This window comes from Trifolium pratense, linkage group LG5 (genome assembly GCF_020283565.1).
Source record: "Trifolium pratense cultivar HEN17-A07 linkage group LG5, ARS_RC_1.1, whole genome shotgun sequence".
NCBI lineage: Eukaryota > Viridiplantae > Streptophyta > Magnoliopsida > Fabales > Fabaceae > Trifolium > Trifolium pratense.
Window position 1 is genome coordinate 15,403,673 of NC_060063.1, and position 71,644 is coordinate 15,475,316.

The window sequence follows — 71,644 nt, forward strand, 5'->3', positions numbered from 1 at the left end:
AAAACAAAATCGTTTAAGATTGTGATGATTTTTTTTTTTACAATAAGATTGTGATGATTTTTTTTTAGTTATGAATTATTTCTTAAGCTCTTTGAATTTCATGTTATTTATGATAAATTTGTATTTCAATGTCAAAAAAAATATAGAAATATTTCACCAAACAGATTGTAACTTAAAAGTACTAATTAAGTTGAAAAAAATAAAAAATACCAAACAACTTCAACTTTAACTTAAAATTTCTTATTTTCAACTTTAAGTTTAAAGTGACTTTTAAACCAAAAAAAAGTAGGGCCAAACGCACCCTTAGTTCGCAAGGATGTTTTGAATAAAGAATTTTGGCAACAATTACATTATAAAGAGAGTATGCTTAAACAAAAATCCATGATAAGGTGGGTAAAGGAAGGCGATTCAAACACTCGGTTCTTTCACGCAACTATCAAGGGTAGAAGAAGACGAAATCAATTAACGGCACTCAAAGAAGGTGGCAGTTGGATTCAAGGGGTGAATGAGACCAAACAATATGTGAAGAACTTTTTTGCTAATAACTTTTCAGAGGTTTGGTCTTCAAGGCCTAAATTAAATGGTCTTACTTTCAAGAATCTATCAGTTGACGACAATGATATTCTGATGGCGCCTTTCAGTATCGTAGAAGTTAGAGATTCCATTTTGAGTAGTGATGGAAACAAGTGTCCGGGGCCTGATGGGTTCAACTTCAATTTCTTAAAGAATAGTTGGTCTGTTGTGCAAAAGGATATGATTGAGTTCTTGCATGAATTTCACAGGAATGCTACCTTACCCAAAGCAATCACTGCATCTTTTCTAGCTCTTATTCCCAAGAAGGACCACCCTCAGGTACTCTCAGATTATAGGCCTATTTGTTTAATTGGGTGTTTGTATAAAATTCTAGCAAAGGTGTTGGCATCTCGGTTAAAGAGGGTAATGGGGAAAATAATATCAGGTTGTCAAACGGCTTTTTTACCAAATAGACAAATTCTAGATGGTGTTGTGGTTATTAATGAGATTATTGATATGGCAAAACGTCGAAAAAACAAGTGCTTGTTGCTGAAAGTAGACTTTGAACGTGCTTATGATACTGTCAATTGGGAGTACTTAAAAGACATGATGATTAAGATGGGTTTGCGGAGGGGTGGATTAAGTGGCTGAAAGCTTGCATTTTTAATAGTTCAATGTCGATTTTGGTAGACGGGAGTCCAACGGAAGACTTTCGGGTTGGTAAAGGACTGCGACAAGGAGACCCGTTGTCACCTTTTTTTTTATTTTTGATAGCCGCGGAAGGCTTAACGGGGCTGATGCAAAAAGCTGTAGAGTTGGAAAAATTTAAAGGTTTCAAAGTTCATGATAATTTACATTTTCATATTCTTCAGTTTGCAGATGACACTATTATTGTTGGTGAAGGTGACTGGAGCAATCTTTGGACTATCAAAACAGTCCTGAGAAGTTTTGAAATGGTGTCTGGGCTAAAGATAAACTTTTTTAAAAGTAAGTTGTATGGCATTAACTTGGAGGACAGGTATCTCGAGGCAGCTTCGACCTTCCTTTCTTGTAGCATTGACCATTTCCTGTTTCGCTTCTTGGGTTTGCCAGTAGGAGCTAACCCTCGGAGACAAAATACATGGAGACCTATTATTGAAACCTTGAGGAAAAGATTATCAGGATGGAGTGGATGCCACTTATCTATTGGTGGTATAGTCACTCTTATTAACTTTGTTCTGTCTAGTTTGCCTTTGTACTACTTTTCTTTTTTTAAGGTTCCAACTGTTGGAACAAAATTGATTTAAAAATGTTTGCCCCTAAATCTATTAAGGTTTTGATGATAACAAAGTATTAATAAACAATTGGAAGGACTAAAAATTTAATTTAAGTGTGCAGAACTTAGTCTCGGATAAGCTCTGAAGAAAGCTCAGAAGACAAGTCCTCAGAGTTTCGCAACATCTCAGAAGTTAAGAATCTTCAGAAGTTACATGCATCAGAGGATGAAGACATCAGCACTTCCTAAAAGACTGAGGTTCATCAAACTCTGAAGTACATCTTGGAGTGTGTGAAGATTCGCTTTTGAAGGTCAACTCTCCTACCAATGAAGAAAAGGACTTTTCAATCTTGATCAGAACAGCTACTTGCATTTTGTCTGTCCACAATGGAGAACGTGAGTTATCAGACTTCTTAGCTGAATAAGGAAAGTCTTCTCTGCACATGGTCAAAGTTACTGAAACTCTTACTCTGTTTTGGAAACGACCAAACTGCATCAAGACAAGCTGCTTGAAGACAAAAGATTATCTTCATCAACGGTCATCTTTGCAACGACTCTTTCTTAGTCCTTTATATACTAGAAGAATCAGCTTGCAAAGAAATCAATTAATTATTACACGCGCTCGAACAATTCATATTTGCGAATACAAGCTCTGAACCTCTGAACTAGTGTTTTTAACTCTTAGTCCAAATACTTTGTGCTCACTGTATTTGTTTATTAAGGTTCTCTTAAGAGCAGTTGTATTCATTCAACAACTTTATTATCTTTGTTAGTTTGAGAAGTCTTAAGCTTGTGTGCTTAAGTAAGAAGTCTTAAGCTTGTGTGCTTAAGCATAGTTGTGAAGTCTCTTGCTTGTGTGCTTGAGCATTTGTAATCTTGTGTGATTATAGTGAAATCCTTTGGAAGTCCAAGGGGACTGGACTACTCTCGTTTTGTGAGAGGAACCAGTATAATTTGCTTGTGTGCTTTCTCTCTCTCTCTCTGATCTCGTTATTTTTGTGTTGCTTATCTGCTGCTATCGTAGCTAAGTTAAGAACTTGGAAAAAGTTTTAACTTGGCTAAAACACAATTCAACCCCCCCCCCCCCCTTCTTGTGTTTTCACACCTTCACCAACCTCGGTTTTAAAAGATATGATTAGTATCCAGTGAAATTTTTTATGGGGTGATGGATTGGAAGGTAAAAAAATATGTTGGGTTAAATGGGACACGATATGCTTGCCTAAAGACAGGGGTGGGTTAGGGGTTAAGAATCTTGAACTTTTCAATTTAGCGTTGTTGAGTAAGTGGAAGTGGAGATGTTTATCTGAACCAGATGCTTTATGGGCGGAGTTGCTACGATATAGATATGGGTCTTTTTCGAATAATTTCTTGAGTCGCGCCGAAGTTAGCGCAAAAAGAACAGACTCTTTGTGGTGGCAGGATCTTCTTAAAGTAGGAGGTTTGGAGGGGGATCTATGGTTCTCTTCAAATGTCAGTAGTATTCTGGGAGATGGAAAGTCGATAGGCTTTTGGAAGAAAAAGTGGATTGGTAATGATTCTCTTAAAGAGTTGTTTCCGAATTTGTTTGAAATGGAGCTAGATAAAAACGTGGTAGTCGCCGACAAGGGGCAGTGGGAGCAGAGGGGTGGTCTTGGATTCTGTTTCAGGAAGGTTTTTTGACAGGTACCGATGAGCATGATGCGGCTGTTTTGATATCTATGTTGACTGGTTATCATCCTTTTGATAGAAGTGATAATCGGAGATGGATTCCGGAAGTGTCGGACCGGTTTTCGGTTAAATCCACTTATCAACTCTTGCAACAAGGAACTACGGTGGAAGGCGGTTGTCCGAATATTGTAGCAGCTTTAAAGAAATTGTGGAAGAATGATTTACCATCAAAGGTGTCTATTTTTGGGTGGAGATTATTGCTCGATAAATTACCAACAGGCGTAGCACTTCAACGCAGACGGATTATAACAAATCCTCATGATCTTTGTTGTGTTTTTTGCTTCAGATCTGTCGAGGATGCTAGTCATGTTTTTCTTAGTTGCAGCTTTGTACAACAGGTGTGGCATTGTATCTAAAAATGGTTGGGACTTGGCTTTACTTCTTACAACATGTTATCGAGACATTTTTTGCACTTTGGGACCTTGATAAAATCAAAGAAAGGCATGAGAGTTAGGCACTTAATTTGGTTGGCAACTACTTGGGGCATTTGGCGTCTTAGGAACAACATTTTATTCAGAGGCGAGATTGCAAATGTGTCAACTTTAGCAGAGCAAATTAAGTTTATATCTTGGCTTTGGTTTATAGAGAGAGCCGGTTGTAATCTTTCTTTTGTTTATTCCAATTGGTGTAGTAATCCCTTAGATGTTTACAATGTTGTTATGGGTTACTTATTTTGAATTGTAAGGGTTTGAGTACCCCTTGTACTCCTTATAATTCATTTTTTGCTTATAAAAAAATAATAATAATCTTATTATTTACAAATAGTGTGTGTATATGTGCTTTGAAATTCACTACAAATTCCAAATTTATTACAATATTATTTACATATAATTCACTAATGATGATAAAATGTTTAAATTATGGCTCAAAATACAATAGTGAAATATTTGTAAAAATAAAATGATATTTTTTTAAGCAAATAATAAGATGACATGTTAAATGTTAAATGCCAAATAACTAAACCTAAATTTTAATATACGAAATCATAGTCCAAACTTATATATTAACAGCAAAAAATATTCAAGTTTATATTATAACAAAAATAAACTAAACTTACAAACAAAGATAATTAAATAACAGAGACAAAAATTAACGTTAAATTTGAAGACACAAAACGTCAACAAGAAAAAGAAAAAGAAACCTAAAAAAAGGACCAAGCAAACAAAAAAAAATGTAAACAAAACAATAGACTAAAAAAATCGGGATAAAATTTCACCAAAGAATATGTGAGAAGAAACTTCAAAAGAATGAGAGGGGAGTAAGTATATACAACTAAAACTCATATAAAGAAAATTAAGATCTTATACAATTACACTGTTAAAATAAAATGTGATAAATCTCTTCGACTTTATAAAATATTATAAGAGATCTATATATTACATTAAAATATAAACAAAACTACGATATAAATCCATAAAAAAATTATATTTCTAAAAAAAACTTTTTACTTTATTTCTAAAAAAAAATGTTAAATATAATCATATTTTAAAATAGTATCTCTTATTTAACTATATGTGAATATATTTATCACAATTATTATTTTTCATTTATAAAATATTTTAATTATATATTTTAATAAGATGAATATGCATAAAAAAATAAATAATATTTTTCATAAAAAAGCATAAACAATATACTACTAATAATAATAATAATAATACAATAAAGTTATCAAATTTACTAAATTGTCAAAAATATTCGTAATCAAATTTCTAATTTTTTATTAAAAGATATACACGGGACCATTATTTATTATAGATACATAAAAAATTGAATAATTTATCATTCATAAATATAGTCAAATTTATTCATTTAATAATTTTTACAAAAACTAGCACAATAGTTTCATTTATAACGACAAATTTAAATATCGAATAAAAGTCAATGATTCGTGCGAATGTACGAGTCTTTAAACTAGTTAGTATAATATATCTACATTCTTTTGTCCCTTCGGAGATATCCGATAAAGTTGAATACATAAGGATGACATACACAAACCAAAAAAAAATAAAAATAAAATTATACTCATATTGACGCATATATATCTACATCTACTACTAATATATTAAAATCGATTAACACCAAAGTTACTAATTTATGCTTATTACTTTTAACCACGTTGCAAGTTTTATATCCTTCATTATAATTTTACAAAAAAAATTTAAGATAAATACAAAAAAAAAATCTATGCATCAAAATAGGGACAAAACAAAAAACAATAAAACAATTATATAAAGTTTAGTATATAAAAAAAGTTACAGAAAAGAGTAAAATGAATATTAATAGGCATAGTACGTTATAGGTCCTGAGTTCGATCCCCGGTTCATTGTAAACCAAAAAAAAAGAACATATTGATTCAAAAAAAATAATAATAATAACATCTACTACTAAGCTAGTACTAACTACTATATATTAAAAGTAATTATAAGATTTTAACATTTTTTATATGAAATATAATATTTTAACATCTACTACTAATCTATAACATCAAATAAATATACACGGGACAATAGTTTTGGTTTAATTATTAAAAAAATAAATTTATGGGTTTAATAAGTTTTACAAGAAAGAAAATAATAGTTTCACTTGTATTTTAACAATATTTTAATTATGTTATTCTAAATAAATTTTTTGACTTAATATAATTACAAATTTAAATATCGATAAAAGTCAATGAACACGTGCGAATGCGGTCTTTAAACTAATTCTTATGAAAATAGAAATTCACTAAATAGAAATTCACTAAATAGAAATTTTTTGACTTAATATAATTACAAATTTAAATATCGATAAAAGTCAATGGACACGTGCGAATGCGGTCTTTAAACTAATTCTTATGAAAATAGAAATTCACTAAATAGAATAAAAAAAATTATCTTAGCTGAAGTGATAAATTCACTAAAATTAAACTCACATAATTGTCAGATCTCGCGACACGACATCCAATCTAACAATTTCGACGTTATCTTAGAGACGTAAACAATACCCAAAAAAATAAATAAATAAAAAAAAGGATAAGAATAAGAAAAAGGTAGAAATGATGAGAATGTATACATGTATCCCCGGCAGAGCCAGGTAAGCAAAGTGCAGGTTGGCAAATGGAGATTTTGTTTGTTATATTTTTTAGAGAGAGAAAGATAGAAAACAAATATAGAGAGAGAAAGAGACGGAGGTAATGACAGACTGGCAATACGAGGGGAAGGAAGGTTAAGCAACCTCTGTCTGTCCCTTCCTTCTTGTTCTTTCTTCTATATATAAATAAAATAAATAATACTTTCAATTTTGTAACATTCTTTAATTTTATTTTATTTTTGTTTTTGGTTTTTGTGTGAGAAATTTCATAAGTGGTGCCTCTGGAACTTGTTGGATCCATCTTCAAGAATCAGAGACACTTGAGATTTCGACACCATGAGTCTCTTCGGTCTTGGTAGCAGGTTCGTTCCGTTTTTATTTTCTTTCTTCTCGTTTTTCCCTTTTCAAATTTTATGAATCTATTTGCATCTAATTATATATTTTTTGTTATGTTAAATTGGATTTTGATCATATGATTATTTCATGTGTTGAGAAATATTGTTTTGAAATTTTTTACTGCTTGAATTTGTCTTTGATGATTATTTTGTGTCATATGATGATACTATTTGGAAAAATTGGAATTAATCATGAGAATTAGCGGCGCAGTTTGTTGTTTGCTTGTTTGTGTTAATTATCTGGGATGTATTTATAACGAACCAATAATGAGATTGATGAATTGAGATTAAATGGAAATCAGAATTAATATTTAATCTTAGGTTGTAATTATATATGATGATGATGATGATGATAAGTTTTGGATGTTAAATCAATGTATAGGTAACACAAAATTGTTGAGTGATGAATATTATGTTGTTGAATTTTACTGTTCTATTGGTCTTTTCAAAATTTACATTTAGGTTTTCGTGAAATAGGGAATAGGAATTAGGAACTACATTGTGTAAGGTTTGTAAGAATGTGAAATTCCCTTCAAAATTAACCATTACAATTTTTTGTTATTGGGATGGATTGTTATTTTTTTTTTGTTGATAAGCAGATGGATTGTTATATTTCATTATTCGCGATTCCTTTTATTTCTATTGATGGTGGCGACTCAAGCATAACCAGAATTTGATGTTTGATTCATGCAGAAACCAAAAAACATTTCGTCCGAAAAAGAGTGCCCCAACTGGAAGTAAGGTTGGTCATTTTGCTTTGTGTGCCGTGGTTACAGGGTTCCGTCTACTTTACACCTTTTACTGTTCATAATATTTGATCATACGAGTAATGAGTGCTCTATTTATTTTGTTTGTGAAATGTAGGGTGCTCAACTTCAAAAACATATCGATGCTACATTGGGCAGTGGTAACTTGAGGGAAGCTGTTAAGCTGCCTCCTGGTGAAGATATCAATGAGTGGCTAGCTGTGAACAGTAAGATTCTTTATCAATTCTGTCTCTTGCAATTAGTGCCAACTTTTCCATCTATACCTTGTGTTTGATTTTCTTAAGTCACTTATAGTCAGTGTAGTTAAATAGCGGCGCTAATCGCTATAACGTTACGGAATTTGAACAAATCATTATTGTTGCGCAATACGTATTTAATACAACACTGGTTATAACTAGTATGTTACTGCCAAAAGTTTATTAAAAAAAATTCTATGGTCATTTATGTTTTTTGTTTATATGCGCAGCTGTGGACTTCTTTAATCAAGTGAATATCATGTTTGGTACGTTGACCGAATTCTGCACGCCGAGTAACTGTCCTATGATGACTGCAGGACCCAAGTATGGTTTGATCCTTCAAAAACTCTTTTTATGTTTCTCGTTTTGGCTTGTCTGCAATTGGTTTTAGGAATTTGTGACCACTATAGGAAATATTGATGCTGATTTTAGTGAATATGACATACTGATAAGTAAAACCTGCCTGCTAGAAGTTATTGCATAGTTTAGTTTCGGTTAATATTTTCAACCTTTTTATCACGAGGGTTTAGATTAAACTGATTTCACATTTAATATGTCAATCTTCCTTTGTATTTTAGTGTCCACTTAATCAAGTGTCATATATGCTTAAGCAGAAAAGTTAAATCGTCATAAAAACGTTAAACATGTATGTGCGACAAGTATTTTAATGTAACATAATCTACAGGTACGAGTATCGATGGGCTGATGGCGTTACTATCAAGAAACCAATAGAGGTATCTGCTCCAAAGTATGTCGAGTATTTGATGGACTGGATTGAATCTCAACTAGATGATGAAACAATTTTCCCTCAAAAATTAGGTATGTTAGACATTTCGACAAAGCTGACAAGCCGCGTAATATTCTCGTCTAAATATATAATTGACTCTCACTGCTTTAATTGATTGCTTTTTGTAGGGGCTCCTTTTCCATCCAATTTCAGAGATGTTGTCAAGACAATATTTAAGCGGTTATTCCGTGTATATGCTCACATTTATCACTCACATTTTCAGAAGATTGTAAGTTTGAAGGAAGAAGCTCACTTAAATACTTGCTTCAAGCATTTTGTTTTATTCACATGGGTAAGTTGTTACATAGATAAAAGGTTCATCAATTTCTTCGCATTCAATTGCAGTAATTTAAAGCATATTTTTCGACTCAACTTGAATTTATTAGCTGAGATACGTACTTTCTTGTGTTGTAGGAATTCCGGCTGATCGATAAAGCGGAGCTAGCACCTCTCGAGGACCTTGTTGATTCTATTATACAATGATAGTGTTGTTTATTATCATTGGAAGGTTGGGTATACATTTTTTGTGGGCTTATTATCATGCCCTTGTAATATACTTGCTAAAAGGAAAATCTTTAGCCACTTTTTTCTTTATTTGTGTCTGCATTGTTGTTATGGTTTGCTGAATATTCTTGTCAATCAAGCTAAACCGACTTGTGCAGCAAGCCAAATATACGATGCATCGACACTTTGTATTTCCTAGCAGGTGTTTCTAAATTCAAAGTACTTTTTACTTGTTTTTCCTATCAATTATTTTAAGGGAGCATTATAAATTATGATTTCTTGAGATGAAGTATGAACAAGCAAGTAGTTTGAGTTTTTATTCACATTTGGTTACTTATTAGATAGTTAATTCAATTTCTTTATGTAAATGAATCTGTTTTCAATGCTGCTAAAATTGTTGATGCAAGACAAATGAATGCAGTTGATAAGTCCTGTATAACTCTACTAGTTGTAACTTTTGTGCCATCGCGAGTTCCTACCATAGTTTTTTGTTTCAGATTGGGCCAAGATTACACTTAGTTGACTTTATCTTACGATAGATGCCCTAAAACATAGAATCATCACTTGTTGAGATATGTGACAGTCAGATCGCACCGTCTCAATCAGTGTAGTCAGGGTCTTGCATCGGAGCGTAGGATCTTACGATCTTACATGCTCAGGTAGGACAAACGAGCTCTGATCCTGTTTCGGTGCTTTTTTGTTGTCAGGGTCTTGCACAAGAGTGTAGGATCTTACGTGGTCAGGCCGGCTAAACGTTGGGCCAAAATTTGAGTGTGAAAACAGGTAGGACTTACATTTCAATTTCCTTACTTTCAGTGATGCATCAAGCATAGGTCTTTTTGTGAATGATAGGTCTTTCATGTTTGAATGATGCATAGGCATTTAGTTATTTTATGAACTTTTTTTTTTTTGACGAAAAGTTATTTTATGAACATAGTACTTGGTTGTTAAGAACTTTTGGATTGATGATTATGAAATATTAATTAACTAAGTTTATTTTGTTCATGTATTATACTACATCTGTCCCTAATTATAAGACCCTGTTATACAAAAATATACTATTCATTTACCTTGTTTTGACTGTATTTTTTTAATAATATATAAATGTAAATATTAGCATATAAGATCTTGTTCAATTTGTTTCAACGAATATTTTCAAAATATTAAATTTTTATAATTTTTACTAATAGACAATTAAAGATATTAGCTATCAAAATTGTGCATCGGCGTACATGCAATGATCAAACAAGGTCTTATAATTAGGGACGAAGTTTTTTTTTTGTGTTTGTGTGTATATGTATATATGTTACAATTTTGCCCTTGAATAGGATCTTACGAATCGTGCTACGACCCCTTGGATAGATGTACAAGATAAGGTTGTAGGTTCTCTTAAACCCTAATTATCCACCTATATAAGTTTTTCTTACAGGTTAGGTCAAGTATGTCACCTATAATTTTAAATACCTCTCAACTTCGAGGTAAGCTGACTTGACCGTAGAAGTGTGCATCTACCAATATGTCCTTCATATTAGGGTTCAACCACCAACGGTCCAAAACCAACAACCCATAATAGCCTTACCATTCATATCTCATGTCCGAAAAGGATTAGTTTTCAAGTTTACCAAAGATACACTTTGTTTTTTGTTTTATAATTGGAGACAAAAGTTGTATCTACCATTCTATTGTACAACAAAAACTTCTTATATGTAAGTGATGTCTGATCGGACCAGGTTTCAATATATTCAAAAATCGTATAGTCATGCAATTGGTTTTTTTTAGATTTCACCTTCATAATTTATTATTATTAAAAAAGGTTAAAAAAAATTTCCCATTAAATATATCAACTTTTTAAACAAAAAAATAAAAATAAATAACTTTCATTTTTAGTTCCTCTGAACATTTTCTTTAAACTCTAGTCTTTCTAAATTTTCTGTTTTAAACTCATGCTTTGGATTAGTGGTCTTTCATTAAATTTGCTATTAAAAAAAAATTACTCTCTATTCTTTTTACAAAAGTTCACTTATCATGTTGTAAAAGAAATACAAAAGTGCATCTGATTAAAAAAAATTCACATAACAAACTTTAAGAGCTTCAAATTAAAAATTAAATTATTAAACTAAAAATTAAGTTAAAACGATATTTTAAGGTTTTTCTTTTGGTATATGATATTTTAAACTTTTAATAAATAAAAAGTTGACGAACGTTTTAATAATGATATGTAATTAAAATAAGTCATTTCAAATATGCTACATTAACTTTTATAATAAATAATAAACAATGAACTAAAATCGAAAATTGAAAATTTTAAAGATATTAAAAGTTAAATTTGATATATTATTTAAAAAGACTAAAAATATATTTAACTGTAATTAAAATTAAAATATATATTACTACCAAAAAAAAAATTAAAATATATATTAAAATCTGAACAGTTGATTCTTGATCCAACGATTATCAAGAACTAACTGCATACCGTCCCACACTTCACACCGGTTCCAATTTCCATTAATTAATACTCGCGGGAAAATGGTCCATCACCGATTCACCGGCTGAAGTACTAAAGTGTACTGAGGAAGTTTCTCATCCCTATCCCTTTCTCCAGTTTATAATCTGCACTTACTTCAGTTCAGTGCAAAACGCAAACAAACCACAACAAACCCTCTCTCATTCATTTCCTTCCCCACTCACCACTTCCAATTTCCAAACAAAACCCTAAAATGTCTCCACCAACCAAAACCACACCAAAACCCAACAACATTCATCCCCTCACTCCCACTCAAACAACCGAATCTCCTTCCCCTTCCCCCTCCGTCCCGCCGCGGCGCCGTAGTCTCCGTCTCGCTTCTATTTCCAACTCCGAGCCTCCTCAATCTCCAACAGTAACTACCCCCGAACCACCAACCGCTAGGGTTTCCGAACCGAAAATGCAGAAATCAAACCTAACCGCTTCGGAATCAGAACCTATTCTTAACTTGCGATCGGGAAAAAAAGTTCTCAAACGCGGAATCACTATCTCAAACGAAGATGAAGATTCTGAAAAGAATGATTCTAAAAGGAAGAAAAAAGTAGAAGAAAATCGAAGTGAAGTGAAGATTGATGAAGGTGAATCGAGTCGAAGGAGGATATTAACTAGAGAAGAGAAAGGAAAAGAAAAGGAAACTGTTGTTGTTGTTGATGAAAGAGTTGAATTCGGCGTGGAAGAGGTGAATGAAGAGTTGAATGTTCTAGAACAAGATGGAAACGCTGACAATAATGTTAGAGAGGAACGTGGTGTGAGGAGGAACATGGAAGGATTTCGTCGTATAGCTAGAGAAAACGCAACTCGTTTTGCGCGTTTTGCAGATGATGAAAACAATGGTGGTGATTTGTCTCCGGAAAATGAACAGGTGGAGAATGAGATTGAAGATTGGCCTGGTCCTTTTTCAACTGCTATGAAAATTATCAGGGATCGAGAAAAGAAAGGGATTGCATTTGGTTATGTGGCTACTCAAAGGAATTTGGTTGATTTGATAAAGTGGAAACCGAAATCGAATGAGGAGAAGTTAGGCGGGAAGTTAACGGTTCCGTCTTTGCAAGAACTTTCCATTCGGATACTTGCTAAGAATGTTGATGCCATTGTTTCGCTTGAGGGTGTGCCTGATGCTTTGAGGCATAGGCTTACTCAGTTGCTGTGTGATTCGAGAAAAATGAACAATCATTTCTTTGAACTTCTTGTTAGTGGAACTCCCACGGAGATTCGGGTTAGAGATTGCTCGTGGTTGTCTGAGGAACAATTTACCAAGTGCTTTCTAGCAAGTGATACTTCGAAGTTGGTGGTATGTGGTTTTAATTTGTTTGGTGGCTTTTATTGTTTTGTGTAAGTTTGTTGATTTGTCAGTGATTAGGGTTTTAAATTCCGGTTGCAGTTAAATATGATTAATACCATATCAATTGTAGTTGCAGTGATATCAAACACTTCGATGTAACGGCCAAATCGTAGGGCGCTCAGACTTTTTTAAAACCCTAATTGTTATTGTTATATTAGTAGACTGAATTTAGATTAACTTTGGTTTGTAGGCGATTCTTGCTTTTAGATGAATATTTGATATTTGATAACTGAATAAGCCGTTATAAGTTTACAAATGTGTGTAGGTGGTTTTAACTTGTTTGATAGCTTTTATTGTTTTTTGTAATTTTGTTGAAATGTCAAGATTAGGGGTTTTAAATTGTGGTCGCAGTTAAATATGGCTAGTACCACCTCAATTGTAGTTGCAGTGACATCAAACACTTTGATGTAACCGCCAATTGCAGTTGCTGACGTTTTAAAACCATAATAGGCTAATAATAGGGATATTAATAGACTGAGTTTGTAGGTGATTCTCGCTTTAAATAAATATTTGATAACTGAAAAAACCCTTATAAGTTTACAGTTGTAGAGAAGTTAAACAACCAATATTTTCAAACAAGGACTGCTAAATATCACGAAGGGTTATAGTCACGAAATGTTAAGGTGTATGCATATTAAACAAGGATACTGCGTGGTATGCACGCATATGCTGAAATCATGGATGGATAGAATTGAAATCAACCAATCATATTTATTTGTGCTTAAAATCATTGCCCTTTTCAAAATGTTGAGAAATATCTAATTTGCTGTCAAGGTTACGAAAAATCCTTACACGAAATGCACAATAATGCCGTTAATAATTAAAGATTACCATTGTTGTGTAAAAAAAAAATGTTAAGTATTTGACAAGATTACGTGTCTGATTCAAGGTAAAACACAATATGACTATTCTTAAGAAGTGTCTCTGGTTCCTTGATATGAATTTTTTTTAATGCAAATACCATTGTTATCATTTATCTAATTTTTTTGGTACTCTGTTAAGTATTTGACAAGATTACGTGTCTGATTCAAGGTAAAACACAATATGACTATTCTTAAGAAGTGTCTCTGGTTCCTTGATATGAATTTTTTTTAATGCAAATACTTTTCCTTTTTTGCTCAGTCTGTAGTGTATATATATTGGCTTTTGTATTTTATATTTCCTGTTTGCTTTCTGAAGATTTAATTTGTATCTGGTCAACTTGTTTTGAAAGATTTGATTATCTGGGTTCTAGTTATTTATTCAATTTTGAATTTGAAATAGGTACTGCAACTTGACCAGTGTGGACGCTGTTTGCCGGATTTTGTGGTAACTTCCACTTTGGCAAGGTCACCAAAGCAGTTACCTTTGTTAACTAGTCTATCGCTTGGTGGTGGATGCCGGCTCTCAGATGAGGGGTTGCGTTCACTTGTTTCTTCTACTCCAATGCTTAGATCAATAAATCTTAGCCAGTGCTCCCTTCTCACATCTGCTAGTCTTTATACTTTGGCCGAATCATTAAAATCTCTTCTGAAAGAGTTGTACCTTGATCATTGCCTCGGCATTGATGCTGCACTGATTGTGCCAGCACTGATGGAGTTTGAGCATTTAGAAGTGTTGTCAGTGGCTGGCATCCCAACTGTTTGCGATACATTCGTCAAGGATTACATTGTTGCACGTGGTCACAACATGAAAGAGCTTATTCTGAAGGACTGTATGTAAGTATCAGTATAGAAGTCTATTTCATATCTCAAATCTCTTAAAAAGATATTTGTAAAAGTAATTTATTGGACAACTTCATTTTAGAAAGTTAGTAAATAAATTTCTAATTATAAATTTTTTTAACCTAATTTAGGATTTATGTTAAATCCAACTAGTGTCCTTTTTAACTCTTGATCATTCTTTAATGTGGATTAATGATTCTTTGTGAATTTCTTAGTCCTTTTAAAATTAATATTATACTCAAATTGTAGGTTCCTTATTTTCTTAATCTCTTAAAAGATATCTATGATTTAAGCTTGTTGGTTATATTTCTCGATGTGCAGAAACTTGACTGATGCATCAATCAAAGTCATTGCTGAAAACTGTCCTGGCATATGTGGGCTTGATCTTTCGAGCGTGTGCAAATTAACAGATTTATCCATGGGATATCTTACAAACGGTTGTCGTGCACTTCATACGCTGAAGCTTTGCCGTAACTCATTCAGGTGTTTGTTTTTCCTGCTTCCTATATGTGCATGTGTTTAACTATCTCTATATTTTTCTTATGCTAGACACTCCTATTTTCTGTACCTTATTGTTACCCTCACTTTTTGTTATGAATTTTCCTTTTCTGTGTTAACATTTTAATAGGATGGTTATTTTTGTTTCCATGTGCTGTTTGAGTGTTTTATTATTTCCCAGCAGTCAAAATGTTGATACTTTTTCTTGAGTTTAATGGGCATATACCGTCGGTGTATAAAATTGGTTTATAGTAACAAGGCATACCCTTTAATCCTTTTCCATATGCAATCAAGGGATGGACTCTGTTATGTTGATTTTTCGCTTGGCTAAGATAGCAATGAAGACCCTAAACAGATCTCGACCTATTGTGCTGATAGGCCGAGGGTCCTTGTCTATCTCTGTACATTATTATTCTGTTTTGTGAAAAGTTGTTATGCAAGGAATATTTGTGCCCTCCTATTGATTGATTCCCCACTTCCAAGTCTTACTTTTGTGCTTAATCCACTCTTGATATCTTCCGATTAATGAATAAGTTAACCTAACTTTTTTGACATTGCAGTGATGAAGCAATTGCTGCATATGTGGAGACTAATGGAGAGTCCTTGATAGAACTATCACTTAATAACGTTAAAAAGGTACTTTGCTTATTTGCTTCCGTTGTTCTCTCTACACTGTCTTGTAGAGGGTACTTGAACATTCTGATATGCTGCCAGAGCTGCTTTGTGCTTGTAAAAAATATTTAATACTCTATTTCAAGCTTACACTCCAAAATCTAAACGTATGGTTATTTGAAGTGTCATCAGAATATCCTATCTATTTGCTTATTAGTCAGAATTGATTTTATATTCTGGTCTATAAATGCATTTCATGAATCAATATGCTATTTGTCTGTTTTTTTTTTTTGTGTGAAATTATATTGTACAAGGCCCTACCCACTTGATGGAGGACGGTTTTATTATAATTTTAGTTAGTTGAGGCTGTTAAATATGTTTGCCTTTTTGAATTCGGTTATCTGTTTAGTTGAAGCCTGTTATTTCTTAGTTATGTTGTTTCACTTTCTGAGTGCCACATTTGATTTAATCCAGGTTGGTTACCACACAACCTTGTCACTTGCAAGCCATGGAAAAAAATTGCATAGTCTAGATCTATCTTGGTGCCGAAATTTGAGCGACAATGCGTTGGGTTTGATAGTGGATAGTTGCCTGTCGCTGAGATTACTTAAACTCTTTGGATGCACTCAGGTATTGTCTCATTGAAACCTTACCTAAAAAACGTGTTGATCCCACAAATATCTATAGTTCCATCTTATGTTTGTGATTGTATGTTGTATAAAATGTAGTGTAATGATTCACCTATGAGGAATTAAAGAAATGTTTCATTATTGTTGCAGGTAACAGATGTTTTTCTGAATGGCCACTCAAACTCGCAGATCCAGTTAATTGGTATAAAAATGACTTCTGTTTTGCAACATGTGAAAGTGCCGGATCCTAATCGAAGTACTTTGAATTATTCATCAGTCTCAGTAGAGCTGGCTCCTTAGATTTGACACAGTTTAAAATCATATGAAACTTATAATACTATGGTAACAATGGCATTACAATGTATAAGATAGTTCTAGGCCGTTGAATATTTTTTGCTAACATGCCTCAAGTTGGAAAAGGATTTTACTTTTGACATCTGATAGTTTTTGAATGGCCGATGTTATTATCTGTTAGTGACCGAAGTTTCCTTTTTTGCAAGAATTTAGAGAATGGGGTGAGTGAATTGTAGCATTTATGTTTAGAATGCATGGTTGTCAACTAATTACTCAAGATTTATCTCATTTATCCTAGAGCTAACCCTTGTTTGTTCTAAATTGAACATAAGAATTATATTTTTATAAAAATGATCTGATATATTTTGTCAAAAATTGTATAACAAATAATTGCATGACTAATACTATGGATCAAGATCACATGTTGTCCAACTTCGCATAGTTCAAGATGGCCGAGATCTATGACTATGTTAGATAAAATGGTTGAAAGTTGTAACAGACGCACTTACAATAGAAAATTCAATTCCAACTCTTTAACCATATTGTGATATAGTTAGCCGTAGTTAAGATTTTAACAATCTTAATTTAGCACAGTTTATCTCAAGAAATCAATAGTTACTGAAATAGGTTAAGGGGGTGTATTGAATTGAGATTTCAAGGAATTTTGAAAGACTTTTTTATAATAAAAATATCTTGAGGTATTCAATCCAGACTTTTATAAAATGTAAACAAATCTTGTGGTATTCAATTAAGACAATCAAGATTTTTTTTTCAATCCAACGAAATCTGTTGGTATTTAATTAAGATTTCTCATGATTTATAAAATGTCTTGTGGTATTCAAAAATATATAGATTTGAATGAATTCTTTCTTTGAATGGATTGTGTGAGACTTTTTAGTTAAAAATACACATACATTTTTCTTTCAACAATCTTACGTAAAACATCAAGACTTTTTCAAACTCACTCCAGACTTTTTTTCATGTGTGTTTCTTGATCGTTCTCTCTCACTCCACATTCTTTTTCTCCACCACCACAATTCCCTAACATATGCAACTCAACCATTCTTTTTTCCCACCTGAAGGTTGCCATGGAAGGGACGTACATAATATTTCTATTCCTTTGAAACCCAATTGTTCAAAACGATTTTCTGATTTTTTATTTATTGAAAACGATTTTCTGCTGCCTTATAAAATTGATCTTTAACATAATTTTGTAACCAAGAAATATATATATATAATTCTGCAACCATTTTCTTGTTCTTTTTTATGATTATTTAAAAAAAAAAATTGATTCATTGATTTTATTTGTTTATATTTACTCCTTGATGTTTTTTAAGGAATGATTGACTGATTATTATATTTTTGGAAGAAATTTGTATTGAATTTATTGAGTCATTTAAATGTTAAAATTCCATAAAGTTCTTTGAAATCTCAAAAGTCTATGTTATAAAATCTCACAGAGTCTTGTGTTAAGAATCTTGAATGTAAAAAGTCTTTCAAAAAAATCTTTTAAAATCTTACAAAATCAATATAATCTTACAAAGTCTTTCAAATTTTCAAGATTTTCTTTTGCCAAAATAGTCTTTTAAAATCTCAATCCAATGCACCCCCCTAAATATTATTTTATAAGGTTTGTATTAATTTGAAATATAATTAAATATTTAACCTTTTTTTAGTTTCATTATTTATAGTACTGCTACTATCAATAATGCATATGCCCAGGGCCACCCTACAAGGCTACAACTCATCTTAGTCATTTTTTAGTTAGCCTACTATTCTACTATTTCTATTGACCAGCATCTTGTTTGCATATAAGATGGTGAACATGGGTTACCTAGACAGTAGTTAATCATTACATAATTAACAACTTACTAAATATTTAGAACTTATGTTGTCTTGTCTTATTACAACAAGTGTTTGAAAGAATTTACAAAAAGTTTATCTGAAAAGAGCTGTTTGGTGAAAGTGAAACCTTTAAATTTGAGATGGTGGGCTGGTAAAAATGGAACCTGAATTCTCAGCTGTAATGAATTTCAACCATTTATTTGAAATCGGACAGTTTAGATTACAAACATGGTTTCATACAAGAGAACAATCTCGACTGCCAATTTGAGATTGGAGATCCAGATCTATTACAGCAGAACATTATAACATGAAATCAACTCCGTAAATATGCTGTGAAAAGAACATGATCATTTAACAGCAAGAACACTAGAGAAAGAAAAAAAAACACAATACATATCCTTGTTCTTGTTCTGTTTCATTAATCTTTCTATTTCAAATGTATTTATTTTAAGAGTATGCTAAACATCAAATTCAATTAAAGGAAGAATACAAGACACCACAAAAATCACACTATGGAAGACATCCATACATTAAAAGATGGACACCTACATGCATTTACATAGACTAAAGGATATACGTTAAATGATTTACAGGAACCGAATCAGTTGAATATTAAAATTTGCAACTGTTTTCGGAATTGAATCATAAGTAACTATTTTTCTTAATTTATGTCTGCAACCGTAGCAAGTATGTTTCTTCTAGTAACAACCGAGAGTTTGCGGTTTCAACCATCTGAAAAAGACGACGGAGCTGCCACAGTCATTGATTTAACATGTAGCAACAACCCATTACAGAAAACTGGAAAAACAGACAAACAAACAAATTACATTACCTCGAAGCCCATCTTTTGGTACAATAACTGTCCAGGCCTATTATTTCTGTCAACATGCACATATACTTGGCTCACACCTGCTAAATGAATCCATGAATAAACTATGAACCTGGGCCTTTTAGTCTTACTTAATGTGCATATCATATCAGAGATAACATATAAAATTACTCCTAGTGTTGTCAATCGCGGATCACAGAAAAAATAGTGATTTGTTCAAATTCTACTATGCTTCGGTGCCTCTATAGCTGCTATTTGACAATTTTTTTGTACTAAATAGCATACCGCAGAACAATAGCGATGTTCAAATTCTGCTATTCAAAAGCGTTATAATGCTGCTATAGCCGCCATTTGACAACATTGGTTACTCCAAATTAAATGTTTATATTACCATTAGATTTTGCACACTCAACAGCAAAATACATCATATTGCTTGCAATTCCTTGTCGGCGAGCCGACTTAGCAACACATAAATTTGCAATGTAACCATATCTACTCAGTGGTGTCCTGTTTGTGCTGCAACAAAAAGGAGTCTTGACTCGTTCCTGCAGAAATGATGATTAAGTCGTGAAAAACATCAACAGCATCAGTCTAGACAGAACAACAGATGAGAAAGAATATGTGTAGTACCCCAGGAAAAGTCTCTCCTTGCAGCAAATATCGGATATTCAAATCAAGTGTTCCTACTACACTTTTAATTATTGAGCGCTGTACATTCTTCTGCTCCTTCCTCACCTGATAAACTCTAATCCAAACACCTTTAGTTTAAAACACACTCAAGGGAAAATCAACTATCAAATAGTAAAGAACTCAACAGGTAATGCATCATATAATGTCAATGTTAGAGATTTAAAGTTTTTTTTATTATTATTTAGTTTAATGGAGATACATTGTTGGTCTAAAATAGTTTTACACCGACATCCAATGAGAAGTCGCGATATTTCCACGTAAGCCCACTTTTTTATATGTCTCCTTTTCTCATTTCTTTTCAACCTGAATTTTACAACTACATAAGAATCGAAGATGAGATTGATTTACCACGATAATGCATGCACAAGTATCTCCATTCCGCACCTTGCACCGCCTTTTTACCGCATTAAATTCCTAAACAATAGGGATTCTTGTTACATTAAACAAAATTCATGAAAGACACTCCACTGTATACAGTACTCTGAGAGGAAATTAATCACTGTCAGCTCTTACCTGGTCAGCGAATTTCCTTTTGAAGCTATCGATATATCTGGAAAAAACATAATGACAATTAGTACGAAGTACTAACCAAACTCTTTCATCAATTGTGAAGCAAACCACAAATAAAATACACCCCACTGGTAGGGTCACTCAGATTTCCTCCTATATTCTACTGTTTTTATTAAATCGATTTTCAACAATATCTTCCGATCTTAAATTTTGAACAATAACACAATACACCACAATGAAAGGAACAAATTATTTTGATTCATTCTTCAGAATCCTTAATTATGAAAGAACATCGGAGCTTTCTGATGTATTTTGTATCATACCTTTCAAATGTTCGATTCTCCCAATGACTTTCTGCCCTTAGCCAGGCTGCTGTCTACCACAGAATTCAAAAACATACAAATAAATAAAAGAAAATACTATTTTTTGGACAAGTTTTTCCACAAAAGTACAAATTAATGATAAATGGAGTATGCACATATAAAACAATTTTTTTCTTGGACTAAATGGAATTACTTATAAATCTACTCTATTAAAAGAAATGTGAAATATATCAACATGTTGATATATTGTCCCAAAATGATTAATATGATCGAAAATGTTGATATATCTCCAATCTAGCGAGGTGAATAGTCACTGCTTTCGGCGGTGGATACCCTGGTCTCCACAAAAAAAAAAAATGATCCAAACTTTTCAATTTCAAAGTTCAAACATCATTTTACTAAACATTCATTAATTTCAAAACCAAATCAACTAACCCTACAATTTAATACACTAATATGATTATTCACTCTAAACACGCTCCTAATTTTTTCTTCTATCAAAAAGTTTCTGACATACCCAATACTCTTCATCAAGCATAGCTTCTCTAGCTACGAACTGCCCAAACTCAAACGAATTTTCTCGAACTAACTCTTGATCCGACGGCTGTAACCGGTCGAATTGAAGACCATTAGAGCTCAAACTTTCATCCAATTTACGAACCGGCGTCATCGAAAGCTTCACAGAAAATTCATCCTTCTTCTTCAAATTCTTCATATCATTATTACTGTTCCTTGTTGATGAATTTTTGGAATCTATAGACCTATTCATATTCAACAATTAACCATACAACACAAACAAATTGACAAATTCATTTACTCAAACTAATAAATAGTTCCAAAAAGAAACAAAAACATTAATTTGAAACTTACATGTTCCATGAAGAGGTAATTTTTGTGGCTTTGTAATTAATTGGCGATCCTTTGAAAAGTAAGATATGAAATTCAGGTTTTTGAATTGAAATAGGTGACATGATTTTCATTTAGATTGAATAGCTTATAGAAAACAACCTAAAATACAAAACAAACAAAAAAATTGATGATATTTATGTCATGTTAGGTTCAAAATTGAGTTTGTTTTGTTTTGGAATAAAGCACTTTTTGAGAGAAGGTGTTTTATACTTTTAAGGTGGAAAAATAGAAGTTAATTGGTTTTGTTTGCGGTTGTTATTTGAGAAGCATAAGGTTTTGGGAAGGACATGGTTTTGGTTTTTGATTTCGATGAGTTGTTGTTGTTGTTGTTTGGTGTGGAGTTAAATTTTTGGATTTGATGACATCAAATAGTCACCACAATGAAAATGGAATGGATAATACTTCATGTTATGTCTATCCATTTTATTTATTCCATTCATCTACTACCTACTTAAAAAAAAAAAATCTAATACCTACTTGTCTTCATATATATCTAGACACGTAGGCTTTTTTTTTGCACCATACCATTTTCTTACTTTTTTGGCATATGGACATATATGTTATGGGATATTATAAATAAAGGATGAATGATAAATCAATGGATAGTGGATAACTCATAGTGAATATTGGATAAGTTAAGTAAAAAAAAAAATTGGAACTTAATTCATAGTTGATATTGGATAAGTTATCTGATTGATTGTATTTGATATGTTCGGTGAAATTAATAGTTGAATTAATAATATAAAATGACATAAATTGTTATTGGGAATTTTTAAGGATGCTGCCTTGAGGTGGTACATGAACGTTCCTAACAATTCAATAGGAAGTTCATCCATCAGTTCTTAGGAAGCAAGCATTTGAAAGTAATAGTCATGAGCCTATTTAGTATCCATCAAGGATATTTTCAGTTCTTCTGTGAATTCCTCACACGGTTAAGTGAAGCCACAATCAAGGACTCCAATCCAAACCAGGAGATGTTTGTAGCCGCCTTCTAGAACAGGTTGAAGGCCAGTCACATCAACGAGTCCTTAGCACAAAAGTCAGCCGTTTCCATGTAAGAAATCATGAAAAGAGTTGAGTGCTACATAAAAGGCGAGGAGAGCAACGCTCACAAAAGGACCAGAGACGCCAAAGAAAAGGGGCATGACTCAAAGGACGCGAGGACCCAGATTACCATCAGCGGCGTTGGTGCGAAAGGAATGCTCGCCCTTAACAATCGCCACGGTCCCAACAAGATGACAGGCAAGGACATACGCTCAACTCATACATGCCTCTGAATACAAGGCGAGTGCACATGTTGCAGTATATCCTGCAAACCAGGTTGACAGACTTACCGTCTAAAAAGGATAAAAAAAAACGATGATGGGCCACACAAGGACTCGCATGGTGCGTCTACCACAAGGCCAAGGGCCACGACACCGAAGATTGTTATCGGCTGAAAACCTTAATTATAGATTTCATCAAAGGTGGACAGTTAAAGCGATATTTGGAACGTCGACGATGTCAAGAAGAAAGTACTAGCAGGCAGATATCACCAAGGTCTCCTAGGAAACACTCCGACAATAAATAAAAAGGCAAGGAAGTAGTGAGCCTTGTGATCGATATGATCACAGGAGGTTTTCTGCTCTGGTGGGGACGAATCTTACTCAACTAGGAAACGGTACACCGGGTAGATCAATCATGTTACCGAATGATGGGGCAAACTTTGTTCCCGAAGACCCTAGAGCTATCTTTCTCAGCACGCGATGTAGAAGGAATTATACTGCATGACAACGATCTATTGGTGATTCAAGTACGCTTTTTATAGCTGGGATATTAGAAAGGTGCTCATGGACTCCGGCAGCTCGACGGACATCATGTATTGGGACAAATTCACTAGGATGAAATTGAGCAATGAACAACTACAAACTTACAATGGGACCTTGGTTGGATTTTCAGGGGAGTATAGGTGGAAGTAATCAGCCATATCATGTTGTTCACCACCTTCGAAGAAAACGAAAATGCGAAGACGGTGAAGGTAAGATATCTCGTCATAAAAGTCAACTTCTCATTGTATAACATCATCATTGGTCTCCCAACCTTTAACGCCCGTAATGTCAACTTTATATTTAATGGTAAAATACCCCCTACATAATGGGAAAAGTGAGAATGGTAAGGGGCGACCAAGCTGTAGCCCGAAAGTGTTACCAGGCAAGCCTAAAAGCCAGTACCGGGCGAGAGAATAAATCATTTTCGCCCGGATGAGTCAGATGTGGTAAACCTCGCAGAAGACTTCGCAGACCTCAATCTCAAAGAGGATTTCCAAGAAGGGCAAGTAAGCCCCATAAAAGAGTTAAAGGAAGTCTAGATTGGCGACCAACCTCACCAAGTAACAAGCCCGGGCACCACCCTACTTCATACCTTCCCCTTTTTTGGGGAGTGCCGATCTTTCACCTGTCCATTGGAAATAGTTTTGTGTAATCTCTTCTACTAGTTCATGAGCTTCTTCGATGTTTTGGTTCATTAGAGCACCATCCGCCGCAACATCAACGTCATCCTTTTGTTGTAAGATATGTCATTGTAAAATATGTGCACAATAGCCATGATGAGAACAAAGTCTTAACATCTCTTTGAATTTCTCCCAAGGTTCACATAAAGACTCTCCTTCTTTTTTGATTGAAACTTGTAAATTGGTTCCTCATTTGAGCTGTTTTGAAGAACAATCTATAATATTCTTCTCTTGTTTGGAGTGAAGTTCGCAAAAGTTGTGTGTGGGCACGCCCACAATTTCTAGAATTCGAAAAAGTCTAATGGATGTGAGTGTAATGGAAGAAAAATGGGACAACACGAGCTTGTGAATTTCATTTTATTAACATTGGAATCCTAGAGCTAGAATTCGAACACTAAAACACAAAAATAAATAAAAGAAAGAAAAAATTTTCATCCCACCTACTCACTTTCTCACCCACCCCCTGTTTTTCCATTTTTGCCCTTGGTCAAAAAATTTGGAACGCGTTTTCCGAATTTTTTTAGTTCAAATTTGGAAAAAAAATCGGAAAACACATTCCGAAGTTGTTTTTAAAGGCAAAAAAAATTCGGAAAACGCGTTCCGAATTTTTTGACCAAGGGCAAAAATGGAAAAACAGAGGGGTGGGTGAGAAAGTGAGTAGGTGGGATGAGAAATTTTCTTAAAGAAATTCTATATTTGCACACTACCCTAATTTGGGCCGAACATTCCAACAGAAAAGCCCAATTAATTTACGCTACTCCACCGTTCTTCACAAACTAGCGCAGTGAACTTTCACACTGAAAACGAAAACAGAGCAGAGCAAAAGCAGTTAAAGAAAAATGGTAGCTATGGCCACCGCTAAGGGAATCGAAACCTTCGAAGTTTTCGCTAAAGTTCACGGAATTTTACTCGCCGCGTCGGGGTTACCGGAGTCACTTCACCGCCGTCTCTTCCAGAAACTCTCCACTGAAACCTTCGACGGCGGCGAACATTTCCAGATTGAGCCTTGTGAAGATAACCGCATGAGACGCCTCGTTTTGACGTCGGATTCCATGGCCAAAGACTCCAATGTCTTCCTCATTGATCATGCTTGGACTTTCAGACTCTCCGACGCTTACAAACAGGTCCTCACCTTCTTCTCCTTCTTCTTTCAGCTCAAATTTTGAATTTCTAGGGTTTCATTTTGCTTTAAATTAGTTAATTTAGATGTTCTTTTGGTGGTTTTAGCTGCGTGAAGTTCCGGGATTAGCAGAGAGGATGAGTTCGTTGATGTGTGTGGATATTGACACGAATTTGGATGGTGAAAATGAGATGAATGATGTTGATGATGAAGTTTCGAGAGAGAAGCTTGGTGTTGTGGAAATAGTTGAGAATGAGGTTCGAGAGGTAAAAGAGAAAGGTGATGGTACATTGAGATGGTTGGAGCTTGATGATCTTGACATTGATGATGATATGTTTCTTTCATTGGACTTACCTGCTAGATTTCCGGTTTGTTACTCTGTTTTATCTTGTTTTACATTTTATTGATATTTGATAGCAATACTTAGTTTTTATAGATTCTATTATTTTGATAGTGTGATATTGTTCTTTGAGAAATTAGAAATCATGCTTATTAAACATAGGAACGTTATACGGTGTGAGTTAAATTTGAGTCGGTAAGAATAAGATGGTCGGCATTATTAGTATTATTTAGTGCATGTTTGGTTCAGCCATACATAATTGTCACCATGAATTTAGAACTCTTCCGCCTTGATTTTTAGGCTTTGTTTGGCAATGCCAAATTTTGAGTTTATAGCTTATAAGCTCATATGACAAATAAATACTCATTTGTTAACTCCTTTTTTTGACGAGCTTATAGTTTATTTTGATAAGCTAATTCAATTAGCTTATAGCTTATCATTTTTTCTCTCAATTTTACCCTTGTCATCTCTTACATAAAAAAAAATTAAATATTAATAGAACATATCTTTTTTTATGTTATTTCATATCTATGAGCTAGCTCAACCACTAATTTTACTGAACACTACAAATTGAAACAGCTAGCTTATCCCCTATATGGAAATAAGCTATAAGCTAGCTTATTTTTTGCCAAACAGAGCCTTAAAAGCTCCAATTTGTAGCTTCTGGTCAACCGTGATTTTTCACCGTAATTTTGGTGTTTTCCAAACACAGTATTCAAATTTTTTCCTGTTACTTCGGCTCCTGTTATTCTAGATGTTGTCAGACAGTTTTAGTTTCATGTTTCTTTTTATATTTTTGAAGAAGATGTTTCTTTTTATATTATTCTTAGTTGTGATACACTATCCTCCGCTTTCAGAATTTAGTGGCACTTAGCCTATATGGAAACAAGCTTACAATAGCTGAACTGGTTGTTCAAGAAGTTACCAAATTTAAACATCTCAAAGGACTCTGGCTGAACAATAATCCGGTTGTTAAAAATTGGTAAGTTTTCTCATATTTTTTGAAATTTTCTAAAACCATAATATTCTTTTTTGGTAAGTCCTTGCTGTTAAGGAGAACTAAAATTACTTTACTTCTAGTGATGGTGAGCTTGCAGATATTTTTCTCAAGGAATTACCAGAACTGGAGGTTTATAATTCAACTTTCACAAGCAATTTTGGGGAGTGGGCTTTGGGCTTTTGTGCAGACATATATGGAAAGGATAACCCAGTAAATGGTGATAAAGCTGACAGTCTGCTGCGGAGTGTATCTAATCTTGACCTTTCAAATAGAAATGTTCACAATTTGATTAACAAGGTTGAACCTCTTGTTATGCTTATTTTCTATCTTAGCTTATGTTTTTAAAAGTATAAATAGACTTAAACATATTATTTTACCAGAATACATTTTGATTGCCGGAGATAAAAAATCTGATAATTATTTTTCTCTCCTTGAGTCTATGATCAAGAGATGCTAAATGGTAAACAAAGCATAATCAATAAAAGATTTTAACACATGGCAGTGCCACTTCATTATTTCCAATCCCATATCTGTATGTTTTGACGATTCCCCCATTTTGTCAGGAATTTTCACCCAGTTGTTTGCCATCCCTTTCTTACTTGAACATACGTGGAAATCCATTGGAGCAAAACTCAGTTTCCAACTTGTTAGATCTGCTGAGGCAATTCCCTTGCTTACGTTCATTGGAGGTACTTTGATTTATGTTATCACAATTTTTCTATACCCCCAAATTGCCCCTGTTATTTATTTAATTTTTTTTATTTTTATTTTTTTTATGTCCATTCTCTTGTAACCAGTGTTTTGGCCTTTGGGAATTTGAGAAAATTTTTAGGTCGATATTCCCGGTCCTCTTGGAGGAAGTGCCATTGAAATTCTGGAATCTCTTCCAAACATTTCTGAAATAAATGGTATTTCTGCATCCAAAATATTGGAAACTGGAAAGCATGTTATTGATTCAATGCTTCTTCCCCGTCTTCCTGAATGGAGTCCTGATGAGCCTATCCATGACCGTATTATAAGTGCAATGTGGCTATATCTAATGACCTATAGACTTGCCGATGAAGAAAAGTTAGACGAAACCTCTGTATGGTATGACATGCATTTTACTTGTTTTACTTTCTTTTGATCAGTATATGCTTTTAAGTTATGAGTTTTTGCATGTCTTGTTGAAATACACAAAATTTCATCAAGGTTGTCTGATTTATAATTTATTGTTGGAATAACTTGAATCTGGGTCAATGTTTGATCATTCAAATTGTTGGGTTCAGTACATTATATGAAACATATGATCAACTTGGAATTTACCAACAATAAACAAAACTAACAGCCCATTGTTTTGGATATTTTTAGGTATGTGATGGATGAATTCGGTTCTGCTTTGCGGCACAGTGATGAACCAAATTTTAGAGTGGCACCTTTTCTTTTCATGCCGGAGGGTAATCTGGCATCAGCTGTGAGGTTATCTTCTATATTTTGCTTTTTAGATTTGTGCTATGATGTTGAAGTCGTAATTTCACTATCTAAGATACCTGCTGGCTACTGCTTTGCTATATGATTGAGCTTGCGTAATCTGTAATATATTTTTTAAATAATTTTTTTTTATTATAGGTTTTGCTCTTTAATTCTTGCTCTTTAATATATAACTTAATTACCTATGTAGCTCATATTAGTGACTTCTAAGTGTGAAACTTTTTCCCCTTCCTTTTAATGAATTATATGTATTTTGTGGCATAACCTCTGAATTTCGATAATTCTTAATTAGTCACTGTGCAAGTAGTAACTCCTCCCAATTTTCCCAGCTTTTCTATTCTATGGCCAGCTCGAAATGTTCGGAAAGGCGATGAATGCACTCGTGACTATCTTCTTGGTATTGGGGAAGATAAACAGCGTTCTGCCAGACTTACTGCCTGGTTCCATACCCCAGAGAACTATTTTATCCAAGTATTTCTTCTATTACTAAGACATATTATGATTCTTATCTGTGGTTAAAAATATACCTTACGAAAGTACTATGGAAGTTTGAAGCTAATCAATTCACTACTTTCAGGAGTATGAGAAGCACTATCAGAAATTGCAATCCACAAGTTTAATACCACCCACAGTCCAGTCTTCTGAAAGTAGAAGTATTCGTCCACATGATGGGCGTCCTTTACGGGTTTACACAGATATACCTCACGTGGAGGAGAACTTGACTCATCCTGAGTTTGCAATCAGTAAGTGGACTGCATGCATCTGATAGATACTGGTTTAAACTATAGAGATTAACAGAATGAAAATAATTATTGCCTATTCTCCTCGAACTATTTCAATATTTGTTCCATTTATTGGTGTCCGTCTACTTTGTTCCTTTTTTTTTTTTTTTTTAACCACAAGCGAAAAGGGAATTATTCATCTTAGTTTATTGATAACAGAAAGAAAAGGGTTACACAAGGAAGCTATCCTTCCCTCGCACTGGAATAAACCAGTCAATTTCTTAATAAAGTTCAGAATGCCTAATCTAGGGGGTGCGAAACTATTTATAGATTATAGATTGCCCATAGCAGAAAATGAAATACTAACAGAACATAAAAGAGCTAACAACCTAACTACTCTGACTGACCCCTAACTACCTATCTAACAAATAGAGGTTTATTTATTATTACTAAACTTCCTTCTCTTTTAAACCTTTTAGATCTTATCAGTAGGTGTAGTATATTGACTACCACTTTTATTGATCTTCAACCCTTGATCTTCAATTCTGTTTTTCGAAGATATCAGTCCCATATTATTGAAGGATTTTGATCATAATTGGGTTGGAACTGTTGGAGCATCACTTCTCTCAGAAGCTTTCCCAGGTTTCCTTATGATTGCTAACCTCCCACCACTTGTTCCAATGTGGAAACGTTTATCTGGTGCTTCAATGCCTGTCATTTTCTTCGTCGAAGTGCTTCTCAAAATGGATTATCCACCATTACTCCTTTTAAAATCCACAATCCGTATATGTTCTTCCTTGAATGCTTTCCTTAACTTGCAAATATCCTCTGCAAATCTTCTTTAGTTTACTCCTTGATCAATCTAAACACAGTTTCCCATTTCTTTGGAGCTTCAATACTAGTTGGCAGGTACTACTGGTTCAGAATATGGAGGCAAACAAAAAGAAAATAAGCAAATTTTATCATAAATCCTCTGCTACTAAACTCTGGATCAATGCTTATCCAGGTCATGAAGAGCAGGATGTCATAACTCATAATGATGTCTTCCCCAGGTATTTGAGGTGGTCTTTCCGAAGTCCCACCCAAAATTGATCAATCAACTAGTTTACTTCATCTAGCTTCTTTGCCTCTATCAAACAACTAACTAATTAATTACTCTTAACAATTTTCATAACAGAGGCAGTGCCTCGCTAACAGGGTTGCTTGACCTAACTGATGTAAGCTTTCCTAATTGGGTCTGCTCCTAACAGAGCATGCTTGACCCTTTGTATATTTGTTCTTTTCATCAATTCTAAATATCAATTAAACTATCTTGTACCCTGGAACATATTAAACATATGCCAATCTTCAAGTAAAGAGCCTAAATTGAACTTTCCTTGTTTGATTTGAACCTTATGTTTTTCATAAAATTCCCTTGTATTTGATTTTATGGCTGTCTCCACTTTTCAACTTTTCTGTATTCTGACCTTTTCCCTCTCTTTTTGAATGTGTTTGGCTACAGTAAAGGACCCAAAAGATGCAGATATAATATGGACCTGTGTGCAGGTAGATGAGGAGATGAAAAAGGCCACAGGAATAACAGATCAACAGTACATTAATCAATTTCCATTTGAGGCTTGTCTTGTCATGAAACATCATTTAGCAGAGACAATTCAGAAGGTGATGTTCTAGTTTAATTAACATTATATGTTGATGCAGATGAGATTATCCTAAATGAGTTTAATTAACCTAAATGAGATTATCCTAAATGAGTTTAATTAACCTAAATGAGATTATCCTAAATGAGTTTAACATTATATGTTGAGGCAGTTGAGTTTAATTAACATTACCTGTTTCCATTATCCATTTCTAGTGAAATACCATCATACCATCACAGAAATATGGAAAGTTTTATTGTTATTCATCCTAGCATGCTACATTTTAATTCATTTTTCAAGTCGCTTACAAATGAATCGAAGTGTTAAAGAGTATTTTATCCTTTGAGGCTTTTTAAATAATGAATCATTTTGGGTGGGGGTGATTGCTACAGGCACATGGATCTCCTCAATGGTTGCAGCCTACTTATAATCTTGAAACTCATCTGTCTCAACTTATTGGTGATTATTGTATACGCAAAAGAGAAGGACTAGACAACCTTTGGATCTTAAAACCCTGGAACATGGCCCGAACTATTGATACTGCAGTAACTGATAATTTGCCAGCAATAATCAGACTAATGGAAACTGGTCCAAAAATATGCCAGAAGTATATTGAACAACCTGCTTTGTTCCAAGGGAAAAAGTTTGATCTCCGTTACATAGTACTGGTTCGGAGCATACACCCTTTGGAGATATTCCTGTCAGATTGTTTCTGGGTATACCAAATCTTCTTTCTCTATTTCACTCTTATGCTCTCAGATTAAATTCTAATGGCAAATGAATTTTATGTTTTATTTCAGGTTAGGATAGCCAACAACCAATATTCTTTGGAGAAAAGTAGCCTCTTTGAGTATGAAACTCATTTCACTGTTATGGTATGTCTCGAGTACCATATTATTTAGCAATAAGATGTTTGGTTGAAATATCGAAATATTTGTGTTCTTTCCTTTTTCTTATCAAGTTTTAACGTATTCAATCAATGCATGGATCTTAGAATTATCGTGGAAAAATAAACCACAAGAATATCAAGGATTTTGTGAGGGAATTTGAGGAAGAACATCAAGGTAATGAGGACTGCCACATTCTACATATGAATTTTTAGATGCTTCCAGAGCATACTATACATTTTGAATGATACAAATTCATGTTCCTATATATCTCCTGCAGTTAAATGGTTGGATATACATACAAGAGTAAGGAATATGATTCGATCAGTGTTCGAGGCAGCTGCGGTTGCACATCCTGAGATGCATAGTCCAACATCAAGGGCAATGTACGGTGTAGATGTCATGTTAGACGGCTCTTTCCAACCTAAGTTATTAGAGGTTGGTAACTGAGAGAACGATTCTCATTTGATGCACCTTTCAACGCCAAAATGTTTTATGTTTGATCGGAATTCTGAACTCCTTGCTTTTAGGATACCAGTCAATCTATAATGTGATATTTGTCTAATTCATAATTACAGATTATATTTCACAAATTACCGATTACATGTATTGTATTTCCTGTTTCAGGTGACTTACTGTCCTGATTGTACACGAGCTTGCAAATATGACATGGATATCGTTGTTGGAGATGGAGGTGTTGCTAAAGGTTGTGATTTCTTCAACAATGTGTTCAAGTGTCTCTTTTTGAATGAAATTTCTCAGGTTAGTCCATTGTAATCTAATGTCATCAGAGAGATTTGACACTTGATAAAGTCTTTTTCCTTCGACAATGGACCACAGGTTCTTTTGGCAAGATCTGTATTTACGTGTATAACTTTGATGTCTTTGTAACCGATCTAGTCATCTTGCATGCTGTGTTTTTCCTTCTGTGCTAGTGAGTGATAGGAGAATAGACAATTTTGAGCAAGTTTGGTTGTTTGGTTGGAGACTGATAAATATGCAGCAAAGATCATTCATTAAAATGTTTCTTCTTAAAATTATTACGCCTATATTTGAAAATATTTTCAATATATATTCAATATATAGTTTGAGCTGACTTATTTGAGTTTATCTACTTACATAAGTTTTGTGATACTATTTGGAGAGAATTTATTAAAACAGTGTTTAGTTTATACGAAAATGATTTAACTTTATTAAGATGTTTTCAACTTATTTTCATAAGTTCTGCAAGATAGCTTATAGTGTTTAGTTTATACGACAATAATTTAACTTTATTTTATGTTTTGTTATGGAAATAACCTTTACATAAGTTTTGTGCTATATAAGCTGCAAATAAATTGTTTCTCTGAACTTTTGCAAAAATTCATCCTTTTTTTAAAAAAAAAATTATTTTGTTTGTTTTATCTCATTTTTCTGTTACGAAGGATGAAATAGAAAGAGCAAAATCTCTACCAAAAAAAAAAAAAAAGAAAGGGCAAAAAACAAAAACAAAAAAGATCTTCTGAATTTGAACTCTTGCTCAACACCAACAAAAACAAAAACAAAGCGGCAAATAACAATGGCAACCAAGCTAAATAGTTCAGGCAATAACATCAACTTAGAAAAAAATCTAGTAACTTATGTGTTTGGTAAATCCACACAATTAAAACCAATGCACAAGATAAAGAAAAAAGAGAAATAAACACACCCAATATTATTTTTTTAATTTACCCAAAAATGACCTACGTTTAGTGGAGAGAACATATTTGATGCTGCATGCTAGGGTTGGAATTTTTACTCAACCAAAAATCTATATGAATCGAAGACTTGGATTTCAAGAATTGATAAATCTGATACTATGATGCGAGGAAAAAGAAAATTCATATAATCATTTACCTAGTGAAGTCACACCCCCTATTATTGCATCCATTCGGTTATTATTACAATGTAATCGGAACTTTGAGATTAAGTTCACTAAGCGATAAGTGAATATGGTGACACACACCTTAACTAGGGCAGCCATTTCATGGTCTAGTCGCACGTTCTTTAAATATGTCCCTCGTTGTATTGAACTTTTTATTACTTCCTCCGTACCACAATATAAGTCACTTTGGCCAAATTACACAAATTAAGAAATGTAATTAATGTTGTATGGAAAAGAGAAATTATGAGATAGTTTACAAAATTGTTTTTCATTAATGGTACAGAAAAGATAAATTGAAGAGTTGAAAGAAGAGAAAATAATAAATAGTTAAGGGTATAATATGAAAAATAACATTAGAGCATCCACAATGGAGCACTCCATTTTTGAGTACTTAAATGGTCCCACGTAGACACATCATCAATTTATTATTTTTTTAATAATAGTACCTAATAGGTACTCAACCCCTCCAATGGAGCATTTCTTAAAAAGTTCTAAAATAGGTCCATCAATAACTCCACATCATTAAAATTTGAAATTTAATTTAAAATAATATTGCCAAATTAAATTTTTTTGAATATATTAAATAAAGTGGGTCCCATAAAAAGAAGAAAGAGAGAGTTCTTATATTAGAAGTGATACCTATTAGGTACTAAAATGTGTTGTGCTCCAATGGTAGTACCTAATAAGTACCATAAGTACCTAATAGGTACTACACCATTGGAGATGGTCTTAAATGTTTCATTGATAATGTAAAGTGACTTATAATTGGATACGATTTTTTTCTTTCTCAAAATGACTTATAATTTGGTATGGAGGGAGTAATAAAAGGGGAGGGATCAAATTACACCGATGTAACATTTGAGTAATGTTACACCGCTCAATAACACTTCAACGAATACAAATTTTACAAAATCCACCGTTGGATTGAAAGTTTATATCATTTAGATCATCCATGTTCAATTTTACAAAAATCTAAAATCGTTTGATATGTTATTGAGACCAATCAAGATTAACGCTTTATGTGTTTTTATTGAATACCGTTAAGCTTGATCAATATCAATAACATATCAAATGATTTTAGATTTTTATAGAATTGAACATGAATGATCTATATGATATAAACTTTCAATCCAACGGTGAATTTTGTAAAATTTATATTCGTTAAAGCATTATTGAGCTGTGTAACATTACTCAAATGTTACACCGGTATAATTTGATCCCTCCTCGTAATAAAAAGTCTCCGTATTTAAAATTGAATTTTTTTATCCCTCATTTATCACAATTGTTGTAAGTTTGGTTTCAAATCCAAATTTGTAGCAAATGTGAGATAAATGATGAACCAAAAAGTTTAATTTTAGCTCATAACCATTTAGTAAGTCAGACAGTTTTAATTCATTTGGTAGAAAGATTGTAATGGGGAAAGAACCAAAGAAACATAACTCTTACCTCTCTTTTGGGGTCTAAGAAAGTAATGATGCATCTAAACAATTAAACATATTGCAACCTGTAAATTAATTCCCTAACCACTAGAGATGATTGTTGGTGTTTTTGAGATTGGCTACATTTTGCAAAAGCCAACTAGCCAGATGCTGGACAACGATGTTGTAGCATTATCGTACAACATTATTGATGCTCTGTTTTGCGCAGAATTTCTTTTTCAAATCGAAGGAAGATTTAATTCGTTTTTATATCCAAGCACGTGCAACTATTCAAGATGTGCCTTGTTCCACAAGTTTACCTGAAGGCGGTTTGAGTATTATTATTTAAAACAAAAATATAACTTGTTATATTTTTGAAAATAATAATTTATATTTTTGTGTGACAAACAAATTATATTTCTGAAAATAATATAGGGTTGGCCGCAATTCCTACAACTGTGTTTGTCTGAAGACCTAGCTTGCTCATCAAGACAATTGAAGACTCTAAATATGTGAAGCCTCAAGCCTTTACAACTCATGTATTCTAAACCGTGTTTTTTTATAACGTGTGAGTTTTTAAGGTTTAGAGTTTGTGTCTTTTGTCAGTCTTTCTTGTGTCACTTTGATGCAAGTTTAGGACTGTGTTTTGATTGTTAATTGTAAGCTACTCCTAAGCTTTTGAAGCACGGAGTTAGCGTGTGTGATTCACTCAAAAGCTTTTAAGCGAGAGTGTGGTCTAGTTTCTAGGAGAGTGTCTCCATCTTGATTATTATTATTGACAGCAACATGGTACGTGTTGTTAGAGGGAATTTGGGACGGGGTCTCATTATCTAGGAGGTTCCTAGATAGGATTGGACGGGTAGTGTCTAGGCGATAAGTCAAGTACCGGGTGTTGGTCGAGGGCTTTGAACTAGAGCTATTATAGTGGATTCATTCCTGGATTGGTATCCCCCAGAGTAGGTGACGTTGCACTGAACTGGGTTAATAAACGATCAGTGTTATTTATTATTCTGTCGTTTATTGCTTTATTTTATTCAGCGCCTGTCTTGCTGCAGCACATGCTATAGCATCTTGTGCAGCATTGTGTTCACTGTGTGCCAGATTTCAATTGGCATCAGAGCAGGCACCCTTTCTGGTTATAGGGTGAGATCCAGGGAGTATGTCTGACAACATGGACAAAGAAGGAGGGCCTGTTAGCAGACCACCGCTTCTCGTTGGTGCCTCCAACTATGACTATTGGAAACCACGCATGATGGCTTTCTTGAAATCTATGGATAGCAAAACTTGGAAAACTGTTCTGAAAGGATGGGACCCCCCTGTGATTGTAGAAAAAGATGGAAAGTCAACACTTGTATTAAAAGCTGAGGAGAATTGGTCTAAAGAAGAAGATGAGCTTGCTCTAGCAAACTCAAAAGCATTGTATGCACTATACAATGGGGTGGACAAACACATCTTCAAGCTCATTAAAAAATGTGTCTCTGCAAAGGAGGCTTGGAAGATTCTTGAAACTGTTCATGAAGGTACTTCTAAGGTAAAAATATCTAGATTGCAGATCCTCACTACTCAGTTTGAAAATCTACGTATGAAGGATGAGGAGACAATTCAAGAATTTCACATGACTATCCTTGATTATGATAATCAGTTTGATTCTTTGGGGGAAAAAATTCCTGAAGAAAAGTTAGTGAGAAAGATGCTCAGGTCTCTTCCAAAGAAGTTTGATATGAAAGTCACAGCTATGGAAGAAGCCAAAGACAAATCTCAGATGAAGCTTGATGAGCTTGTTGGATCACTTCAAACTTATGAAAGTGCTGCAAATGAAAGAATCGAAAAGAAAAACAAAAGCATTGCTTTTTCATCCAAAAATGATGAAGAAGATCTAGAGGAGGATGAAGAATCTAATGAAAGTATCTCTGAAGCTATGGTGTTGCTGGGAAGACAGTTCAACAAAGTTCTAAAACAAATGGACAAAATGAAGGTGTGAAAACACAAGAAGGGGGGGTTGAATTGTGTTTTAGCCAAGTTAAAACTTTTTCAAAGTTCTTAACTTAACTACGTTAGCAGCGGATAAACAACACAAATAATAACAAGATCAGAGAGAGAGAAAAGCACACAACCAATTTATACTGGTTCCTCTCACAAAACGAGAGTAGTCTAGTCCCCTTGCACTTCCAAGGGATTTCACTATAATCACACAAGATTACAATTGTTCAAGCACACAAGCAAGAGACTTCACCACAATGCTCAAGCACACAAGCAAGAGACTTCACAAACACAAAGTAAATAAGTTCGTTGGATAAAATACAACTGCTCTTAAGAGAACCTTAAAGATCAAATACAGTGAGTACAACGTATTTGGACTAAGAGTGAAAAACACTTGTTCAGAGGTTCAGAGCTTGTATTCGTAAGTATGAAAATGATCGAGCGCGTGTTGTAATTGTTGATATCTTGCAAACTGATTCTTCTAGTATATATAGGACTAAGAAAGAGTCATTGCAAAGATGACCGTTGTTCAAGATAACCTTTTGTCTTCAAGCAAGTTGTCTTGATGCAGTTTGGTCGTTTCCAAAACAGAGTAAGAGTTTCAGTAACTTTGACCATGTGCAGAGAAGACTTTCCTTATTCAGCTAAGGGGTCAGATAGGTCACATTTTCCCTTGTGGACAGACAAAATGTACGTAGCTGTTCTGATCAAGGTTGAGAGGTCCTTTTCTTCATTGGTAAGGGAGTTGACCTTTAAATACGAATCTTCACACAATCCAAGATATACATCAGAGTTTGATTCACTTCAGACTTTAGCAAGTTCTGATGTCTTCATCCTCTGATGCATGTAACTTCTGAAGATTCTTATCTTCTGAGTTCTTACGAACTTCTGAGAACTTAACTTCTGAGCTTTCTTCAGAGCTTGTCTGAAACTAAGTTCTGCACACTTAAAATAAATTTTTAGTACTTCCAATTGTATATTAATACTTTGTTATCATCAAAACCTTAATAGATTTAGGGGCAAACATTTTTAAATCAATTTTGTTCCAACACAAAAGACCCAGACCAAATTCTAAGAATGATGCTCCGGGCACTATGCACAGCATTGTGAATCAAGGAAAACCTAAGAGTGATGAAAAGTCAAGCTTAAACAAGAATATTCAATGTCATGAATGCGAGGGATATGGCCACATCAGACCTGAATGTCCAACAAATCAGAAAAGAGCGAAGAAAGGACTAATTGTAAGTTGGTCTGATGATGATGACTCAGAAGATGATACAGCATCTGTGACTGCCAAACATATCTCAGTCTTAACAGGTACTATTACATCTGATACAGAATCTTGTGATGGAGAGGTAACCTACGAAGAACTTGCTGATTCCTACAGAGAACTCTGCCTCAAGAGTGGAGAAATATGCAGAGTCATCGAGAAACAAAAGGTAACCATCAATCAATTGAAGGCAGAAAAATTTGAAAATATATCAAAGATGGATGAGCTCCAGAAGAAGGTAAATTATCTATCCTCTGGTCTTGATGAAGCTAAGGAAGTCATTGAAAAATTAAATGCTGACATTTGGCGTTTGAGAAAATTCTCTGACATGTTGTATAAAGATGATGATCATCTTGATAAACTTCATAAAGCTGATGGTCAACTAGAAGAAATCTTAGAGAAAAATGTTCTAAAGCCTAAACATATTGGGCTTAGTTATGATAATGTCAACAAACACAAAGGTTATAACCCAGATCTCATGTAAATGCATCCAAAAGAAACTCATAAGCAAAAGATGCCTCAACGGATGCTACAGCATCATAAGCAGCATCCCTTGTCAAAGAACAGAAGAAAACATCACTCTTGGATATGTCACTACTGTGGTAGAAAAGGGCATATAAGACCTTTTTGTTACAAATTGTTCGGGTACCCTAACAGGCATCATCAACCTAAACCAGTTTCCACAACTGCCTCCACTCAACAAGAATGGAAACCTAAAGGTAAGAATGTGAAGACCAGTGATGGTACTCAACTTGAGAAGAAGATTACTGCTCTGATTGCTCACACATCACTTAGAGCTTCATCAAGGGAAGACTGGTATTTCGATAGTGGTTGTTCAAGACACATGACCGGAATTGGAAAATTTCTTGTTGATTTAAAGTCTTACTCAACTAGTTTTGTAACTTGTGGTAATGGTGCTAAAGGAGAAATTATTGGTATAGGGGAGCTCAACAGTAATAGCTTGCCTAAACTAAGCAATGTGTTGTTAGTAAAAGGATTTACTGCAAATTTAATAAGCATCAGTCAATTATGCGACCAAGGGATGAAGGTAAACTTCACCAAGTCTGAATGTTTGGTTACAAATGATGAGGGTGAAATTTTGATGAGGGGTGTCAGATCAAAAGACAACTGCTACTTATGGGTTCCCCAAGAAGAAGCAAATGTGTCAATATGCTTAATCATGAAAGAAGATGAAGTAAAATTGTGGCACCAAAAACTTGGTCATCTCAACCTAAGAAGCATGAAGAAAGCTATACCTGAAGAAGCCATCAGGGGCTTGCCAAATCTCAAGATCGAAGGAGGAAGCATTTGTGGTGAATGTCAAATTGGAAAACAAACCAAGATGCCACATCCAAAGCTGCAGCATCTTACCACTACCAGAGTTCTTGAGCTTCTACACATGGATTTAATGGGACCTATGCAAACTGAAAGCTTAGGAGGAAAAAGCTATGCCTATGTTGTTGTAGATGATTTCTCTAGATATACCTGGATAAATTTTATTGGAAAGAAATCAGAGACCTTTGACGTATTCAAAGATCTATGTATTCTACTTCAAAGAGAGAAAAACAATGTTGTATTAAGGATCAGAAGTGATCATGGAAAGGAGTTTGAAAACTATAGATTCTCTGACTTTTGTGCCTCTGAAGGTATCATCCATGAATTCTCATCTCCCATTACACCACAACAAAATGGTGTAGTAGAAAGAAAGAATAGAACTATACAAGAGTCTGCAAGAGTAATGTTACATGCAAAGAAACTCTCTCATGGTTTTTGGGCAGAAGCTATGAACACTGCTTGTTATATTCATAATCGTGTCACCTTGAGATCTGGAACTACATCTACTCTGTATGAATTGTGGAAAGGTAGAAAACCTACTATTAAGTACTTTCATGTGTTTGGAAGTAAATGTTATATTTTGTCTGATAGAGAACCAAGAACTAAAATGGATCCTAAAAGTGATGAAGGCATATTCTTGGGATACTCAACAAACAACAGAGCCTACAGAGTATATAACTACAGAACCAAAACCATGATGGAATCTATAAATGTGGTAATAGATGATATTTCAAGTGAAGTTGTGAAAGATGATACAAAAGATGCTACAACATCTATCCCAAGTAGTGTAGATTCTGAAACTATTGAGGAATTCAAAAATGATACAGAGATTACTACACCTCAACCAATCTCTGCTACTCCAAAGAAAGGGTCATCCATTCGTACTCAAAAGAATCATCCTACAGATCTGATTATTGGTAATCCTAATCATGGAATTACTACTAGAAGGACACTTGACTTAGTTCCTAATGCTTGTTTTGTGTCTAAGTTTGAACCCAAAAATGTGATGGAAGCCCTCACTGATGAGTTTTGGATAAATGCTATGCAAGAAGAGCTAAATCAATTCAAGAGGAATGAAGTTTGGGACTTAGTTCCTAGACCAGAAAATGCTAATGTGATTCGTACCAAGTGGGTCTACAAGAACAAGTCTATGCTAGTGGGGTATTGTGATGCTGATTGGGCAGGTTGTGTAGATGATAGAAAAAGCACCTCAAGAGCTTGTTTCTTTTTAGGCAACTATCTTATATCTTGGTTCAGCAAGAAACAAAATTGTGTATCTTTATCTACAGCTGAAACAGAGTACATAGTTGCTGGTAGTAGCTGCTCCCAACTATTATGGATGAAACAAATGTTGCTGGAGTACAATGTGGTACAAGATGCTATGGCATTGTACTTTGATAACCTTAGTGCAATCAATATTTCAAAGAATCCTATCCAACATAGTAGGACGAAGCATATTGATATTAGGCACCATTTTATCAGAGATCTTGTTGAAGAAGGTATTGTGACTCTTGAGCATATTGCCACTGAAGAACAATTGGCTGATATTTTTACTAAGGCATTATATGCAGTTCAATTTGAAAAATTGCGAGGCAAACTTAGTATTTGCGCTGAAGAGTTATAACAATTATTGCAAGTGTGGCTTGCAGTTTTCTTTTCAATTTATTTAGTAATGCACGCTGTTATGGGTAATGTTGAAACATCTGAAGATTTGGTAAGAATTTTGTGTCTGTTGATAATAAGGATGTTTCTTGTGGTGAGAAAGTATTTGTCAGAGGAAGTTATGTGGTATTCTCCCCTGCTGTGTTTAACATTTGTTGGTGATGATATTAGCGCTCCAACGTAGGTCAAAGATGACTCTGTGTTGGAACATGTCAAGAAGAGTGTTCCTGAGAAGGATGCTGCACATGATGCTACAACATCTGCAGCACGGGAAAATTTGGATAACATTGTGATACCCGAGTCTCCAGATAATGTTATTGTTCCAAACAAAGAAAAGGGTTCTGAAGCAACTACTACTGATAATGTTTTTGATCATGATACCTATGTGATCCCTCATGCTGATGATAGTGGTAAAACTATGTCTGTTCCTTTGAATGTTGATGAATCTCCTGAGAAAAATTCAAATGTTATTGATGTGGACAATCTCACCCTTACTGAGAGGACTCCTGCTCCTAGTACTAGGAGGTTAAGAAGCAATGCTGGTAAAAGTATGGCTGTTTCTAGTGTTCCTGTCAAGACTGCCAAGGAAAAGAAAATCTATGGTCTTAAAAGACAGTGGAGTAAGATTACTCTAGTGACCTCTAGTGACCCAGAATTTGAGGACGAACAATATGCTACAGAATTTGCTACAACATCTTCAAAAAGGTCTGTAAAAAGAAAGAGAATTCCTCAAGATGTATCTCTTATGCCTATTGAGAATATTTCCTTTCATCGTGTTGAGAAAGCTGACAGATGGAAGTTTGTGGTAAAAAGAAGGTTTGTTGTTCAGAGGAATTTAAGTGAAGAATTCTCACAATGTCAAGAGCTTGTTGATTTAATTAATGAAGCCGACTTGATGAGAACTGTGATTGGACTGGGTAAGTGCTTTGAGATGCTTACCAAAGAATTTTTGGTAAACATAGGAGATGACTATGATGATCCTAAAATTCCAGAATTTAAGAAAAAATTTGTTTGTGTGTCTTTAAAGGAAGTATGTAAGACACTCACTGGAAAATACGCTCTCCTGAACAAGATTGCAGCAGCCAACTGGGCTCCAACTACACATTCCAATAATGTGGCTACAGGTTTGGCTAGGTTTATATATGTTGTAGGGACCAGATCACCTTTTGACCTTGGTTTCCATATTCATGGTGAAACTGCTCTGCATGGTAAGTCATGTGCTATGAAGATGCCTATAGCCTTTCCTACATTGATGTGTGATATTATTCTAGCTCAACATCCTGACATTTGTATTGAGGCTGATGTGCCTAGCAAGAGAGGTTGTGATTTGTCTTTTGATTTTAGACTGTTTGAGGGTACACATGCTACAGACTGTGCTGCATCATCTGTCAATCAGTCAACTGATGTTTTGCATAGGAAGCAAATGATTGTTGACCTCAAGGTGTTTTCCAATGTCAATCCTGGTGTTCTTGATGATAATGTAGGTGGTGAGACTGAGGTAGAGGAGGAGGACTCTGATGCAAGTCCTTCTATGTGACCTGCTTATGCTTTATTTGCATGTCCTTTCGGATTTTAATTTTGTGGGCTACGCCCTGATGCTCTCAGGATTGTAACATGCACAATCCATGTCTGTTGGCTCTAATTCTCCAGGTTTTCTATGCCCTGATGGTCTGTAATATGCACTTTATGATGTCCTATGCTCTGATTCTCTCTGCACTCTATGTTTCTCTATGCTCTGATAACTCTATGGAAGTTTCTGCTCCTACTATGTGATACTGACTTTATTTGTCAGAATTTATGGCTAAAAAGAGGGAGTAATATCTGTTGTGCATGATGTGATGCATAATGCTATAACATCTAGTATAGCATCTAGTATAGCATGTTTTGAGGGGGAGTGAAGTTTATGAATGTATTGAGGGGGAGTAGGTAGAATTTATTTTTCTACTACATGTGGTATGCATGTCTGAAGTACCAATATAGGAATTTATTTTTCCTATTCTATGTGGTGTTACTTTGAAATAGATGAGTTTATTTCTCCTATCTTGAATCCACTATGTGAGAGTTTATTTCTCTCTATCTGTACTGAATGAGGCTAGATGTGTTATGTTCCGCTGTTGCATGCCTATGATGCTTACGTGCTAGCTATCTATCATCTGATGATCTCTTTATATAGCATAGCAATGTTCTACTTTCTTTCCTAGCTGTGTGTTTATGTTGACTCGAAGGAAAGTTTAGACTGTGTCTCTCTGTGCACTGTCCTAAGGTTGTTTTAGCCAAAATTTGCCAAAGGGGGAGATTTTTGGTGTTTTTGAGATTGGCTACATTTTGCAAAAGCCAACTAGCCAGATGCTGGACAACGATGCTGTAGCATTATCGTACAGCATTATTGATGCTCTGTTTTGCGCAGAATTTCTTTTTCAAATCGAAGGAAGATTTAATTCGTTTTTATATCCAAGCACGTGCGACTATTCAAGATGTGCCTTGTTCCACAAGTTTTCCCGAAGGCGGTTTGAGTATTATTATTTGAAAATAATAATTTATATTTTTGTGTGACAAACAAATTATATTTCTGAAAATAATATAGGGTTGGCCGCAATTCCTACAACTGTGTTTGTCTGAAGACCTAGTTTGCTCATCAAGACAATTGAAGACTATAAATATGTGAAGCCTCAAGCCTTTACAACTCATGTATTCTAAACCGTGTTTTTTATAACGTGTGAGTTTTTAAGGTTTAGAGTTTGTGTCTTTTTGTCATCCTTTCTTGTGTCATGATGCAAGTTTAGAACTGTGTTTTGATTGTTAATTGTAAGCTACTCCTAAGCTTTTGAAGCACGGAGTTAGCGTGTGTGATTCACTCAAAAGCTTTTAAGCGAGAGTGTGGTCTAGTTTCTAGGAGAGTGTCTCCATCTTGATTATTATTATTGACAGCAACATGGTACGTGTTGTTAGAGGGAATTTGGGACGGGGTCTCATTATCTAGGAGGTTCCTAGATAGGATTGGACGGGTAGTGTCTAGGCGATAAGTCAAGTACCGGGTGTTGGTCGAGGGCTTTGAACTAGAGCTATTATAGTGGATTCATTCCTGGATTGGTATCCCCCAGAGTAGGTGACGTTGCACTGAACTGGGTTAATAAACGATCAGTGTTATTTATTATTCTGTCGTTTATTGCTTTATTTTATTCAGAGCCTGTCTTGCTGCAGCACATACTATAGCATCTTGTGCAGCATTGTGTTCACTGCGTGCCATATTTCAATGATCAAACTCAGTAAATCAATTGACATATAAGTGTATCTGATCAATTAAGATTCAACTCTACAACACCATAATAATGCAAGTGGTCATGATCAAATCAAAATAACATATAGGCTGCAGTGGTTGCAGCTAAAGTAAAAATAAAAAAAGATAATATAACCCATCAACATTGTTAGAACTAGTTTAGAATGTGTACCAGTTCAATATATACTCTCCCTCATTTACCCATGATGTTGGGAAAAACAGGCATAGAGAAAATAAAATAATGCAATCAACGACACAAGAATATAACGTGGAAATTCTAAAACCGGAGAAAAAACCACGACCGTTGTCAAAACCGACAACCAGAAAATAAACACTATATGAAAATTGTTACAACATATAGACTTCACTCTCAACTACCCTATGACCCTAATACACTCACACTCTCCAAAGCAAATACCTAACTACATCTCACCACACTCTAATAAAAGAGTACAAGAGAAAAACAAAAATGTCATATATAAGCTTAAAGTGTCACTGATTGGTGTATTGAAACAAGGAACTTGCGGTCTCTTTATATAACATTGAGCTCATCCACTCTTCACTTTTCTAAGCAATGTGAGACTTCTCAAATATAATTTCCTTGACTTTTACTTTTTTTCCTTCATTAGCAATGTGAGACTTACATTGCAATTAACCCCAACACATAAATTCCAATTCTATCAGAAATTTAGAATCATGATAGTAGTAAGCAAACTAGAATTTTTTAGCATTCTCACCGCCAATGTTGTCAGAATTGAGATTTTGCATAAGATTGGGAGATGGGAGCAAAATCGTAATTAAGATTGGAAGATTCTATCCAATTAATTTTGTAGAATCAAGAGGGGTAGCAAGATTGTAAAACATAAGATGATCACAAGTCTCAAATCTTAAACATTAAAAAAAAAAGGTTCACAAAATAAAATATTTAAAGCCTAATTGAGCTAAGAGTTAAGGAGTTGGAGATACAGGATTCAAGTCTCAACGAGAAGATAACAATTGAATTCCAGATACCAATTTCAACTTAAACAAGAAGATATTAGTTAGAAAAAGTAAGTCAAAATGCAAGACCAATATGTTTCCATAAGTACTAGTCCCAAAGTTTATCCAATCTAATAACATAAAGAAAGCAATAAAGCACAATAATGCACTACTAGTACTACCACTATCACATACATTAATGCAAGAGAACATACCCTTGTTATGCAGTTCGAGGATCCACTTGGGAGGTGGCCAGAATAACTTTATGTAATCGGGATAGCGAGACAAGCGTGAAACCCTACCATTATCCAAGTGAAAAATACGCATTCGAGATTCAATGGTATCAACATTTTGGAAGTCAGAACGGCTAGTATAGATGATACAGCTTCCATTTGCAACATGCAAATCTGAAGCTGAAGCAGAGAAGGAACAATTTTGGTTCACAAAAAGAACCATGTCACCTAAAGTGGTCAACTTGACCCAATTCTTCTCCTTCTCATCAAGCATGAATACATCAAACCTTATATCCTTATCAGCAGCACCAATATCAATTCCATAACAATCCACTAGCAACAACTCACATTCACTCTCCACCAAGAATTTGACATTGCCACCAAACTCCGGGTTGGCTAGCAAGCAGACATTGGAATTATCTCCAATCATGAAAGTGTGACCGTGTTTGTCGGCCACACAAGGCCGCCCTTTGAAAATGCAGATGTCTCCGCATGAGCTCTCATTAGGGATGTTGGGATACTTCTCCAAGAATTTTCCTCACATTGAAAGATATACGGCACATCAAAGTTGTATGTCATGACAGCAACAGGCTGTCCCACCTCACACATTGTAGTAACGATCTTTCTATAATGGAGACGCGGGCCATAGATGTAGAACAGGTGTCCGAGATGGATGACAGGGAGTTGAAGGAAGTCGGTTAATTGCTTCATGAATAAGCAACGAGCAAAATATAAAGGATATTGTAGCTTATCGTCGAAGGGGTGCCATACTTGGGCAACAAACAACACTATGATGTGAGTTCGGTGGTCAACAAACTATACACACTATGCTGTTGTGTGGGTGGTGAATCAGGGGAAAATATTTTGGTCACACACTATTTAGGTTTTATATATGTATACCAGTTGTTTCGAAAGAAAAAACAAATATATCTTTACCTACATGTAAGACGATAAAAAAATATTTATATGGACTTTTCATAGTACCAACAACATTTTTGATTTTTTTTTTGCAATAAAAATATTTTATTAACAAACTCACCATAACATAAGTCATTATTTTTTTTTTTACATAAGTTTGCATAGACAGAGACAGACACGGAACGCGCCCTGTCTGACCGCTAGTGTATACTAGTTTAAAGACTCGTGCATTCGTACAACACATGTACATTGACTTTAATTATTTGATATTTAAGTTTATCATTTTAATATTATAGAAAATTTATTTAGAATAAAATACTTAAATGTTTTATAAAATATTGTTAAATATAAGTGAAACTATTGTGTTATTTTTTTTAAAACTTATTTATGCAATTTTTTATATCCCGTATGTAATTTTTAATCAAAAATTAGAAATTTTATTAGTAATATCTAGGATAATTTAGTAAATTTGATAGTGATTAACTTTATTTTATTATTATTATTATTAATAATAGTTAGTAGTACACCTGGATTTGGTAGTGATATTATTTATTTTATTTTATTTTTGATGAAAAAATTGTTTATTTTTCTTCTTTTTTTAATATAACTATTGTTTATGTTTCAATTTCTATATTCCTATTTCTATGTATTCAGTTTTTTTTTTACATTATTTCCGTAATTTATTTTTATAGACTAAACTCTCTATAATCTTTTTATTGTTTTTTTTCCTTCCTATTTTTATGCATGGATTCCTATATAATTAATTTTTTTTTGTACTCATCTTATTCTTTCTATATTTTTTGTATATATATATATATATATATATATATATATATATATATATATATATATATTTATTTTGTATTTATCTTGGAACAAAACAGAACAATCTATACTCATAAAAATAGAAACAAAACAGGTTAATACGATCAACTCAATAATTTATTAAGAGAAAAAAGAAAAGAAAATAGTCAATAAAAAAAATTATAGAAAAAATAAGATGAATATGCATAAAATTAGGAATATATAAATAAAAAAATAAACAATATACTAGTAATAATAATATTATAATGATAATACAATAAACTTTTTGACGGTAATAATACAATAAAGTTAATTATTGCTTCAAAAAAAAAATACAATAAAGTTAATTATTACTATCAAATTTACTAAATTATCCTAAATATTCCTAATCAAATTTATAATTTTTTATTAAAAAATATATGCGACTATATTATTTGTGAGATGTGACAGATACATAAAAAATTGGATAATTTGTCGTTGATAATTATAATCAAATTTATTCATTTAATAAGTTTACCAAAAAAAAGATAATAGTTTCAATTATATTTTAACAATATTATATAAGAAATTTTAAATATTTTATTCTAAATAAATTTTCTACCATAATATAATGAGAAACTTAAATATCGAATAAAAGTTAATGACCCGTGCATTCGCACGAGTTTTTAAACTAGTTTTTGAATAAAAAAATTAGAAATTTGATTAGGAATATTTAGGATAATTTAGTAAATGTGATAGTATTTAACTTTATTGTATTATTATTTGTACCGGGCCATGGACCAGGGTGTGATTTGTTAAGGCCCAATACGAAAAAGCCCAATGGGAGCATCTAAAGGAGAAGCATGAAAACAACCATGAAAAACACATGATAAGCATGATCCACCATGACTTGGAGAAGAAGGAAGAAACTTGGAGAAGAAGGAAGAAGCTTGGAGAAGAAGGAAAATAAACCACCCACTACCCATGACTTCCTCTCCAAGCAAGGCAGTTACTTAAGAAACAAGAGGAGATTTTTTGCCTATAAATAAGGTCTGTTTCAAGAGAAGGAGGGGGATGATTTTTCACTGATTCTACAGGGGCTCATTCTGAGAAACCACCATACTTTCATTCTTGTAAAGAGACAATTCTCTCATTCTTGTAAAGTTAATCAATTTTTTCTCTGATCATACTTGTATCAATTATCAATCTTGAATAATACAACCCCCTATGTTAGGATCTTCATCTGACTCATAAAACTCCCAGGGTTGTTGGGATTGAACCAAGTGTAATCACACCATTCAATCAATAATATAAACCCCTTTGAGTTTTTACCAGAACATTTTGGCGCCCACCGTGGGGCTGCGGTAAAAACATTTGATCCCAGCCTACCACATCAAACTAGACAAAAATTAAACATCGCCTGGTAAAACTCTTCCCGGACCGCAACACCAACAACCATGATAATCCATCCAAACATGGAAGTCCAAGGTTCTTTCAACACAACTATCCCACGTATTCAAATCTACAATGGGTTAAAACACTTTAGAAAATATTCAGACTTTGCTGTCCATTTCTGAGGCGACGTGCCGCATCAACAAGCATAGTGGATTATCCTACTATAAAGTTCGCCGGCAAGAAATTAAGAAGTTAATTATCACTCTAATTTTCAATCTACCGAGCCCATTCAAGAGATTCGCGAAGAAATCGCCGTCGCCGCCATCAGACTTGTGGCGAAGTTATTTAGGGTCAAGAGGCTCACGAGCGCTTACCGCACAAATTGAAGAAATCAAGGCGAGAAATAGGCGGGTCGACGTCTTCATCGATCCATGGCGAAATGGATTACTCGGGTCTTAGTGACTATGCTTGGAATCAGGTTAAACTTTCCACTTTTATTTGGCCTGTTTTTTGGGTAATTCGATTAGACTACAATCTTTTACAATAATTACAGCAATCCGTTTTTTCTAGTTTAAGTGGAGAGAGACGAAACTATTATTACTACATCTTGGCAATGGTGTTTTCTCTTGCAACCGTTTATCATGGTTATAATCTCTCTTTAATCAGAAGCAGCAGTTAATTTTGATTTTCCTAAGTGCGTATACAGGCTGTGGCCATTTCTTGTTGTTATAGAGCAGTTTGGTTCTGTGGGATTATCACTTATTATTACCAAAGGATTATCACTGCTATTATTTTGGGTATGGCCTTATTTAAGGAGCAGTATTCTAACCCGTAGGATTATAACTCTTATTATTTAATGTTTATTAGAGAAAATTGAGTATAGAAATAAAATAGCTTTTACAAGTAGCCCAATGAAACAGTATAAAAAAGGTAAAAAATTAAGCCAATATGACTCTGGTTCAAGGCTTCAAGTGGTATAACATTGTACAATATGGCTTTACTTCCACTGATATGAATCAACGGCAATACATAAGAATCAGGAAACAAGTTTACTTAAGGGGCGGAAGGACGAGTAGATGAAGGCGGTCATAAAGACAACATATGACCGGGACACGCCACGCCGCACATCACACTCGCCGTTATAGCTCTGCACATATGGTGATGCATTATTTCTAATAAGGATCTATTATGGTGAATTCCTCGTCAAAGAGCTTCCAAGCCAGGAAAAGTTTCGGGGTTAATCCAACTTGAATTTAGAGATTGTTGTTATATGGAGTGCAGCCCATTTCAAAAGAAGATTTAATGAACACGTTCTTTGAGTTAGTCTCTTTGTTAAGAAGATTTGGTTTTGTTTGCGTATCTGAAACAACTCAATTTGTTTGATTGGGTACTATAATTTGTTTGTTCCAAATCACGATTATATATCTCGCTTTGTTTTTTTTTATAACATTGTTTGTTTTTCTTACATATGTTCAAAGTACTTTGAGTGCAGCACCTTTTTGAGAGGTGATCGTAAAACACAAGCAATTGGTCATTGATGCCACTCGGTAAGATAGAAGTCACCAACTAATATTTCAGGTTGAAGCATATTCCGCGACGACTACGGCAATGGAACTCAGTCTCGCCACTCCAAAACATAATTGTTTTTTCTTACTAGGCGAGGAGCGCCGCAACAAACCGGCCATGGCGGTATCATTTTCGTTTGTTTTATTTTTCATATATTATTATCGTTGAACCTCTAATATATCAAAGCTTATTTGCAGTAATCATGATTAAGTTGCGGACTCTGAATAAAAAGAAGAAACAAGGTTGAGAGGCCTTGGCGTCACCCGTAGGGGGCGTCAGAAACAGAAATTAAATCAGGGTTGAGAGGCCTTGGCGTCACCCGTAGGGGGCGTCAGAAACAGAAATTAAATCAGGGTTGAGAGGCCTTGGCGTCACCCGTAGGGGGCGTCAGAAACAGAAATTAAATCAGGGTTGAGAGGCCTTGGCGTCACCCGTAGGGGACGTCAGAAACAGAAATTAAATTAGGGTTGAGAGGCCTTGGCGTCACCCGTAGGGGACGTCAGAAATAGAAAATAAATCAGGGTTGAGAGGCCTTGGCGTCACCCGTAGGGGGCGTCAGAAACATAAATTAAATCAGGGTTGAGAGGCCTTGGCGTCACCCGTAGGGGACGTCAGAAACAGAAATTAAATCAGGGTTGAGAGGCCTTGGCGTCACCCGTAGGGGACGTCAGAAACAGAAATTAAATCAGGGTTGAGAGGCCTTGGCGTCACCCGTAGGGGGCGTCAGAAACAGAAAATAAATCAGGGTTGAGAGGCCTTGGCGTCACCCGTAGGGGGCGTCAGAAACAGAAATTAAATCAGGGTTGAGAGGCCTTGGCGTCACCCGTAGGGGACGTCAGAAACAGAAATTAAATCAGGGTTGAGAGGCCTTGGCGTCACCCGTAGGGGACGTCAGAAACAGAAATTAAATCAGGGTTGAGAGGCCTTGGCGTCACCCGTAGGGGGCGTCAGAAACAGAAAACAAAGCAAGGTTGAAAGGCCTTGGCGTCACCCGTAGGGAGCGTCAGAAACAGAAAGTACACAATGAAGAAAGGCAAGATTATCAACATCACCAACAGGAAAAGCTTACACACAGTCAAAACAAGGCGATTCACCATAACGTCAAGTCATATGATCCTAAAAGCAAGAATGACACAACCAAATCGCTCGTCATACAACGAAAAGAGGCGACATATCGCCATACCAGCTACAATCACCAAAAAGCATCAGGTATAAAGTTATTCATAAATGATATATAATTATATTTAAAGTGCTAAAGACATTGCAGGTGCAAAGTTAAAAATTTCAAAGGCGAGATTATTTTCAACACCAAACACAAAGTACAGTGGAAGGGCGACTCCGAGCAGCGCCAATTCTTTCTAAATCTCCAAAGAAACAATAGTTACAAAATAAGGCGTGCAAGCCTGACAGTACGAAAATCAACTACAACAAAGAAGTGGCGAGACAGATTACGCTAGACTACTTACAATCTTCAAATATAGAATGTCAAAAGAAAATAAGAAACTCATGTTGAGTAGAAGAAGCAGAAGTACAGACCAACAAAGTTACTAGCCTCAAAGTTTCAATTTGATTTCAAGAAGACAAGGAGGAACGAATCGCGAAAGATGAAGAGGCGAGATTGGTAACAACGCTAGCTTGAAAATGCAAATGCAATGAAAAAAGAGGAAGGGCGACTCGCCAACTTGCTCAAAGTCGCCAATAAACAATGACAACAATACTCAAAGCCACAAATGGCGTACATCAAGATATTCAAAAGTCATAGAAGGGCGTACAAATTAGCTAAGAAATATCAACAACAAAAGGAAGGAAAAGGCGACAAGCAAACAAAGAATATGAGTCAGCAACAAATAGGCGAGATAGAACAACATCGAGGCATAATAATTGCCAAGTGACTTCATTCAAAAGCACTTCGCCTTCTTGAAGCCTCGTGCTTGGGGGGCTGTGTACCGGGCCATGGACTAGGGTGTGATTTGTTAAGGCCCAATACGAAAAAGCCCAATGGGAGCATCTAAAGGAGAAGCATGAAAACAACCATGAAAAACACATGATAAGCATGATCCACCATGACTTGGAGAAGAAGGAAGAAACTTGGAGAAGAAGGAAGAAGCTTGGAGAAGAAGGAAAATAAACCACCCACTACCCATGACTTCCTCTCCAAGCAAGGCAGTTACTTAAGAAACAAGAGGAGATTTTTTGCCTATAAATAAGGTCTGTTTCAAGAGAAGGAGGGGGATGATTTTTCACTGATTCTACAGGGGCTCATTCTGAGAAACCACCATACTTTCATTCTTGTAAAGAGACAATTCTCTCATTCTTGTAAAGTTAATCAATTTTTTCTCTGATCATACTTGTATCAATTATCAATCTTGAATAATACAACCCCCTATGTTAGGATCTTCATCTGACTCATAAAACTCCCAGGGTTGTTGGGATTGAACCAAGTGTAATCACACCATTCAATCAATAATATAAACCCCTTTGAGTTTTTACCAGAACATTATTATTATTATTATTATTATTTTTTTTTTTTGACGCATTATTATTATTATTATTATTATTATTATTATTATTATTATTATTATTATTATTATTATTATTATTATTATTATTAGACTTTGGATGTTACGGAACGCGGCAAAAAGATCATTAACATAAAAAAGGAAGCATCCAAGGCTCCACTACAATATTTAACCAAGAAGAAGGATGCCTCTAGTCCCTCTGAACTGGTCCAGATTGACATTACGCCACCAGTTCCGGCACAATATGCTAAAGATGTTGACAAACATTTCGAAACTGAACCACAAACTCTCACCAATATGCATCACAACAGTAATTCTTTTAGTATGTGCTGAAGGACATTCGAGATGAAATAGTCCAAGGTGATTTACACACAGCTGATCCAGTACTACAGAAGATTGTTGAGCATGTGGAAGTGGATAACAATGTTGATATTAGGAACCAATAATGCAGATTTCAATGATGATACTATTGTTGTTCAAGAGAACACAAAGGCGGACAATCAGATGCTGGTTGAAGGAACGAACAGTGACAGCGAGGAGGATATCACTATCTCGATTGAACCGGTGCAAGAATGGGTCCCGGAGACTCAATTGGAGTTGAATGTCGTCGAACAGTCCACTACTAGTAGAACATTCTTGGAACTAGCGTCGACAATGTCTTTCGGGACACACAAGGTCGTGAACTTCCGTTAGTAGTACAAAGGGATATACAAATCATACAACAAGCTTGGGCAGACATTGTGGAGCAAGAACAAGAGCAGGAGTTTACAACGGTTATATCTAAACAACGAAAAAGGAAAAATAATAGAATATCCAAAAATGCAGATCAACCTTACCACACTCGCTCCAAATGTGTCCCTCCTCACATGTCGTGAAGTGTTGGTATATTTGTGGTTTTGGAAAGATTGGAAAACAGAAAACGCATATAGGCATAGTGATGTTATGAAAGCTAAATCCTTCATGGTTTCAGGGACGGGCCCAGCTATAAATTATTAGTGTGGCTAAAAAATTTAGACACTATTAAAAAAAAATTCTTCATTCTGAAAATTTAGTTAAACAACATATGAGGTTACTACTAATACAACATGTATATTCAAAAACCAAAACAACAATAATACAAAAAACTTCTATTCAAAAAAAGAAATCATCAAACTATATCTAAAAAACCACAAAATTTCTATTCGAAAAAAAAAAGCCTATAGCTTATCAAATATCTGTTAAATCATGCATATCGCTATTGTTTGATGTTTCACAAGATCATACATTTGACAAAAATATATAGAACATAAAATTATACTACCTTATAGTTTATTTTGATAAATTAATCCAATTTTACCCGTATTATCTTATTTAAAAAAATTAAATATCACTTAAACATATATTTTTATGTTATTCCATATTTATATGCTAGTTCAATTGCTAATTTTACCCAATATTACAAATTCAATTAATTATCCACTATTTTTTTACAAATAAAGTCAAAGTTGAATATTATAAAATTAAACTATACAACTTAAATTAATATTCTACGTATAACAAAAGAGTTAAAATCACCAATAATAGACTATGAATTAATATTTGCACTAAAACTTAAATTAATATGTGTACCGAGAGACTTACGATCATTAATAATAAACTCTAAACTAATATTTACATTAATATTTGTACAAATATGTATATAAAATGTCTAAAATATATTTATTTTTTTAAAAAAAAAAAATTTGGGCTGGGCTGGTGTGGCTACAGTCACACCAAGCCTTACACAGGTCCGTCCCTGGGTGGTTCTGTATCACTACATGATGTAACGACCCAAATTTATTGTTCACTATGTAATGTTTATTTATTTGGTGACGTGGTTTTTAAGTAAGTTAATAACTTTAGTTATTTATCGAATACTTTAGTTATTAAGCGAGTAGTGAGAGTTATCGCGTGTTGGATCAAGTTATTGGGCTTGAGGCCCAATGGGCCTTGTGTGTGTGTGAGGGGCGCCCATTAAGGGCAAGGGATAGAGATAGGAATTCATTTTCTCTTGTTCTTGTGAAGTGTAGAGAGAAGGAAGAGAAGAGGAGAGCTAGGGCAAGAGCTTGGAGGAGGGATTCGAGGAGCAATCGTTGAGCTTTCGTCGATCCAAGGTAAGAGAGTATATTTCATATTCGTGGGTGATACGAGGAAGGGGAGAATGTCGATTTCTCCTTACCCGAACTTCCTCCACTCCATTTTCGTTTTAGTTTTGGATGGATTTTCTTAATGGAAATCGAATCTAAGGTTCATAACATGTTTAACATGCTTTTATCATGATGTATGAACGGATTTATTTGAGAAAAACGAGATTTATAGAGGATTAAACTCAAGAACATTAATTGTGTTCTTGAGTGTTTGGAGTAAACGTGGTAAATCTTTACTTTTTCGTAGTAAAAATGGTAGATCGGTGAAATGAACCGTCCTTTTGTGTTTATACATGTTTGTTGCACTTGAATACAAACTCATTTGGGATTTATGACATGAAAAATAGGATTTTTGGGTGATTTGAAGTGAAAATCGCATGTTTTGAGCATTCCTGACATTTGGCCTTCGCTACGGCTCGCTACGGCTCGCCAAGAGCCAGTGTCCCACTAGTGTGGTTCGCTGATGCTCGCTAGGCCTTCGATTAGCGAACCGTTCGCTACGGCTCGCTACGGCTCGCTAAGCCACCGTGACAGCACAACACTTTGCTGTTTTGAAATTTGAATGGCTTTGAGGGTTCTAACATGTTATATTATGTATGTTAATTGTTGTAATAGACATATATGCTTATAATATGGATAATGAACATATTGTATGAGATTAATTGAGTAATCTTAGAGAATAAATATGATTATTGATGATGTTTGTTTAAATGTCAAAGAAGTATATTAAGGTGTTAATCAACTTAATAAAGAAGGATATTAGAGTATGTTATTCTAATAAAGAAGTATATCGAATTATGTTATTCGATAAAGACGTATATTAAGGTATAGTGTTATCTTAATAAAGACGAAATGTCGGATAGTGTTCCACATTATAAATGACAAGCAAAATGATAATTGTGTGAGTGTGAATTCATGAATTGTTGATGTATATTGGATATTCCAATAAAGACGGATATCGGATTATATTTATCCGATAAAGACGAATATTAGAGGTGAGATACTCTAATAAAGACGGTGGTACCACATGCATTAGATATGTCTAGGGGACATAGCATGAAGATTGTGGCATTAGATTGCATTACGATATGTGTACATTATTTGATATTTGATATATGACACATATGTTTGCATTTATGTGATAATTGTTATGTGACACATATTTTGCTAAGTGTGCTTATTGATATTCGATGAAGTGATGTTTGATTATAATGATCTAGAACTTATAATTGAATGATAGATGATGATGTATATGTATAATGTATGATTATGCATGAGTTAGAATATGCATGATTTATGATGAAGTGTTTAAGTACCATTTACTTACACTTGTATATTTTGAGTATGTTATCTAACTCTCTTTTATGTGTTATGTGCTCGACCGTTGGGGGTCCAGATTCACAGGTTTTGTGGTTATCGATGTTGAGTCGTCGGTGAAGCTCTGCTCTGATTGTGACACAAGAAAAAGGGTTTTATATTGTATATAAAGTCTATTGTCTAGGTTGTTTTGTATAATCAATAAATATATTATTTGATTCAAAGATTTGTATAAACAAACATTTTTACTAATTAACTACATTAGTATTATTTTGATTGAAGAATGTAATGCTCGAACCATGACTTTTATAATAATAAACCTTGATTTTCCGCCGTGTATTTTGAAAAAGATTTATAAAGGTAGAATTACTTAAATAATGAGTTCGGGTGTTAAACATGATAGATGAGTCTTTGAGGGATATTTTAGAATCTCCCTCTTGTTGGGTTTTTGTATATTGGCTACATTTTGCAAAAACATATCTTAGCCAAGTGTTGAGACAAATGTGCTGACCCCAAGTGTTGTGACAAATGTTGGGACACTTTGGAACAACACCTGACTCTGTATCTGCGCGCGCCAGCTGGATGTTATTATTTTCTACTCAATCTTTTGAAGATCTGTTTGAAGAATTGTTTCAAGGTTTCTTACAGAGGAAGACGCACGTGTTTAATGTGTTTCATGAGGCAGCCAAACCCTAGTTTTATTTTCCAAAGGAATTATATTTTTGGAAAATATATTTTTGCGTTTCAAAAATATAACTATTATTTTCAGAAATATATCACTGCTGCCGCAATTCTAGAAGCCCTAATTTTGTCTTGAAGCCCAAGTCGTTCTACTACTATAAATACGAAGGCAAGCATATGGTTTCAAGCATCTAAAATCGTGTATTACAAAGCGTGTGTTTTTAGGGATTTTAGAGTGTTAATTGTGAGCCTTTCTTGTGTCTCTTTGATGCAAGCTTAGGACCTGAGTTTATTGAGTTGTATGTGTGAACTTCTCCTAAGCTTTGAAGTACGGAGATTGTTCTATTGTGTTGTGTGGTTTACTCGCAAGCTTTTAAGCAAGAGTGAATCCTAGTTTCTTAGGAGTGTGTCTCCACCTGTTGTGTTTGTGGAATTGAATAGCAGCGCTGTCTGTGTTGCTAAGGTGGGAATTGGGACGGGGTCTCATATCTAGGAGTTCCTAGGTAGAAGTGTCATTGGGTAGTGATTAAGTGAGAAGTTGTAAACGGGTGAGTTTAGCTTCGAAGTAATACTGCTGATAGTGGACTTCATTCCTGGATTGGTATCCCCCAGCGTAGGCTTTAGGCTGAACTAGGTTAACAACTCTCGTGTGTTATTTACTTTACTGTTTGTATTGCTTTATGTTATTTGCTCTGTTTATAGACAAGTGTTGGCGCATCAGTAACAACATCTGTCTACAACAGACAAGTGTTGCTACACCTTGAGCAACACCTGTCCACTGTGTGCCAGGAATTTCAATTGGCATCAGAGCAGGCACCCTGTTCTGAATTTTAGGGTGAGCTCCAGGGAAATCGTTTCTGGCAAGGATGGACAAAGAAGGAGGTTTTGTTACCAGACCACCTCTTTTGGTTGGCGCTTCAAACTATGACTATTGGAAGTCCCGCATGATGGCCTTCCTAAAACAAATTGATAGCAAGACATGGAAGGCAATTCTGAGAGGATGGAGTCCACCTGTGAAGATGGACAAAGATGGTAAACCAACTCTTGAGTTGAAATCTGCTAAAGAATGGTCCAAAGAAGAGGATGAGCTTGCTCTTGCAAACTCAAAAGCATTATATGCACTATATAATGGTGTTGACAAGCACATATTCAGACTCATCAAAAAGTGTGTCTGTGCTAAAGAAGCTTGGACAATTCTTGAGACTGTTCATGAAGGTACCTCTAAAGTGAAGCTGTCAAAGTTACAACTCCTAACAACTAAGTTTGAGAATCTTAGAATGAATGATGATGAAACCATTCAGGATTTTCACATGACCATACTTGATTTTGACAATCAATTTGATGCCTTGGGTGAAAAGATACCTGAAGAAAAGCTGGTAAGAAAAATGCTCAGGTCTTTACCTAAGAAGTTTGACATGAAAGTCACAGCTATAGAAGAAGCAAAGGATATCACAGATATGAAGCTAGATGAACTGGTTGGTTCACTACAAACCTATGAGGTAGCTACAAATGAAAAGATGGATAAGAAAAACAAAAGTATTGCTTTTGTTTCAAATACTGAGGAAGAAGATCAACTGAGTGACACAGAGTCTGAAAGTAGCATCTCTGATGCAATGGTTCTTCTAGGAAAACAATTTAATAAGGTGCTAAAAATAATGGACAAACGTCCAAAGACAAGTGCAGCTAACACTGGTCGCAACACTTACAGAAATTTCAGAAAACCTATGTCAGATGAGAAGACAGCTCTTAATAAAAGTGTTCAATGTCTTGAATGTGAAGGGTATGGACACATTAGAACTGAATGTGCAACCTTCTTGAAGAAACAGAAAAAGGGGTTAACTATTTCATGGTCAGATGAGGATTCTGAAGGAGAAACTGATACTGCAAAGCCTATTCATGCACTGACAGGTGTATGCACATCTGACACTGAATCATGTGATGAAGAGCTGACCTTTGATGAACTTGCTGAATCATACAAGGAGCTGTGTCTAAGGAGTGAAGAAGTCTGCAGAATCTCAGAAAAACAAAAGGAGACAATCTCAAAGTTGCAAACTGAAAGAATTGTCAATCTAACAAAAATCTCTGAGATTGGTGTTAAGTGTGAAGAAGGGTTGAAAACAATTGAGGAGCAGAAGGCAATCATCGCCAATCTGGAAACAAATAAGCTTGAGCAACTAGCAGAAATATCTAAGCTGAATGAAGAGGTAACTGAATTGAACTCTCATCTTGAGAATCTAAAGAAGCATGTTGTTATGTTATTTAAAGGAACTGACCTAGATGAAATCCTAGAAAAACTACCTACCCCTAGTAGAGCCAAAACAGGCATTGGGTATGAGTATAAAAGTGTTAATAGGATTATGGATTACAACAAAGAAGGGAAATATATGCCTGAGATAAGTAAACAACCTTCTCCAAAAATGCATGACAGGATGTGGCCACACCTGGCTCCTAGACAGCAGAGACAAGTGTTACCACATGTGGCACCACATCAGCAAAGATGGCAGAGACCTAGATTTATACCTAGACCTAGAAGCAGGTACCACTCATGGAGATGTCACCACTGTGGAAGAAAGGGGCACATAAGGCCTTACTGCTACAAATTGTATGGTTATCCAAGTGAAATCCCTCAAGAGTCTGATCCATCCATTACTAAAACAAGGATGGAATGGAAGCAAAAAGATGATGCAACCAATACGAAGGAGTATACAGCTGAAAGCAGTGGGAAAAGTTTGATTGCCCATACGTCTCTCAGAGCCTCATCAAAAGAAGATTGGTACTTTGATAGTGGTTGTTCCAGACACATGACTGGTGTTGAAAAATATTTGAAGGAAGTAAAATCCTATGCCACAAGTTTTGTGACATTTGGAGATGGAGCAAAGGGAGAAATCAAAGGTATTGGAAGATTGATTGACCATGGTCTACCAAAACTTGAAAATGTTCTCCTTGTAAAAGGACTAACTGCCAATCTAATCAGTATAAGCCAACTATGTGATCAAGGCATGAAAGTCAACTTTACAAAAAATGAATGTCTGGTCAGCAATAATGAAGGAGACATCCTTATGAGGGGTGTTAGATCAAAAGACAACTGCTACTTGTGGATCCCTCTTGAAGAAGCTAATGTATCTACATGTCTCTTAACCAAAAATGAAGAGGTTAAGTTGTGGCATCAAAAATTAGGACACCTTAACCTGAAGAGCATGAAGAGAGTCATATCTGAAGAAGCTATCAGAGGACTACCAAGCTTACAGATACAGGAAGGCAATATCTGTGGTGAATGTCAGATTGGGAAACAAACCAAAGTGTCGCACCTCTAGAGTTCTTGAGTTACTACATATGGATCTGATGGGGCCCATACAAGTTGAGAGTCTTGGAGGTAAGAAATATGTTCTTGTTATTGTTGATGACTTCTCTAGATATACTTGGGTCAATTTCATTAGGGAAAAATCTGAGACTTTTGAAGAATTCAAAAATCTTTGCGTACAACTTCAAAAAGAGAAAGATTGTGGTATTGTAAGAATCAGAAGTGACCATGGTAAGGAGTTTGAAAACTCTAAATTTGCTGATTTTTGTGCTGCTGAAGGAATAATTCATGAATTTTCTTCACCAATTACACCTCAACAAAATGGTGTGGTTGAAAGAAAGAATAGAACCTTACAAGAATCTGCTAGAGTAATGTTGCATGCCAAAAATGTTCCTTACAAGTTCTGGGCTGAAGCCATGAATACAGCATGTTACATTCACAATAGAGTAACATTAAGAAAAGGTACTGCTACAACACTGTATGAACTATGGAAGAATAGGAAGCCTACTGTGAAGTACTTCCATGTGTTTGGGTCAAAATGTTATATTTTGGCAGATAGAAAACCTAGGAGAAAATTGGACCCCAAAAGTGATGAGGGGATATTTTTAGGTTACTCAACCAACAGCAGAGCCTACAGGGTTTTTAACTCCAGAACAAGAACTATGATGGAATCAATTAATGTTGTTGTTGATGATAGTGATACAACAAGTGCAGATCCAGCTGAAGAGACAGATGTCATAACACCTGTCCCAACACCTGATGATGATCAAACTGAACCTGAACCTGATCAACATTCTGAATCTACTACAGAGGTTCCTAGACCAAACAAGGGACCATCTATCAGAACACAGAAGAATCATCCTCTGGAACTTGTCATTGGAAATCCAAATCAAGGAATTGCAACAAGAAGATCAAAAGAAGCAATCTCCAATTCATGTTTCATATCAAAGATTGAACCAAAGAATGTTAAAGAAGCTTTGACTGATGAATACTGGATCAATGCTATGCAGGATGAACTAACTCAGTTCAAAAGAAGTGAGGTATGGGATCTAGTACCTGGACCAGATGGTATAAATGTTATTGGTACAAAGTGGGTGTACAAGAACAAAACTGATGAAAATGGTGACATTACTAGAAATAAAGCCAGACTTGTAGCACAAGGGTACACCCAGATAGAAGGAGTAGACTTTGATGAAACTTTTGCTCCAGTTGCTCGCTTGGAGTCCATAAGATTACTCTTGGCGGTGGCATGCATTTTAAAATTCAAGCTATATCAAATGGATGTAAAAAGTGCATTCCTAAATGGCTATCTAAATGAAGAGGTATATGTTGAACAACCAAAAGGGTTTGTAGATCCAAGCTTTCCTAACCATGTTTACAAACTAAAGAAAGCACTCTATGGATTGAAACAAGCCTCTAGAGCATGGTATGAAAGACTGACTGAATTCCTTGTCAGCCATGGATACAAGAAGGGTGGTAATGATAAAACCCTGTTTGTAAGAGAAGAGAAAGGGAAGCTAATGATAGCTCAGATATATGTGGATGATATTGTATTTGGTGGAATGTCGCGACAAATGGTGGAACATTTTGTGCATCAAATGCAATCTGAATTTGAAATGAGTCTTGTAGGTGAGCTAACTTATTTTTTAGGTCTTCAGGTCAAACAAATGGAAGACACCATATTTATCTCTCAAGAAAAATATGCAAGAAACATTGTGAAGAAATTTGGAATGGAAGGTGGTAGTCCCAAAAGGACACCTGCACCTACACACTTGAAGCTTACCAAAGATGAGAAAGGGGTTGATGTGGATCAAAGTCTCTATAGAAGTATGATTGGGAGCCTGCTATATCTCACAGCTAGCAGGCCTGATATCATGTTTGCAGTTGGTGTTTGTGCAAGATATCAATCTGAACCCAAGATGAGTCATCTGACTCAAGTAAAAAGGATCTTCAAATATGTCAATGGAACATGTGGCTATGGAATTTTATACTCTCATGGTAATGATTCTACCTTAATTGGATATTGTGATGCAGATTGGGCTGGAAGTGCTGATGATAGAAAGAGCACCTCTGGTGCATGTTTCTTCTTGGGAAACAATCTAGTATCTTGGTTTAGTAAGAAGCAGAATAGTGTGTCTCTATCAACAGCTGAGGCAGAATATATAGCAGCTGGGAGTAGTTGCTCTCAATTGTTATGGATGAGACAAATGTTGAAGGAGTATAGTGTTGAGCAAGATGTCATGACACTTTACTGTGACAATCTGAGTGCTATCAATATCTCTAAGAATCCTATTCAGCATAGTAGGACTAAGCACATTGATATACGTCATCATTTTATAAGGGAGCTTGTAGAAGAAAAAATTGTTACACTTGAGCACATTGCATCTGAAGAACAATTAGCAGACATTTTTACAAAGGCATTGGACGCAAGCCAATTTGAAAAATTAAGAGGCAAACTTGGAATTTGCCTTTTTGAAGACAAATAGCAGTTACAGCATGAAATGCGTGTAACTACCTCTCTTCACTTAAAGTTACACGCTAATCAAGGGAGTTTTCATTCAACTTCCCACAACTTCTATCAACCACAATCATTACTTCTTATCCACTGTCTCTCTCACGCTCAAAACCTCTCCAACTTCCTCATCAACATTTCTCTAATTTTTACTTTTTCTTACTCAATAATCATGTCTGATTCTACAAAGTCTTCACCAAGCAAAACCAACGCTGTTCCATCGCTACAAAACGTGGTGATCGATGCTGTTCCTCTCAACACCATACCTTCCATAAGTCCAACTATGAGGAGAAAATCAGTTGCAAAGAAGGATAAATCATCGCGAACGAATACAAATCCTTCCTCTCCTGCTGCAATTAAAAGTTCAACGCGTAAAGGAAAGAAAGGGAAAGGTGAATCGAGTAAGCCTTTTACAATGTCTGAACTTCACATTGATCCACTACCATCAAGTGGTGTTGCAACGCCTGTCGCCAATCCTACAGTTGAAAGTGTTACTGCATCTGGTAAGATTTCTGTTAATTTAGGCCTTAATACACCAAAATCTGATAAAACCCTAGGTGTAGAGACCCCTGATATGTTTGGAAATTTGGGGAAAAGTGTTCCTAACTCCCCTGTTGCTGTTGATGATAATATTGGTGCTTCTACTGAGACCAATAATGATGTTGCTGATGAGTCCATTAAGAAAACTGCTCCTGAGACTCATGTTGCGCCAAGTGTTGCAACACATGGCGCTACGCCAAATGTGGTGCCAGATGTTACCACATCTTTGGCACAAGAAAACCTTGTGGACTATTCTGAGTCTGATGAGAGTCCCCCACCTAAGGCTACTGATAAAGAAGCTGTTCCTGATAAAGTTGTGAATGAAACTCCTGAGGTTATAATTGTTAATGAAAATGAAACTACTGTTAGTGATAAGGCTGCTCCTACAAATTCTGAGGCTAGTGTGGCTAGAAGGACTAGAAGTAGGGCTGGAAAAAGGGTAGAAACTGCTAACACACCTGCCCAAACACCCAAACCTTCTAAGGCTGGAAAAGATACTGGTAAAAAGCCTATGTATGGACCTCCAAAACCTGTCAGTAAAGTGGTCCCTAGATCAGCGACCAAGAAAAGAAAAGCTCCCCCAACTAGTGATTCTGATTTTGAACCTGAGACAGATGTTGCTGCATCTGGCAGCACATCTAGGAAGAGTGTAGGAAGGAAGAAGGTTCCCCAATTTGTTCCCTATGCTCCATTAGATAATGTTTCATTTCATTTGGAAAATGGGTCTGCAAGGTGGAAGTTTGTGTATCATAGAAGGTTAGCTCTGGAAAGAAATTTGAAAGCTGATATTCTTGAATGTCCTAGTATTGTAGAAGCTCTTGAGTATGCAGGTCTGATGAAAACTGTGGTTGGTTTGGACAAGTGCTTTGACAGGCTTGTTAAGGAATTTTTGATTAATGTTGCTGAAAATTGTAATGATCCAAGAAGTCCTGAATACAGGCAGGTATTTGTTCGTGGGAAGTGTGTTCAATTCTCACCAACTGTGATCAACCAATATTTGCAAAGAAATTCTGATGAAGTGGCTCCTCTAAAAGTCACAGACAATGAGGTCTGCAAGGTCCTCACTGGTGGAAGAATAAAGGTATGGCCAAGCAAGGCAAAATTGGCTGCAACTTCCCTCTCTCCATTTTATGCTGTTTTGAATAGGATAGCTGCACACAACTGGGTCCCTACAACCCATTCAGGTGATGTAGCCAGAGGATTGGGAAAGTTCATATATGTTGTGGGTACAAAAGCAAAGTTTGATTATGGGTCTTATTTCATTCAAGAAACCTTAAGCCATGCCCTGACTTATGCTGTTGAGAAACCAGTTGCTCTCCCCACTCTGCTATGCAATATAATACTTGAGCAACACCCAGATATTTTGAGAAGTACTGATGTTCCTTGTAAAAGGAAAGGGGTGTTAGTTATTGAGCAGAGGCTGCTGGATGGGACAAATGCTGCAGCAGGTGTTGGCACATCTGTCCAGGCTGGTGCACTTTCAAGAAAGCAGATGATTGCTGATCTTACTGAGACTAGCAGAGCCCTTGAGGCAAGAAAATTGAAAATTGATCGTGTGATTGAGGCCCTCAAGGCTGAGGAGGCTGCTGAGACTGCTGAGGGTGAGCCTGATGGACAAGAAGGTGAAGGAACTAGTGGTTCTGAGGATGGCTCTGAGGATGTGATGGAGGACTCTGATGAAAGTTCTTCAATATGATTTCTGATGTTTTTCTTATGATTTTTCTGATGTACTTTTGGTGTTTCTTTTACTGTTCCTTTGTGGGCAAGGCCCTGGATTTCTAGCACCTGTGTGTGCTCTATGGTCTGTAATAACTGCACCCTGACACTTCTATTTCCTATGTATGATGTTTGTCTAAATTGTGGCTAAAAAGGGGGAGTAGTGTGTGTGTGTGTGACAAGTGTGTGGACAGATGTTCTCACATCTGGTGACTGTGTTTCTGCATGAATTGTTCGTATGCTCGTATTGAGGGGGAGTGTGAGTAGTATGCATGTACTGAGGGGGAGTAGTGAATATTCTTTCTCTATCTGATGTGTGTATGCATGAATTCAGGGGGAGTGTGAGTGATATTATCTCTTGATCGCCTGAATGTATTTGATGACAAATGTTGTGCCAAGTGTTATGGCACCTGACTATTGAGTCCACTATCCATTATGACTGAGAATTTATTTTTCTCAGATGATTATGGGAATTTATTTTTCCCTGTTGTTGAAGAAATGCGCGTTAAACTATTAGGAGTTTATTTCTCCTACTTCTTAGCATCTACTATGGGAGTTTATTTCTCCCTTGTGTTGTTCCATGAGGCTAGTTGTGTTTCTATTCCGCTGTTGCATTGCCTCTGATGCTACTTATCTCTTCTGGAAGTAGTTTTTATTATGTGTTACTTTCTTTCCTAGTTGTGTGATCATGTTGACTCGAAGGAAAGGTAATATTGTATCTCTCTATACTGGTCTAATATTGTTTTAGCCAAAATTTTCCAAAGGGGGAGATTGTTGGGTTTTTGTATATTGGCTACATTTTGCAAAAACATATCTTAGCCAAGTGTTGAGACAAATGTGCTGACCCCAAGTGTTGTGACAAATGTTGGGACACTTTGGAACAACACCTGACTTTGTATCTGCGCGCGCCAGCTGGATGTTATTATTTTCTACTCAATCTTTTGAAGATCTGTTTGAAGAATTGTTTCAAGGTTTCTTACAGAGGAAGACGCACGTGTTTAATGTGTTTCATGAGGCAGCCAAACCCTAGTTTTATTTTCCAAAGGAATTATATTTTTGGAAAATATATTTTTGCGTTTCAAAAATATAACTATTATTTTCAGAAATATATCACTGCTGCCGCAATTCTAGAAGCCCTAATTTTGTCTTGAAGCCCAAGTCGTTCTACTACTATAAATACGAAGGCAAGCATATGGTTTCAAGCATCTAAAATCGTGTATTACAAAGCGTGTGTTTTTAGGGATTTTAGAGTGTTAATTGTGAGCCTTTCTTGTGTCTCTTTGATGCAAGCTTAGGACCTGAGTTTATTGAGTTGTATGTGTGAACTTCTCCTAAGCTTTGAAGTACGGAGATTGTTCTATTGTGTTGTGTGGTTTACTCGCAAGCTTTTAAGCAAGAGTGAATCCTAGTTTCTTAGGAGTGTGTCTCCACCTGTTGTGTTTGTGGAATTGAATAGCAGCGCTGTCTGTGTTGCTAAGGTGGGAATTGGGACGGGGTCTCATATCTAGGAGTTCCTAGGTAGAAGTGTCATTGGGTAGTGATTAAGTGAGAAGTTGTAAACGGGTGAGTTTAGCTTCGAAGTAATACTGCTGATAGTGGACTTCATTCCTGGATTGGTATCCCCCAGAGTAGGCTTTAGGCTGAACTGGGTTAACAACTCTCGTGTGTTATTTACTTTACTGTTTGTATTGCTTTATGTTATTTGCTCTGTTTATAGACAAGTGTTGGCGCATCAGTAACAACATCTGTCTACAACAGACAAGTGTTGCTACACCTTGAGCAACACCTGTCCACTGTGTGCCAGGAATTTCACCTCTTATTGTTTTAATGTTGTTTGTTTCAGCTTTTCTTCCGGGTAAGGTCTAGTCCCCCCTGTACATATTTTTCCCCCATTTATTTATTTATATATGAGCTATGGGCAGAAGATGAGAGTGATTAGAGATGCCAACTTCGTTGGGCTGTTTAGTTATTCCTTATTGTCAGGATGCTTTTGATTCAGTAAAAAAAAAAATCAATATTATTATTATTATTATTATTATTATTATTATTATTATTATTATTATTATTATTATTATTATTAGTTAATAGTATATTGTTTAATTTTTTTATAAAAAATATTGTTTATGTTTTTTTATTTGATAGAGATATTGTTTATGTTTCTATTTCTATTTCTATATTCCTAATTTTATGCATATTTATCTTATTTTTTCCTGTAATTTTTTTATTGACTATTTTTCTTTTTCTTTTAATAGATTATTGAGTTAGTCGTATTAATCCGTTTTGTTGCAATTTTTATGAGAATGAATTGTTCTGTTTTGTTTCAATCTATAATATAATATGTTTTGTTTTTATTCTTAAGCATATTATCTTTTTCTTATTTATCTTATATTCTTTCTATATATATTTTTTATTATTTTTTTAGTGAAATTACAATGAAGATATAAAATTTGCAACGTTGTTAAAAGTGAAGGTGTGAAAACACAAGAAGGGGGGGGGGGGGGGGGGGTTGAATTGTGTTTTAGTCAAGTTTAAAACTTTTTCAAGTTCTTAACTTAACTACAACGGCAGCGGATAAATAACACAATAAACACGATAAGAGAGAGAGAGAGAGATCACACAAGCAATTTATACTGGTTCCTCTCACAAAACGAGAGTAGTCCAGTCCCCTTGCACTTCCAAGGGAGTTCACTATAATCACACAAGATTACACCTGCTCAAGCACACAAGCAAGAGACTTCTCAACAATGCTCAAGCACACAAGCTTAAGACTTCACACTTAAGCACACAAGCTTAAGTTTCCTCAAATAACAGAAAAGTATATAACAATATACAAATGCTCTTAACAGAACCTAATGAGAGCCAATACAAAGAGTACAGAGTATTAGACTAAAGTGCAAAAACACTTAACAGAGGTTCAGAGCTTGTATATCGCAGAGTTCAGAGTTTGTTCAGCGCACGTTCAATTCTTGATAATTGTCTATTGTTGTAGCTGATTCTTCTAGTATATATACCACTAGAAAAGAGTCGTTGTAAAAAGAACCGTTGGAGTTAATAATCTTTTGTCTTCAAGCAGTCTGTCTTGATGCAGTTTGGTTGTATCCAAAACTAAGAAAGAGTTTCAGGTACTTTGACTACAGCAGAGAAGACTTTCCTTATTCAGCTAACAAGTCTGAAGACCCACGTTCTCAAAGGAGGACAGACAAAACAAGAGTAGCTGAACTGATCAGGCTTGAAAGGTCCTTTTCTTCATTGGTAGAAGAGTTGACTTGCAAAGGGAATCTTCACAGATATCCAAAAGATCTTCAGAGGTTGATGAAGCTTTAGTCACTCAAGAAGTTCTGAAGACTTCATCATCTGAAGGTTGTATCTTCTGAAGTCCAACATCTTCTGGGCGCTTGTGAACTTCTGAATTCACATCCTCTGAGCTTCACTCAGAGCTTATATGATGCTTATATCTGCGCACTTAAAATAAATTTTTAGTCCTTCCAATTGTTAATTAATACTTTGTTATCATCAAAACCTTTATAGATTTAGGGGCAAACATTTTTAAATCAATTTTGTTCCAACAATCTCCCCCTTTTTGATGATGACAAACATCAGTATTAATTGACAATTGTTGTTAAATTAACTTATCATGTTTCTCTTAGGTTTAAGAGGTTTGCAAGCTCCCCCTAAGATTGATACTCCATAAAGTCTGAACTTTATGTTTTATCCATGATATTTTAATTTAGTATAAGATTAAGATGGTTTGAAATAAAACAAGTTTCATATCTTTCTTCAGAGTGAGAGGTTTGCAAGCTCTCCCCCTAAGTCTCATAAGGCTAAGTTAAAATTGCACTCTTAACTTATCCTTACTTATGAAATTTATTTTAGTTTCAACTAACTTAGTCTCCGCATTGAAATACGTAAAACAACTTAAAAGTAACAACTTTTAATTTAACGGATAAAAGCGAGATAAAAGGCGTGGTTTCAGTTTTGAAACATATCACTTATCAATTAATGCGTAACTACTCCCCCTTTTGTCATTATCAAAAAGTAAAAAAAATTTATATAACCAAGACAGTCAAAGAAGAAGAGTGGTTGTTACAAAGGTGAATTTATTTCCAAGACAGAAAACAACGCGCTTAAAAGTTTATAAAAAGGTGAACGAGTTAACATGCCTTCTTCAAGTAGAAACAAGAGAAAACGAGTAAATCAAGAGAGATTAGGAAGAATGAAAAGATTTAGTTTACGCATCGCAGAGTTCAGGAGAAAGAAAGACGAAGAAAAACGCGAAAACGATGAGAAAAATAAAGAAGACAACAAGAAACCACAAGATGCTGAGATTATAATTATCTCATCAGATTCTGAAGCTGAAGAGAATGAAGATGATGCTGACTATGTTGAGTTCTTGGCTGGCTATGTTCCAGAAGAAGAACAAGAAGAAGAAGAAGAAGAGCAAAACCCAGATCCCATAGAAATATCATCAGATGATGCTGAGGAGAAATCAGAGATTTCTTCTGAGTTTTATCCATCTGATTAGGATTAGGTTGTCTTTTTCTTTTTCTTTTTACCAATGTACTCAACATTGTTAGATCATTAATAAAAATTTCGTTTTAAAAGCATCTTGTGTTCTTATGATCTTATTTATCAAAGAAAATTTGCACAAACAAAAAATAATAAACAAGAAAGATAACAAAAATATAACAAACCACATAATCAAGAAAAACAAACATAGCATAAAAGAAAATTGTTCAGAAGATAATAAAAAAGCAAAAATAGCTTAAGACGAAAACAACTTAAGAGAAGTGCATAGAATCCTAGGGTTTCTTAAGGAAGGCTAAGAGTTGGTCAAATTTGTCATTCAGCGATCCCACATTGGAAACTAAACCATCGACCTTGGTTTCCAATGTTTGGTGAGCAGCTCTTTGCCTTTCCAAACCTTCCTGCTGTTCCCTCAGGGCTTCTTGAAAAATCTGCAACTGATTAACCACCACAGGAGCTTGATCTTGAACCAAAGGCACTTGTTCTTCAACCAAAGGTGCCTTGCCTTTATCAGAGGGTTCACCTTCCTCTGGATAGTCAATCATCAGCACATCCTCTTGATTCTCAAAAGCAAGCACATCATCCTCTGAAAAGTCCTCGGGTTGCAACTCATTTGCCAACTGGGCAACTCTTGCAGCAGCTTCTTCTAACCTTTCAGACTCAGACCTCTGAGCTTCAAGACTCTGAAACAGCTTGGAGTCTATCCAGATGACTTTGAAAGCGTTCAGACGATGTTCAGCAGCAGCAAGAGCTTCCAACTTAGCACGTTCAGACTCAGCATGATTGAAAGTTGTAATCCTCTTCAACTCAGCCTTAGCCAGACTTTCCCTCATGAAGCTTATCACATCCAAGTCTCTTCTTCCAACCACAGCCTTAATTTCCTCAGCAGCACCATCCAGAGCATTGCAAATCCTTCCCTTAATGCTTGAAACTTCCAAATCCACATCAGAAGGACAAACTAAAAACCTGTCCTTTAACAGAGATAATCTAACCAAGTCATCATGAAACTGAGTGGATAGATTACTAAAAGGGTTAGATGATGAGGGTGAAGGATTGGGAATGGTAGAGAGGTTAGGTGTTTCAGTGGCAGGGTTGTCAATAATAACAACTTCTGCCTCTGAAGGCTTGGGGGCACAAGTATGAATACGCTCAGGAGAAGCATGTTCAGTACTTGGGTTTGGTTGAGGTTCAGGAGTTGATTCAGATGATGAGATGTCAGAAGTTGATTCAGGATAAATGTGTTCAGGGGATGGTTCAGGAGATTTGTGTTCAGTTGTTGGTTCAGGAGATTTATGTGGAGAGGGTTGTTTTGTGGGAGAGGTTGGTTCAGTGATAGGAATATATGGTTGAGGTTCAGATGGTGGAATGTCAGGTGATAGTTGTTGTGGTTGAGGTTGAGGTAGAGGTGATTTTGGTTTAGGAGATGAGCTAGATTTGTGGGTTTCATGAGAAAGAGGTTGATTATTGAGAGGGTCAGGGCTCAGATGTTTTTCTAGTTCAGAAAGAGGGTTATCAGAAGTTGGAATAATTGTGGGTTCAGGAAGTATAGTCCTAAGTGGTTTGGTATAACCTATCCCAATTTCAGTTTCATTAAAGACAAACTTAGAAGATTTACCTTTACCTTTAGGAACAGGAACAGGTCTTCTACGAAGTCTTTCAGCTAGTGTCTCTTCATCAGACTCAGTTTCATCTTCAGATGATTCACTTTCTTCACTTTCCTCTTCATCATCAACAATAATAGGCTCCTTTGATGATGTTGCAGCAGCTTTTCCAGTCAAAGCTTCATGTTTCCTCTTTGTTCTTTGCTCAGCAACAGCTTCTTCTACCTTAACCTTCTTCTGAGCCAGAAGATCTGGTTTATCTTGTTCAGCTTTCCTCTTAGGTTTCCTTTTTGGATTATACATGTTTACAGGAGCTGGAGGGACCATACTCCTATCAACAGTATATCCTTCTTTTCTCAGAACTTCCAGATAGTCTTGGATGATGTGCTCAGCATCCATTTCAGAAATTACTGGATATCCATCCACATACAGACGATCTTCA

General features: G+C 35.1%; 5 protein-coding genes, 1 non-coding gene and 1 pseudogene across 10 annotated transcripts in view; 5 read left to right on the plus strand and 2 right to left on the minus strand.

The window, feature by feature from the left end:
• LOC123885810 overlaps nt 1-39 on the plus strand; it is a 668-nt gene extending 629 nt beyond the window's left edge. Inside the window, exon 2 of the mRNA XM_045935139.1 lies at nt 1-39. This exon is cut by the window's left edge and continues 456 nt beyond it. Within this exon, the coding sequence (XP_045791095.1) occupies nt 1-17 (17 nt within the window). The 3' untranslated portion in view covers nt 18-39.
• Nucleotides 40-6,513: 6,474 nt separating this feature from the next.
• LOC123885254 (MOB kinase activator-like 1A) lies at nt 6,514-9,525 on the plus strand. The gene is made up of 7 exons (XM_045934529.1): nt 6,514-6,909; nt 7,636-7,684; nt 7,807-7,915; nt 8,176-8,269; nt 8,631-8,764; nt 8,861-9,024; nt 9,147-9,525. The coding sequence occupies exons 1-7, from the start codon at nt 6,884-6,886 to the stop codon at nt 9,213-9,215; spliced, it is 645 nt and encodes a 214-aa protein (XP_045790485.1). The 5' UTR covers nt 6,514-6,883; the 3' UTR covers nt 9,216-9,525.
• A 2,252-nt stretch (nt 9,526-11,777) lies between these two features.
• LOC123885168 lies at nt 11,778-17,115 on the plus strand. The gene is made up of 6 exons (XM_045934432.1): nt 11,778-13,051; nt 14,366-14,799; nt 15,127-15,288; nt 15,864-15,939; nt 16,390-16,545; nt 16,695-17,115. Exons 1-6 carry the CDS (start codon nt 11,954-11,956, stop codon nt 16,842-16,844), a joined length of 2,076 nt encoding a protein of 691 aa, XP_045790388.1. The 5' UTR covers nt 11,778-11,953; the 3' UTR covers nt 16,845-17,115.
• Nucleotides 17,116-19,063: 1,948 nt separating this feature from the next.
• Nucleotides 19,064-22,340, minus strand: LOC123884814. Of its 5 annotated transcripts, none has more exons than XM_045934033.1 (9): nt 21,906-22,340; nt 21,553-21,788; nt 21,036-21,088; nt 20,716-20,752; nt 20,551-20,616; nt 20,143-20,247; nt 19,904-20,057; nt 19,516-19,595; nt 19,064-19,433 (listed from the first exon to the last, which is right to left on the minus strand). In XM_045934033.1, exons 2-9 carry the CDS (start codon nt 21,748-21,750, stop codon nt 19,350-19,352), a joined length of 777 nt encoding a protein of 258 aa, XP_045789989.1. In that variant the 5' UTR covers nt 21,751-21,788; nt 21,906-22,340; the 3' UTR covers nt 19,064-19,349. The 5 variants fall into 5 exon arrangements, with proteins under 5 accessions (XP_045789989.1, XP_045789986.1, XP_045789987.1 ...); XM_045934030.1 differs by having other exon boundaries at nt 19,516-19,592; nt 21,553-21,796; XM_045934031.1 differs by having other exon boundaries at nt 19,064-19,415; nt 21,553-21,796.
• A 2,180-nt stretch (nt 22,341-24,520) lies between these two features.
• Nucleotides 24,521-24,628, plus strand: LOC123887772. The gene has a single exon (XR_006801770.1). It is a non-coding gene; the product is annotated as a small nucleolar RNA R71 (small nucleolar RNA).
• Nucleotides 24,629-25,156: 528 nt separating this feature from the next.
• On the plus strand, nt 25,157-32,657 carry LOC123883905 (tubulin--tyrosine ligase-like protein 12). Its single transcript, XM_045932861.1, has 15 exons — nt 25,157-25,556; nt 25,660-25,920; nt 26,750-26,874; nt 26,973-27,189; nt 27,456-27,581; nt 27,725-27,981; nt 28,243-28,350; nt 28,692-28,833; nt 28,940-29,105; nt 30,586-30,743; nt 31,114-31,437; nt 31,522-31,596; nt 31,716-31,785; nt 31,889-32,046; nt 32,236-32,657. The coding sequence occupies exons 1-15, from the start codon at nt 25,272-25,274 to the stop codon at nt 32,383-32,385; spliced, it is 2,622 nt and encodes an 873-aa protein (XP_045788817.1). The 5' UTR covers nt 25,157-25,271; the 3' UTR covers nt 32,386-32,657.
• A 12,774-nt stretch (nt 32,658-45,431) lies between these two features.
• Nucleotides 45,432-46,375, minus strand: LOC123886104 (annotated as a pseudogene).
• Nucleotides 46,376-71,644: the final 25,269 nt, after the last annotated feature.

Excerpts from the sequence above, each read along its gene's own strand:
- LOC123885254 (XM_045934529.1), top strand. The coding sequence starts at position 6,884 with ATGAGTCTCTTCGGTCTTGGTAGCAG. Across the intron at positions 8,270-8,630 it reads ATGATGACTGCAGGACCCAA|GTACGAGTATCGATGGGCTG; the intron begins GTATGGTTTGAT and ends CATAATCTACAG. Across the intron at positions 9,025-9,146 it reads ATTTTGTTTTATTCACATGG|GAATTCCGGCTGATCGATAA; the intron begins GTAAGTTGTTAC and ends CTTGTGTTGTAG.
- LOC123885168 (XM_045934432.1), top strand. The coding sequence starts at position 11,954 with ATGTCTCCACCAACCAAAACCACACCAAAACCCAACAACATTCATCCC. Across the intron at positions 15,289-15,863 it reads CTTTGCCGTAACTCATTCAG|TGATGAAGCAATTGCTGCAT; the intron begins GTGTTTGTTTTT and ends TTGACATTGCAG. Across the intron at positions 16,546-16,694 it reads AACTCTTTGGATGCACTCAG|GTAACAGATGTTTTTCTGAA; the intron begins GTATTGTCTCAT and ends TTATTGTTGCAG.
- LOC123884814 (XM_045934029.1), bottom strand. The coding sequence starts at position 22,015 with ATGAAAATCATGTCACCTATTTCAATTCAAAAACCTGAATTTCATATC. Across the intron at positions 21,089-21,552 it reads TGCTTGATGAAGAGTATTGG|ACAGCAGCCTGGCTAAGGGC; the intron begins GTATGTCAGAAA and ends ATTCTGTGGTAG. Across the intron at positions 20,058-20,142 it reads AAGGAGAGACTTTTCCTGGG|GAACGAGTCAAGACTCCTTT; the intron begins GTACTACACATA and ends TCATTTCTGCAG.
- LOC123883905 (XM_045932861.1), top strand. The coding sequence starts at position 25,272 with ATGGTAGCTATGGCCACCGCTAAGGGAATCGAAACCTTCGAAGTTTTC. Across the intron at positions 25,557-25,659 it reads TCTCCGACGCTTACAAACAG|CTGCGTGAAGTTCCGGGATT; the intron begins GTCCTCACCTTC and ends TGGTGGTTTTAG. Across the intron at positions 28,351-28,691 it reads AATCTGGCATCAGCTGTGAG|CTTTTCTATTCTATGGCCAG; the intron begins GTTATCTTCTAT and ends CAATTTTCCCAG.